Genomic DNA, 72,089 nt, shown 5'->3' on the forward strand with positions numbered 1-72,089 from the left:
GCCAGGCAGCCAACAAACCAAACCCTACCACCCGTTCGCCCACCAAGCCAGAAACAGCCAGCCAGCCAAACTATCGACCAACCAATTAACCAAAAAACCAACCAAGTAACAAGAGAGCCAGCCAACCAACCCTGCCAGGCAGCAAACAAACCAAACCCTACCACCCGCTCACACACCAAGCCAGAAACAGCCAGCCAGCCAACCTATCGACCAACCAATTCACCAACCAACCAACCAACTAACTAGACAGCCAGCCAACCAACCCTGCCAGGCAGCCAAAAAAACAAACCCTACCACCCGTTCACCCACCAAGCCAGAAACAGCCAGCCAGCCAAACTATCGACCAACCAATTAACCAACCAACCAAGTAACAAGAGAGCCAGCCAACCAACCCTGCCAGGCAGCCAACAAACCAAACCCTACCACCCGCTCACCCACCAAGCCAGAAACAGCCAGCCAGCCAACCTATCGAATAACCAATTAACCAACCAACCAACAAACTAACTAGACAGCCAGCCAACCATCCCTGCCAGGCAACCAACAAACCAAACCCTACCACCCGCTCACCCAACAAGCCAGAAACAGCCAGCCAACCTGTCGACCAACCAATTAACCAACCAACCAACCAACTAACTAAACAGTCAGCCAACCAACCCTGCTAGGCAGCCAACAAACCAAACCCTACCACCCGTTCGCCCACCAAGCCAGAAACAGCCAGCCAGCCAAACTATCGACCAACCAATTAACAAAAAACCAACCAACTAACAAGAAAGCCAGCCAACCAACCCTGCCAGGCAGCCAACAAACCAAACCCTACCACCCGCTCGCCCACCAAGCCAGAAACAGCCAGCCAGCCAACCTATCGACCAACCAATTAACCAACCAACCAACCAACTAACTAGACAGCCAGCCAAACAACCCTGCCAGGCAGCCAACAAACCAAACCCTACAAATCGCTCGCCCACCAAGCCAGAAACAGCCTGCCAGCCAACCTATCGTCCAACCAATTAACCAACCAACCAACCAACTAACTGGACAGCCAGCCAACCAACCCTGCCAGGCATCCAACAAACCAAACCCTACCACCCGCTCACCCACCAAGCCAGAAACAGCCAGCCAACCTATCGACCAACCAATTAACCAACCAACCAACCAACTAAGTAGACAGCCAGCCAACCAACCCTGCTAGGCAGCCAACAAACCAAACCCTACCACCCGTTCACCCACCAAGCCAGAAACAGCCAGCCAGCCAAACTATCGACCAACCAATTAACCAACCAACCAACCAACCAACCAACCAACCAACTAACTAGACAGCCAGCCAATCAACCCTGCCAGGCAGCCAACAAACCAAACCCTACCACCCGCTCACCCACCAAGCCAGAAACAGCCAGCCAGCCACCCTATCGACAAACCAATTAACCAACCAACCAACCAACTAACTAGACAGCCAGCCAACCAACCCTGCCAGGCAGCCAACAAACCAAACCCTACCACCCGCTCACCCACCAAGCCAGAAACAGCCAGCCAGCCAACCTATCGACCAACCAATTCACCAACCAACCAACTAACTAGACAGCCAGTCAACCAACCCTGCCAGGCAGCCAACAAACCAAACCCTACCACCCGTTCACCCACCAAGCCAGAAACAGCCAGCCAGCCAAACTATCGACCAACCAATTAACCAACCAACCAACCAACCAACCAACTAACTAGACAGCCAGCCAACCAACCCTGCCAGACAGCCAACAAACCAAACTCTACCACCCGCTCACCCACAAAGCCAGAAACAGCCAGCCAGCCAACCTATCGACCAACCAATTCAACAACCAACCAACCAACTAACTAGACAGCCAGCCAACCAACCCTGCCAGGCAGCCAACGAACCAAACCCTACCACCCGTTCACCCACCAAGCCAGAAACAGCCAGCCAGCCAAACTATCGACCAACCAATTAACCAACCAACCAACCAACCAACTAACTAGACAGCCAACCAACCAACCCTGCCAGGCAGGCAACAAACCAAACCCTACCACCCGCTCACCCACCAAGCCAGAAACAGCCAGCCAGCCAACCTATCGACCAGCCAATTAACCAACCAACCAACCAACTAACTAGACAGCCAGCCATCCAACCCTGCCAGGCAACCAACAAACCAAACCCTACCACCCGCTCACCCAGCAAGCCAGAAACAGCCAGCCAGCCAACCTGTCGACCAACAAATTAACCAACCAACCAACCAACCAACTAACTAAACAGTCAGCCAACCAACCCTGCCAGGCAGACAACAAACCAAACCCTACCACCCGTTCGCCCACCAAGCCAGAAACAGCCAGCCAGCCAAACTATCGACCAACCAATTAACCAAAAAACCAACCAACTAACAAGAAAGCCAGCCAACCAACCCTGCAAGGCAGCCAACAAACCAAACCCTACAACCCGCTCGCCCACCAAGCCAGAAACAGCCAGCCAGCCAACCTATCGACCAACCAACCAACCAATTAACTAGACAGCCAGCCAACCAACCCTGCCAGGCAGCCAACAAACCAAACCCTACCAATCGCTCGCCCACCAAGCCAGAAACAGCCTGTCAGCCAACCTATCGACCAACCAATTAACCAACCAACCAACCAACTAACTGGACAGCCAGCCAACCAACCCTGCCAGCCAGCCAACCTATCGACCAACCAACCAACCAACTAACTAGACAGCCAGCCAACCAACCCTGCCAGGCAGCCAACAAACCAAACCCTACCACCCGCTCACCCACCAAGGCAGAAACAGCCAGCCAGCCAACCTATCGCCCAACCAATTAACCAATCAACCAACTAACTAACTAGACAGCAAGCCAACCAACCCTGCCAGACAGCCAACAAACCAAACCCTACCACCCGCTCACCAACCAAGCCAGAAACAGCCAGCCAGCCAACCTATCGACCAAACCAATTCACCAACCAACCAACCAACTAACTAGACAGCCAGCATACCAACCCTGCCAGGCAGCCAACAAACCAAACCCTACCACCCGTTCACCCACCAAACCAGAAACAGCCAGCCAGCCAAACTATCGACCAACCAATTAACCAACCAACTAACCAACCAACTAACTAGACAGCCAGCCAACCAACCCTGGCAGGCAGCCAACAAACCAAACCCTACCACCCGCTCACCCACCATGCCAGAAACAGCCAGCCAGCCAACCTATCGACCAACCAATTAACCAACCAACCAACCAACAACTAGACAGCCAGCCAACGAACCCTGCCAGGCAGCCAACAAACCAAACCCTACCACCCGCTCACCCACCAAGCCAGAAACAGCCAGCCAGCCAACCTGTCGACCAACCAATTAACCAACCAACCAACCAACCAACTAACTAAACAGTCAGCCAACCAACCCTGCCAGGCAGCCAACAAACCAAACCCTACCACCCGTTCGCCCACCAAGCCAGAAACAGCCAGCCAGCAAAACTATCGACCAACCAATTAACCAAAAAACCAACCAACTAACAAGAGAGCCAGCCAACCAACCCTGCCAGGCAGCAAACAAACCAAACCCTACCACCCGCTCACCCACCAAGCCAGAAACAGACAGCCAACCTATCGACCAACCAATTAACCAACCAACCAACCAACTAAGTAGACAGCCAGCCAACCAACCCTGCTAGGCAGCCAACAAACCAAACCCTACCACCCGTTCACCCACCAAGCCAGAAACAGCCAGCCAGCCAAACTATCGACCAACCAATTAACCAACCAACCAACCAACCAACCAACTAACTAGACAGCCAGCCAATCAACCCTGCCAGGCAGCCAACAAACCAAACCCTACCACCCGCTCACCCACCAAGCCAGAAACAGCCAGCCAGCCACCCTATCGACCAACCAATTAACCAACCAACCAACCAACTAACTAGACAGCCAGCCAACCAACCCTGCCAGGCAGCCAACAAACCAAACCCTACCACCCGCTCACCCACCAAGCCAGAAACAGCCAGCCAGCCAACCTATCGACCAACCAATTCACCAACCAACCAACTAACTAGACAGCCAGTCAACCAACCCTGCCAGGCAGCCAACAAACCAAACCCTACCACCCGTTCACCCACCAAGCCAGAAACAGCCAGCCAGCCAAACTATCGACCAACCAATTAACCAACCAACCAACCAACCAACCAACTAACTAGACAGCCAGCCAACCAACCCTGCCAGGCAGCCAACAAACCAAACTCTACCACCCGCTCACCCACAAAGCCAGAAACAGCCAGCCAGCCAACCTATCGACCAACCAATTCAACAACCAACCAACCAACTAACTAGACAGCCAGCCAACCAACCCTGCCAGGCAGCCAACAAACCAAACCCTACCACCCGTTCACCCACCAAGCCAGAAACAGCCAGCCAGCCAAACTATCGACCAACCAATTAACCAACCAACCAACCAACCAACTAACTAGACAGCCAACCAACCAACCCTGCCAGGCAGGCAACAAACCAAACCGTACCACCCGCTCACCCACCAAGCCAGAAACAGCCAGCCAGCCAACCTATCGACCAGCCAATTAACCAACCAACCAACCAACTAACTAGACAGCCAGCCATCCAACCCTGCCAGGCAACCAACAAACCAAACCCTACCACCCGCTCACCCAGCAAGCCAGAAACAGCCAGCCAGCCAACCTGTCGACCAACAAATTAACCAACCAACCAACCAACCAACTAACTAAACAGTCAGCCAACCAACCCTGCCAGGCAGACAACAAACCAAACCCTACCACCCGTTCGCCCACCAAGCCAGAAACAGCCAGCCAGCCAAACTATCGACCAACCAATTAACCAAAAAACCAACCAACTAACAAGAAAGCCAGCCAACCAACCCTGCAAGGCAGCCAACAAACCAAACCCTACAACCCGCTCGCCCACCAAGCCAGAAACAGCCAGCCAGCCAACCTATCGACCAACCAACCAACCAACTAACTAGACAGCCAGCCAACCAACCCTGCCAGGCAGCCAACAAACCAAACCCTACCAATCGCTCGCCCACCAAGCCAGAAACAGCCTGTCAGCCAACCTATCGACCAACCAACCAACCAACTAACTGGACAGCCAGCCAACCAACCCTGCCAGCCAGCCAACCTATCGACCAACCAACCAACCAACTAACTAGACAGCCAGCCAACCAACCCTGCCAGGCAGCCAACAAACCAAACCCTACCACCCGCTCACCCACCAAGGCAGAAACAGCCAGCCAGCCAACCTATCGCCCAACCAATTAACCAATCAACCAACTAACTAACTAGACAGCAAGCCAACCAACCCTGCCAGACAGCCAACAAACCAAACCCTACCACCCGCTCACCAACCAAGCCAGAAACAGCCAGCCAGCCAACCTATCGACCAAACCAATTCACCAACCAACCAACCAACTAACTAGACAGCCAGCATACCAACCCTGCCAGGCAGCCAACAAACCAAACCCTACCACCCGTTCACCCACCAAACCAGAAACAGCCAGCCAGCCAAACTATCGACCAACCAATTAACCAACCAACTAACCAACCAACTAACTAGACAGCCAGCCAACCAACCCTGCGAGGCAGCCAACAAACCAAACCCTACCACCCGCTCACCCACCAAGCAAGAAACAGCCAGCCAGCCACCCTATAGACCAACCAATTAACCAACCAACCAACCAACCAACTAACTAGACAGTCAGCCAACCAACCCTGCCAGGCAGCCAACAAACCAAACCCTACCACCCGCTCGCCCACCAAGCCAGAAACAGCCAGCCAGCCAACCTATCGACCAACCAATTAACCAACCAACCTACCAACTAACTAGACAGCCAGCCAACCAACCCTGGCAGGCAGCCAACAAACCAAACCCTACCACCCGCTCACCCACCAAGCCAGAAACAGCCAGCCAGCCAACCTATCGACCAACCAATTAACCAACCAACCAACCAACAACTAGACAGCCAGCCAACGAACCCTGCCAGGCAGCCAACAAACCAAACCCTACCACCCGCTCACCCACCAAGCCAGAAACAGCCAGCCAGCCAACCTGTCGACCAACCAATTAACCAACCAACCAACCAACCAACTAACTAAACAGTCAGCCAACCAACCCTGCCAGGCAGCCAACAAACCAAACCCTACCACCCGTTCGCCCACCAAGCCAGAAACAGCCAGCCAGCAAAACTATCGACCAACCAATTAACCAAAAAACCAACCAACTAACAAGAGAGCCAGCCAACCAACCCTGCCAGGCAGCAAACAAACCAAACCCTACCACCCGCTCACCCACCAAGCCAGAAACAGCCAGCCAGCCAACCTATCGACCAACCAATTCACCAACCAACCAACCAAATAACTAGACAGCCAGCCAACCAACCCTGCCAGGCAGCCAAAAAACCAAACCCTACCACCCGTTCACCCACCAAGCCAGAAACAGCCAGCCAGCCAAACTATCGACCAACCAATTAACCAACCAACCAACTAACTAGACAGCCAGCCAACCAACCCTGCCAGGCAGCCAACAAACCAAACCCTACCACCCGCTCACCCACCAAGCCAGAAACAGCCAGCCAGCCAACCTATCGAATAACCAATTAACCAACCAACCAACAAACTAACTAGACAGCCAGCCAACCAACCCTGCCAGGCAACCAACAAACCAAACCCTACCACCCGCTCACCCAACAAGCCAGAAACAGCCAGCCAGCCAACCTGTCGACCAACCAATTAACCAACCAACCAACCAACTAACTAAACAGTCAGCCAACCAACCCTGCTAGGCAGCCAACAAACCAAACCCTACCACCCGTTCGCCCACCAAGCCAGAAACAGCCAGCCAGCCAAACTATCGACCAACCAATTAACAAAAAACCAACCAACTAACAAGAAAGCCAGCCAACCAACCCTGCCAGGCAGCCAACAAACCAAACCCTACCACCCGCTCGCCCACCAAGCCAGAAACAGCCAGCCAGCCAACCTATCGACCAACCAATTAACCAACCAACCAACCAACTAACTAGACAGCCAGCCAAACAACCCTGCCAGGCAGCCAACAAACCAAACCCTACCAATCGCTCGCCCACCAAGCCAGAAACAGCCTGCCAGCCAACCTATCGTCCAACCAATTAACCAACCAACCAACCAACTAACTGGACAGCCAGCCAACCAACCCTGCCAGGCATCCAACAAACCAAACCCTACCACCCGCTCACCCACCAAGCCAGAAACAGCCAGCCAACCTATCGACCAACCAATTAACCAACCAACCAACCAACTAAGTAGACAGCCAGCCAACCAACCCTGCTAGGCAGCCAACAAACCAAACCCTACCACCCGTTCACCCACCAAGCCAGAAACAGCCAGCCAGCCAAACTATCGACCAACCAATTAACCAGCCAACCAACCAACCAACTAACTAGACAGCCAGCCAACCAACCCTGCCAGGCAGCCAACAAACCAAACCCTACCACCCGCTCACCCACCAAGCCAGAAACAGCCTGCCAGCACACCTGTCGACCAACCAATTAACCAACCAACCAACCAACTAACTAGACAGCCAGCCAACCAACCCTGCCAGGCAGCCAACAAACCAAACCCTACCACCCGTTCACCCACCAAACCAGAAACAGCCAGCCAGCCAAACTATCGACCAACCAATTAACCAATCAACTAACCAACCAACTGACTAGACAGCCAGCCAACCAACCCTGCGAGGCAGCCAACAAACCAAACCCTACCACCCGCTCACCCACCAAGCAAGAAACAGCCAGCCAGCCACCCTATAGACCAACCAATTAACCAACCAACCAACCAACCAACTAACTAGACAGTCAGCCAACCAACCCTGCCAGGCAGCCAACAAACCAAACCCTACCACCCGCTCGCCCACCAAGCCAGAAACAGCCAGCCAGCCAACCTATCGACCAACCAATTAACCAACCAACCTACCAACTAACTAGACAGCCAGCCAACCAACCCTGGCAGGCAGCCAACAAACCAAACCCTACCACCCGCTCACCCACCAAGCCAGAAACAGCCAGCCAGCCAACCTATCGACCAACCAATTAACCAACCAACCAACCAACAACTAGACAGCCAGCCAACGAACCCTGCCAGGCAGCCAACAAACCAAACCCTACCACCCGCTCACCCACCAAGCCAGAAACAGCCAGCCAGCCAACCTGTCGACCAACCAATTAACCAACCAACCAACCAACCAACTAACTAAACAGTCAGCCAACCAACCCTGCCAGGCAGCCAACAAACCAAACCCTACCACCCGTTCGCCCACCAAGCCAGAAACAGCCAGCCAGCCAAACTATCGACCAACCAATTAACCAAAAAACCAACCAACTAACAAGAGAGCCAGCCAACCAACCCTGCCAGGCAGCAAACAAACCAAACCCTACCACCCGCTCACCCACCAAGCCAGAAACAGCCAGCCAGCCAACCTATTGACCAACCAATTCACCAACCAACCAACCAACTAACTAGACAGCCAGCCAACCAACCCTGCCAGGCAGCCAAAAAACCAAACCCTACCACCCGTTCACCCACCAAGCCAGAAACAGCCAGCCAGCCAAACTATCGACCAACCAATTAACCAACCAACCAACTAACTAGACAGCCAGCCAACCAACCCTGCCAGGCAGCCAACAAACCAAACCCTACCACCGGCTCACCCACCAAGCCAGAAACAGCCAGCCAGCCAACCTATCGAATAACCAATTAACCAACCAACCAACAAACTAACTAGACAGCCAGCCAACCAACCCTGCCAGGCAACCAACAAACCAAACCCTACCACCCGCTCACCCAACAAGCCAGAAACAGCCAGCCAGCCAACCTGTCGACCAACCAATTAACCAACCAACCAACCAACTAACTAAACAGTCAGCCAACCAACCCTGCCAGGCAGCCAACAAACCAAACCCTACCACCCGTTTGCCCACCAAGCCAGAAACAGCCAGCCAGCCAAACTATCGACCAACCAATTAACCAAAAAACCAACCAACTAACAAGAAAGCCAGCCAACCAACCCTGCCAGGCAGCCAACAAACCAAATCCTACCACCCGCTCGCCCACCAAGCCAGAAACAGCCAGCCAGCCAACCTATCGACCAACCAATTAACCAACCAACCAACCAACTAACTAGACAGCCAGCCAACCAACCCTGCCAGGCAGCCAACAAACCAAACCCTACCAATCGCTCGCCCACCAAGCCAGAAACAGCCTGCCAGCCAACCTATCGTCCAACCAATTAACCAACCAACCAACCAACTAACTGGACAGCCAGCCAACCAACCCTGCCAGGCAGCCAACAAACCAAACCCTACCACCCGCTCACCCACCAAGCCAGAAACAGCCAGCCAACCTATCGACCAACCAATTAACCAACCAACCAACCAACTAAGTAGACAGCCAGCCAACCAACCCTGCCAGGCAGCCAACAAACCAAACCCTACCACCCGTTCACCCACCAAGCCAGAAACAGCCAGCCAGCCAAACTATCGACCAACCAATTAACCAGACAACCAACCAACCAACTAACTAGAGAGCCAGCCAACCAACCCTGCCAGGCAGCCAACAAACCAAACCCTACCACCCGCTCACCCACCAAGCCAGAAACAGCCTGCCAGCCAACCTATCGACCAACCAATTAACCAACCAACCAACCAACTAACTAGACAGCCAGCCAACCCTGCCAGGCAACCAACAAACCAAACCCTACCACCCGCTCACCCAACAAGCCAGAAACAGCCAGCCAGCCAACCTGTCGACCAACCAATTAACCAACCAACCAACCAACAAACTAAACAGTCAACCAACCAACCCTGCCAGGCAGCCAACAAACCAAACCCTACCACCCTTTCGCCCACCAAGCCAGAAACAGCCAGCCAGCCAAACTATCGACCAACCAATTAACCAAAAAACCAACCAACTAACAAGAAAGCCAGCCAACCAACCCTGCCAGGCAGCCAACAAACCAAACCCTACCACCCGCTCGCCCACCAAGCCAGAAACAGCCAGCCAGCCAACCTATCGACCAACCAATTAACCAACCAACCAACCAACTAACTAGACAGCCAGCCAACCAACCCTGCCAGGCAGCCAACAAACCAAACCCTACCACCCGCTCACCCACCAAGTCAGAAACAGCCAGCCAGCCAACCTATCGACCAACCAATTAACCAACCAACCAACCAACAACTAGACAGCCAGCCAACCATCCCTGCCAGGCAGTAAACAAACCAAACCCTACCACCCGCTCACCCACCAAGCCAGCCAACCTATCGACCAACCAATTAACCAACCAACCAACCAACTAACTAGACAGCCAGCCAACCAACCCTGCCAGGCAGCCAACAAACCAAACCCTACCACCCGCTCACCCACCAAGCCAGAAACATCCAGCCAGCCAACCTATCGACCAACCATTTACCACCCAACCAACCAACTAACTAGACAGCCAGCCAACCAACCCTGCCAGGCAGCCAACAAACCAAACCCTACCACCCGCTCAACCACCAAGCCAGAAACAGCCAGCCAGCCAACCTATCGACCAACCAATTAACCAACTAACCAACCAACCAACTAACTAGACAGTCAGCCAACCAACCCTGCCAGGCAGCCAACAAACCAAACCCTACCACCCGCTCGCCCACCAAGCCAGAAACAGCCAGCCAGCCAACCTATCGACCAACCATTTAACCACCCAACCAACCAACTAACTAGACAGCCAGCCAACCAACCCTGCCAGGCAGCCAACAAACCAAACCCTACCACCCTACTCACCCACCAAGCCAGAAACAGCCAGCCAGCCAACCTATCGACCAACCAATTAACCAACCAACCAACCAACCAACTAACTAGACAGTCAGCCAACCAACCCTGCCAGGCAGCCAACAAACCAAACCCTACCACCCGCTCGCCCACCAAGCCAGAAACAGCCACAGCCAACCTATCGACCAACCAATTAACCAACCAACCAACTAACTAACTAGACAGCCAGCCAACCAACCCTGCCAGGCAGCCAACAAACGAAACCCTACCACCCGCTCACCCACCAAGCCAGAAACAGCCAGCCAGCCAACCTATCGTCCAACCAATAACCCACCAACCAACCAACTAACTAGACAGCCAACAAACCAAACCCTACCACCCGCTCACCCACCAAGCCAGAAACAGCCAGCCAGCCAACCTATCGACCAACCAATTAACCAACCAACCAACCAACTAACTAGACAGCCAGCCAACCAACCCTGCCAGGCAGCCAACCTATCGACCAACCAATTAACCAACCAACCAACCAACTAACTAGACAGCAAGCCAACCAACCCTGCCAGGCAGCCAACAAACCAAACCCTACCACCCGCTCACCCACCAAGCCAGAAGCAGCCAGCCAGCCAACCTATCGACCAACCAATTCACAAACCAACCAACCAACTAACTAGACAGCCAGCCAACCAACCCTGCCAGGCAGCCAACAAACCAAACCCTACCACCCGTTCACCCACCAAGCCAGAAACACCCAGCCAGACAAACTATCGACCAACCAATTAACCAACCAACCAACCAACCAACTAACTAGACAGCCAGCCAACCAACCCTGCCAGGCAGCCAACAAACCAAACCCTACCACCCGCTCACCCACCAAGCCAGAAACAGCCAGCCAGCCAACATATCGACCAACCAATTAACCAACCAACCAACCAACTAACTAGACAGCCAGCCAACCAAACCTGCCAGGCAGCCAACAAACCAAACCCTACCACCCGCTCACCCACCAAGCCAGAAACAGCCAGCCAGCCAACCTCTCGACCAACCAATTCACCAACCAACCAACTAACTAGACAGCCAGCCAACCAACCCTGCCAGGCAGCCAACAAACCAAACTCTACCACCCGTTCACCCACCAAGCCAGAAACAGCCAGCCAGCCAAACTATCGACCAACCAATTAACCAACCAACCAACCAACCAACCAACCAACTAACTAGACAGCCAGCCAACCAACCCTGCCAGGCAGCCAACAAACCAAACCCTACCACCCGCTCACCCACCAAGCCAGAAACAGCCAGCCAGCCACCCTATCGACCAACCAATTAACCAACCAAACCAACCAACTAACTAGACAGCAAGCCAACCAAACCTGCCAGGCAGCCAACAAACCAAACCCTACCACCCGCTCACCCACCAAGCCAGAAACAGCCAGCCAGCCAACCTATCGACCAACCAATTCACCAACCAACCAACCAACTAAGTAGACAGCCAGCCAACCAAACCTGCCAGGCAGCCAACAAACCAAACCCTACCACCCGTTCACCCACCAAGCCAGAAACAGCCAGCCAGCCAAACTATCGACCAACCAATTAATCAGCCAACCAACCAACCAACTAACTAGACAGCCAGCCAACCAACCCTGCCAGGCAGCCAACAAACCAAACCCTACCACCCGCTCACCCACCAAGCCAGAAACAGCCTGCCAGCCAACCTATCGACCAACCAATTAACCAACCAACCAACCAACTAACTAGACAGCCAGCCAACCAACCCTGCCAGGCAACCAACAAACCAAACCCTACCACCCGCTCACCCAACAAGCCAGAAACAGCCAGCCAGCCAACCTGTCGACCAACCAATTAACCAACCAACCAACCAACTAACTAAACAGTCAGCCAACCAACCCTGCCAGGCAGCCAACAAACCAAACCCTACCACCCTTTCGCCCACCAAGCCAGAAACAGCCAGCCAGCCAAACTATCGACCAACCAATTAACCAAAAAACCAACCAACTAACAAGAAAGCCAGCCAACCAACCCTGCCAGGCAGCCAACAAACCAAACCCTAACACCCGCTCGCCCACCAAGCCAGAAACAGCCAGCCAGCCAACCTATCGACCAACCAATTAACCAACCAACCAACCAACTAACTAGACAGCCAGCCAACCAACCCTGCCAGGCAGCCAACAAACCAAACCCTACCACCCGCTCACCCACCAAGCCAGAAACATCCAGCCAGCCAACCTATCGACCAACCATTTAACCACCCAACCAACCAACTAACTAGACAGCCAGCCAACCAACCCTGCCAGGCAGCCAACAAACCAAACCCTACCACCCGCTCAACCACCAAGCCAGAAACAGCCAGCCAGCCAACCTATCGACCAACCAATTAACCAACTAACCAACCAACCAACTAACTAGACAGTCAGCCAACCAACCCTGCCAGGCAGCCAACAAACCAAACCCTACCACCCGCTCGCCCACCAAGCCAGAAACAGCCAGCCAGCCAACCTATCGACCAACCATTTAACCACCCAACCAACCAACTAACTAGACAGCCAGCCAACCAACCCTGCCAGGCAGCCAACAAACCAAACCCTACCACCCACTCACCCACCAAGCCAGAAACAGCCAGCCAGCCAACCTATCGACCAACCAATTAACCAACGAACCAACCAACCAACTAACTAGACAGTCAGCCAACCAACCCTGCCAGGCAGCCAACAAACCAAACCCTACCACCCGCTCGCCCACCAAGCCAGAAACAGCCAGCCAGCCAACCTATCGACCAACCAATTAACCAACCAACCAACCAACTAACTAGACAGCCAGCCAACCAACCCTGCCAGGCAGCCAACAAACCAAACCCTACCACCCGCTCACCCACCTAGCCAGAAACAGCCAGCCAGCCAACCTATCTTCCAACCAATTAACCAACCAACCAACCAACTAACTAGACAGCCAGCCAACCAACCCTGCCAGGCAGCCAACAAACCAAACCCTACCACCCGCTCACCCACCAAGCCAGAAACAGCCAGCCAGCAAACCTATCGACCAACCAATTAACCAACCAACCAACCAACTAACTAGACAGCCAGCCAACCAACCCTGCCAGGCAGCCAACCTATCGACCAACCAATTAACCAACCAACCAACCAACCAACCAACTAACTAGACAGTCAGCCAACCAACCCTGCCAGGCAGCCAACATACCAAACCCTACCACCCGTTCGCCCACCAAGCCAGAAACAGCCAGCCAGCCAACCTATCGACCAACCAATTAACCAACCAACCAACCAACTAACTAGACAGCCAGCCAACGGACCCTGCCAGGCAGCCAACAAACCAAACCCTACCACCCGCTCACCCACCAAGCCAGAAACTGCCAGACAGCCAACCTATCGATCAACCAATTAACCAACTAACCAACCAACCAACTAACTAGACAGTCAGCCAACCAACCCTGCCAGGCAGCCAACAAACCAAACCCTACCAATCGCTCGCCCACCAAGCCAGAAACAGCCAGCCAGCCAACCTATCGATTAACCAATTAACCAACCAACCAACCAACTAACTAGACAGCAAGCCAACCAACCCTGCCAGGCAGCCAACAAACCAAACCCTACCACCCGCTCACCAACCAAGCCAGAAACAGCCAGCCAGCCAAACTATCGACCAACCAATTAACCAACCAACCAACCAACTAACTAGACAGCCAGCCAACCAACCCTGCGAGGCAGCCAACAAACCAAACCCAACCACCCGCTCACCCACCAAGCCAGAAACAGCCTGCCAGCCAACCTATCGACCAACCAATTAACCAACCAACCAACCAACTAACTAGACAGCAAGCCAACCAACCCTGCCAGGCAACCAACAAACCAAACCCTACCACCCGCTCACCCAACAAGCCAGAAACAGCCAGCCAGCCAACCTGTCGACCAACCAATTAACCAACCAACCAACCAACTAACTAAACAGTCAGCCAACCAACCCTGCCAGGCAGCCAACAAACCAAACCCTACCACCCTTTCGCCCACCAAGCCAGAAACAGCCAGCCAGCCAAACTATCGACCAACCAATTAACCAAAAAACCAACCAACTAACAAGTAAGCCAGCCAACCAACCCTGCCAGGCAGCCAACAAACCAAACCCTACCACCCGCTCGCCCACCAAGCCAGAAACAGCCAGCCAGTCAACCTATCGACCAACCAATTAACCAACCAACCAACCAACTAACTAGACAGCCAGCCAACCAACCCTGCCAGGCAGCCAACAAACCAAACCCTACCACCCGCTCACCCACCAAGTCAGAAACAGCCAGCCAGCCAACCTATCGACCAACCAATTAACCAACCAACCAACCAACAACTAGACAGCCAGCCAACCAACCCTGCCAGGCAGTAAACAAACCAAACCCTACCACCCGCTCACCCACCAAGCCAGCCAACCTATCGACCAACCAATTAACCAACCAACCAACCAACTATCTAGACAGCCAGCCAACCAACCCTGCCAGGCAGCCAACAAACCAAACCCTACCACCCGCTCACCCACCAAGCCAGAAACATCCAGCCAGCCAACCTATCGACCAACCATTTAACCACCCAACCAACCAACTAACTAGACAGCCAGCCAACCAACCCTGCCAGGCAGCCAACAAACCAAACCCTACCACCCGCTCAACCACCAAGCCAGAAACAGCCAGCCAGCCAACCTATCGACCAACCAATTAACCAACTAACCAACCAACCAACTAACTAGACAGTCAGCCAACCAACCCTGCCAGGCAGCCAACAAACCAAACCCTACCACCCGCTCGCCCACCAAGCCAGAAACAGCCAGCCAGCCAACCTATCGACCAACCATTTAACCACCCAACCAACCAACTAACTAGACAGCCAGCCAACCAACCCTGCCAGGCAGCCAACAAACCAAACCCTACCACCCACTAACCCACCAAGCCAGAAACAGCCAGCCAGCCAACCTATCGACCAACCAATTAACCAACCAACCAACCAACTAACTAGACAGTCAGCCAACCAACCCTGCCAGGCAGCCAACAAACCAAACCCTACCACCCGCTCGCCCACCAAGCCAGAAACAGCCAGCCAGCCAACCTATCGACCAACCAATTAATCAACCAACCAACCAACTAACTAGACAGCCAGCCAACCAACCCTGCCAGGCAGCCAACAAACCAAACCCTACCACCCGCTCACCCACCAAGCCAGAAACAGCCAGCCAGCCAACCTATCGTCCAACCAATTAACCAACCAACCAACCAACTAACTAGACAGCCAGCCAACCAACCCTGCCAGGCAGCCAACAAACCAAACCCTACCACCCGCTCACCCACCAAGCCAGAAACAGCCAGCCAGCCAACCTATCGACCAACCAATTAACCAACCAACCAACCAACTAACTAGACAGCCAGCCAACCAACCCTGCCAGGCAGCCAACCTATCGACCAACCAATTAACCAACCAACCAACCAACTAACTAGACAGCAAGCCAACCAACCCTGCCAGGCAGCCAACAAACCAAACCCTACCACCCGCTCACCCACCAAGCCAGAAGCAGCCAGCCAGCCAACCTATCGACCAACCAATTCACAAACCAACCAACCAACTAACTAGACAGCCAGCCAACCAACCCTGCCAGGCAGCCAACAAACCAAACCCTACCACCCGTTCACCCACCAAGCCAGAAACACCCAGCCAGACAAACTATCGACCAACCAATTAACCAACCAACCAACCAAACATCTAACTAGACAGCCAGCCAACCAACCCTGCCAGGCAGCCAACAAACCAAACCCTACCACCCGCTCACCCACCAAGCCAGAAACAGCCAGCCAGCCACCATATCGACCAACCAATTAACCAACCAACCAACCAACTAACTAGACAGCCAGCCAACCAAACCTGCCAGGCAGCCAACAAACCAAACCCTACCACCCGCTCACCCACCAAGCCAGAAACAGCCAGCCAGCCAACCTCTCGACCAACCAATTCACCAACCAACCAACCAACTAACTAGACAGCCAGCCAACCAACCCTGCCAGGCAGCCAACAAACCAAACCCTACCACCCGTTCACCCACCAAACCAGAAACAGCCAGCCAGCCAACCTGTCGACCAACCAATTAACCAACCAACCAACCAACCAACTAACTAAACAGTCAGCCAACCAACCCTGCCAGGCAGCCAACAAACCAAACCCTACCACCCGTTCGCCCACCAAGCCAGAAACAGCCAGCCAGCCAAACTATCGACCAACCAATTAACCAAAAAACCAACCAACTAACAAGAGAGCCAGCCAACCAACCCTGCCAGGCAGCAAACAAACCAAACCCTACCACCCGCTCACCCACCAAGCCAGAAACAGCCAGCCAGCCAACCTATCGACCAACCAATTCACCAACCAACCAACCAACTAACTAGACACCCAGCCAACCAACCCTGACAGGCAGCCAAAAAACCAAACCCTACCACCCGTTCACCCACCAAGCCAGAAACAGCCAGCCAGCCAAACTATCGACCAACCAATTAACCAACCAAACAACTAACTAGACAGCCAGCCAACCAACCCTGCCAGGCAGCCAACAAACCAAACCCTACCACCCGCTCACCCACCAAGCCAGAAACAGCCAGCCAGCCAACCTATCGAATAACCAATTAACCAACCAACCAACAAACTAACTAGACAGCCAGCCAACCAACCCTGCCAGGCAACCAACAAACCAAACCCTACCACCCGCTCACCCAACAAGTCAGAAACAGCCAGCCAGCCAACCTGTCGACCAACCAATTAACCAACCAACCAACCAACTAACTAAACAGTCAGCCAACCAACCCTGCCAGGCAGCCAACAAACCAAACCCTACCACCCGTTCGCCCACCAAGCCAGAAACAGCCAGCCAGCCAAACTATCGACCAACCAATTAACCAAAAAACCAACCAACTAACAAGAAAGCCAGCCAACCAACCCTGCCAGGCAGCCAACAAACCAAACCCTACCACCCGCTCGCCCACCAAGCCAGAAACAGCCAGCCAGCCAACCTATCGACCAACCAATTAACCAACCAACCAACCAACTAACTAGACAGCCAGCCAACCAACCCTGGCAGGCAGCCAACAAACCAAACCCTACCAATCGCTCGCCCACCAAGCCAGAAACAGCCTGCCACCCAACCTATCGTCCAACCAATTAACCAACCAACCAACCAACTAGACAGCCAGCCAACCAACCCTGCCAGGCAGCCAACAAACCAAACCCTACCACCCGCTCACCCACCAAGCCAGAAACAGCCAGCCAACCTATCGACCAACCAATTAACCAACCAACCAACCAACTAGGTAGACAGCCAGCCAACCAACCCTGCCAGGCAGCCAACAAACCACACCCTACCACCCGTTCACCCACCAAGCCAGAAACAGCCAGCCAGCCAAACTATCGACCAACCAATTAACCAGCCAACCAACCAACCAACTAACTAGACAGCCAGCCAACCAACCCTGCCAGGCAGCCAACAAACCAAACCCTACCACCCGCTCACCCACCAAGCCAGAAACAGCCTGCCAGCCAACCTATCGACCAACCAATTAACCAACCAACCAACCAACTAACTAGACAGCCAGCCAACCAACCCTGCCAGGCAACCAACAAACCAAACCCTACCACCCGCTCACCCAACAAGCCAGAAACAGCCAGCCAGCCAACCTGTCGACCAACCAATTAACCAACCAACCAACCAACAAACTAAACAGTCAGCCAACCAACCCTGCCAGGCAGCCAACAAACCAAACCCTACCACCCTTTCGCCCACCAAGCCAGAAACAGCCAGCCAGCCAAACTATCGACCAACCAATTAACCAAAAAACCAACCAACTAACAAGAAAGCCAGCCAACCAACCCTGCCAGGCAGCCAACAAACCAAACCCTACCACCCGCTCGCCCACCAAGCCAGAAACAGCCAGCCAGCCAACCTATCGACCAACCAATTAACCAACCAACCAACCAACTAACTAGACAGCCAGCCAACCAACCCTGCCAGGCAGCCAACAAACCAAACCCTACCACCCGCTCACCCACCAAGTCAGAAACAGCCAGCCAGCCAACCTATCGACCAACCAATTAACCAACCAACCAACCAACAACTAGACAGCCAGCCAACCAACCCTGCCAGGCAGTAAACAAACCAAACCCTACCACCCGCTCACCCACCAAGCCAGCCAAACTATCGACCAACCAATTAACCAACCAACCAACCAACTAACTAGACAGCCAGACAACCAACCCTGCCAGGCAGCCAACAAACCAAACCCTACCACCCGCTCACCCACCAAGCCAGAAACATCCAGCCAGCCAACCTATCGACCAACCATTTAACCACCCAACCAACCAACTAACTAGACAGCCAGCCAACCAACCCTGCCAGGCAGCCAACAAACCAAACCCTACCACCCGCTCGCCCACCAAGCCAGAAACAGCCAGCCAGCCAACCTATCGACCAACCAATTAACCAACCAACCAACCAACTAACTAGACAGCCAGCCAACCAACCCTGCCAGGCAGCCAACAAACCAAACCCTACCACCCGCTCGCCCACCAAGTCAGAAACAGCCAGCCAGCCAACCTATCGACCAACCATTTAACCACCCAACCAACCAACTAACTAGACAGCCAGCCAACCAACCCTGCCAGGCAGCCAGCAAACCAAACCCTACCACCCACTCACCCACCAAGCCAGAAACAGCCAGCCAGCCAACCTATCGACCAACCAATTAACCAACCAACCAACCAACTAACTAGACAGCCAGCCAACCAACCCTGCCAGGCAGCCAACAAACCAAACCCTACCACCCGCTCACCCACCAAGTCAGAAACAGCCAGCCAGCCAACCTATCGACCAACCAATTAACCAACCAACCAACCAACAACTAGACAGCCAGCCAACCAACCCTGCCAGGCAGTAAACAAACCAAACCCTACCACCCGCTCACCCGCCAAGCCAGCCAAACTATCGACCAACCAATTAACCAACCAACCAACCAACTAACTAGACAGCCAGACAACCAACCCTGCCAGGCAGCCAACAAACCAAACCCTACCACCCGCTCACCCACCAAGCCAGAAACATCCAGCCAGCCAACCTATCGACCAACCATTTAACCACCCAACCAACCAACTAACTAGACAGCCAGCCAACCAACCCTGCCAGGCAGCCAACAAACCAAACCCTACCACCCGCTCGCCCACCAAGCCAGAAACAGCCAGCCAGCCAACCTATCGACCAACCAATTAACCAACCAACCAACCAACTAACTAGACAGCCAGCCAACCAACCCTGCCAGGCAGCCAACAAACCAAACCCTACCACCCGCTCGCCCACCAAGTCAGAAACAGCCAGCCAGCAAACCTATCGACCAACCATTTAACCACCCAACCAACCAACTAACTAGAGAGCCAGCCAACCAACCCTGCCAGGCAGCCAACAAACCAAACCCTACCACCCACTCACCCACCAAGCCAGAAACAGCCAGCCAGCCAACCTATCGACCAACCAATTAACCAACCAACCAACCAACTAACTAGACAGCCAGCCAACCAACTCTGCCAGGCAGCCAACAAACCAAACCCTACCACCCGCTCACCCACCAAGTCAGAAACAGCCAGCCAGCCAACCTATCGACCAACCAATTAACCAACCAACCAACCAACAACTAGACAGCCAGCCAACCAACCCTGCCAGGCAGTAAACAAACCAAACCCTACCACCCGCTCACCCAGCAAGCCAGCCAAACTATCGACCAACCAATTAACCAACCAACCAACCAACTAACTAGACAGCCAGACAACCAACCCTGCCAGGCAGCCAACAAACCAAACCCTACCACCCGCTCACCCACCAAGCCAGAAACATCCAGCCAGCCAACCTATCGACCAACCATTTAACCACCCAACCAACCAACTAACTAGACAGCCAGCCAACCAACCCTGCCAGGCAGCCAACAAACCAAACCCTACCACCCGCTCGCCCACCAAGCCAGAAACAGCCAGCCAGCCAACCTATCGACCAACCAATTAACCAACCAACCAACCAACTAACTAGACAGCCAGCCAACCAACCCTCCCAGGCAGCCAACAAACCAAACCCTACCACCCGCTCGCCCACCAAGTCAGAAACAGCCAGCCAGCCAACCTATCGACCAACCATTTAACCACCCAACCAACCAACTAACTAGACAGCCAGCCAACCAACCCTGCCAGGCAGCCAACAAACCAAACCCTACCACCCACTCACCCACCAAGCCAGAAACAGCCAGCCAGCCAACCTATCGACCAACCAATTAACCAACCAACCAACCAACTAACTAGACAGTCAGCCAACCAACCCTGCCAGGCAGCCAACAAACCAAACCCTACCACCCGCTCGCCCACCAAGCCAGAAACAGCCAGCCAGCCAACCTATCGACCAACCAATTAATCAACCAACCAACCAACTAACTAGACAGCCAGCCAACCAACCCTGCCAGGCAGCCAACAAACCAAACCCTACCACCCGCTCACCCACCAAGCCAGAAACAGCCAGCCAGCCAACCTATCGTCCAACCAATTAACCAACCAACCAACCAACTAACTAGACAGCCAGCCAACCAACCCTGCCAGGCAGCCAACAAACCAAACCCTACCACCCGCTCACCCACCAAGCCAGAAACAGCCAGCCAGCCAACCTATCGACCAACCAATTAACCAACCAACCAACCAACTAACTAGACAGCCAGCCAACCAACCCTGCCAGGCAGCCAACCTATCGACCAACCAATTAACCAACCAACCAACCAACTAACTAGACAGCAAGCCAACCAACCCTGCCAGGCAGCCAACAAACCAAACCCTACCACCCGCTCACCCACCAAGCCAGAAGCAGCCAGCCAGCCAACCTATCGACCAACCAATTCACAAACCAACCAACCAACTAACTAGACAGCCAGCCAACCAACCCTGCCAGGCAGCCAACAAACCAAACCCTACCACCCGTTCACCCACCAAGCCAGAAACACCCAGCCAGACAAACTATCGACCAACCAATTAACCAACTAACCAACCAACCAACTAACTAGACAGCCAGCCAACCAACCCTGCCAGGCAGCCAACAAACCAAACCCTACCACCCGCTCACCCACCAAGCCAGAAACAGCCAGCCAGCCACCATATCGACCAACTAATTAACCAACCAACCAACCAACTAACTAGACAGCCAGCCAACCAAACCTGCCAGGCAGCCAACAAACCAAACCCTACCACCCGCTCACCCACCAAGCCAGAAACAGCCAGCCAGCCAACCTCTCGACCAACCAATTCACCAACCAACCAACCAACTAACTAGACAGCCAGCCAACCAACCCTGCCAGGCAGCAAACAAACCAAACCCTTCCACCCGTTCACCCACCAAGCCAGAAACAGCCAGCCAGCCAAACTATCGACCAACCAATTAACCAACCAACCAACCAACCAACCAACTAACTAGACAGCCAGCCAACCAACCCTGCCAGGCAGCCAACAAACCAAACCCTACCACCCGCTCACCCACCAAGCCAGAAACAGCCTGCCAGCCAACCTATCGACCAACCAATTAACCAACCAACCAACCAACTAACTAGACAGCCAGCCAAACAACCCTGCCAGGCAACCAACAAACCAAACCCTACCACCCGCTCACCCAACAAGCCAGAAACAGCCAGCCAGCCAACCTGTCGACCAACCAATTAACCAACCAACCAACCAACTAACTAAACAGTCAGCCAACCAACCCTGCCAGGCAGCCAACAAACCAAACCCTACCACCCTTTCGCCCACCAAGCCAGAAACAGCCAGCCAGCCAAACTATCGACCAACCAATTAACCAAAAAACCAACCAACTAACAAGAAAGCCAGCCAACCAACCCTGCCAGGCAGCCAACAAACCAAACCCTACCACCCGCTCGCCCACCAAGCCAGAAACAGCCAGCCAGCCAACCTATCGACCAACCAATTAACCAACCAACCAACCAACTAACTAGACAGCCAGCCAACCAACCCTGGCAGGCAGCCAACAAACCAAACCCTACCACCCGCTCACCCACCAAGCCAGAAACAGCCAGCCAGCCAACCTATCGACCAACCAATTAACCAACCAACCAACCAACAACTAGACAGCCAGCCAACGAACCCTGCCAGGCAGCCAACAAACCAAACCCTACCACCCGCTCACCCACCAAGCCAGAAACAGCCAGCCAGCCAACCTGTCGACCAACCAATTAACCAACCAACCAACCAACCAACTAACTAAACAGTCAGCCAACCAACACTGCCAGGCAGCCAACAAACCAAACCCTACCACCCGTTCGCCCACCAAGCCAGAAACAGCCAGCCAGCCAAACTATCGACCAACCAATTAACCAAAAAACCAACCAACTAACAAGAGAGCCAGCCAACCAACCCTGCCAGGCAGCAAACAAACCAAACCCTACCACCCGCTCACCCAAAAAGCCAGAAACAGCCAGCCAGCCAACCTATCGACCAACCAATTCACCAACCAACCAACCAACTAACTAGACACCCAGCCAACCAACCCTGCCAGGCAGCCAAAAAACCAAACCCTACCACCCGTTCACCCACCAAGCCAGAAACAGCCAGCCAGCCAAACTATCGACCAACCAATTAACCAACCAACCAACTAACTAGACAGCCAGCCAACCAACCCTGCCAGGCAGCCAACAAACCAAACCCTACCACCCGCTCACCCACCAAGCCAGAAACAGCCAGCCAGCCAACCTATCGAATAACCAATTAACCAACCAACCAACAAACTAACTAGACAGCCAGCCAACCAACCCTGCCAGGCAACCAACAAACCAAACCCTACCACCCGCTCACCCAACAAGCCAGAAACAGCCAGCCAGCCAACCTGTCGACCAACCAATTAACCAACCAACCAACCAACTAACTAAACAGTCAGCCAACCAACCCTGCCAGGCAGCCAACAAACCAAACCCTACCACCCGTTCGCCCACCAAGCCAGAAACAGCCAGCCAGCCAAACTATCGACCAACCAATTAACCAAAAAACCAACCAACTAACAAGAAAGCCAGCCAACCAACCCTGCCAGGCAGCCAACAAACCAAACCCTACCACCCGCTCGCCCACCAAGCCAGAAACAGCCAGCCAGCCAACCTATCGACTAACCAATTAACCAACCAACCAACCAACTAACTAGACAGCCAGCCAACCAACCCTGCCAGGCAGCCAACAAACCAAACCCTACCAATCGCTCGCCCACCAAGCCAGAAACAGCCTGCCAGCCAACCTATCGTCCAACCAATTAACCAACCAACCAACCAACTGGACAGCCAGCCAACCAACCCTGCCAGGCAGCCAACAAACCAAACCCTACCACCCGCTCACCCACCAAGCCAGAAACAGCCAGCCAACCTATCGACCAACCAATTAACCAACCAACCAACCAACTAGGTAGACAGCCAGCCAACCAACCCTGCCAGGCAGCCAACAAACCAAACCCTACCACCCGTTCACCCACCAAGCCAGAAACAGCCAGCCAGCCAAACTATCGACCAACCAATTAACCAGCCAACCAACCAACCAACTAACTAGACAGCCAGCCAACCAACCCTGCCAGGCAGCCAACAAACCAAACCCTACCACCCGCTCACCCACCAAGCCAGAAACAGCCTGCCAGCCAACCTATCGACCAACCAATTAACCAACCAACCAACCAACTAACTAGACAGCCAGCCAACCAACCCTGCCAGGCAACCAACAAACCAAACCCTACCACCCGCTCACCCAACAAGCCAGAAACAGCCAGCCAGCCAACCTGTCGACCAACCAATTAACCAACCAACCAACCAACAAACTAAACAGTCAGCCAACCAACCCTGCCAGGCAGCCAACAAACCAAACCCTACCACCCTTTCGCCCACCAAGCCAGAAACAGCCAGCCAGCCAAACTATCGACCAACCAATTAACCAAAAAACCAACCAACTAACAAGAAAGCCAGCCAACCAACCCTGCCAGGCAGCCAACAAACCAAACCCTACCACCCGCTCGCCCACCAAGCCAGAAACAGCCAGCCAGCCAACCTATCGACCAACCAATTAACCAACCAACCAACCAACTAACTAGACAGCCAGCCAACCAACCCTGCCAGGCAGCCAACAAACCAAACCCTACCACCCGCTCACCCACCAAGTCAGAAACAGCCAGCCAGCCAAACTATCGACCAACCAATTAACCAACCAACCAACCAACAACTAGACAGCCAGCCAACCAACCCTGCCAGGCAGTAAACAAACCAAACCCTACCACCCGCTCACCCACCAAGCCAGCCAACCTATCGACCAACCAATTAACCAACCAACCAACCAACTAACTAGACAGCCAGACAACCAACCCTGCCAGGCAGCCAACAAACCAAACCCTACCACCCGCTCACCCACCAAGCCAGAAACATCCAGCCAGCCAACCTATCGACCAACCATTTAACCACCCAACCAACCAACTAACTAGACAGCCAGCCAACCAACCCTGCCAGGCAGCCAACAAACCAAACCCTACCACCCGCTCGCCCACCAAGCCAGAAACAGCCAGCCAGCCAACCTATCGACCAACCAATTAACCAACCAACCAACCAACTAACTAGACAGCCAGCCAACCAACCCTGCCAGGCAGCCAACAAACCAAACCCTACCACCCGCTCACCCACCAAGTCAGAAACAGCCAGCCAGCCAACCTATCGACCAACCAATTAACCAACCAACCAACCAACAACTAGACAGCCAACCAACCAACCCTGCCAGGCAGTAAACAAACCAAACCCTACCACCCGCTCACCCACCAAGCCAGCCAACCTATCGACCAACCAATTAACCAACCAACCAACCAACTAACTAGACAGCCACCCAACCAACCCTGCCAGGCAGCCAACAAACCAAACCCTACCACCCGTTCACCCACCAAACCAGAAACAGCCAGCCAGCCAAACTATCGACCAACCAATTAACCAATCAACTAACCAACCAACTAACTAGACAGCCAGCCAACCAACCCTGTGAGGCAGCCAACAGACCAAACCCTACCACCCGCTCACCCACCAAGCAAGAAACAGCCAGCCAGCCACCCTATAGACCAACCAATTAACCAACCAACCAACCAACCAACCAACTAACTAGACAGTCAGCCAACCAACCCTGCCAGGCAGCCAACAAACCAAACCCTACCACCCGCTCGCCCACCAAGCCAGAAACAGCCAGCCAGCCAACCTATCGACCAACCAATTAACCAACCAACCTACCAACTAACTAGACAGCCAGCCAACCAACCCTGGCAGGCAGCCAACAAACCAAACCCTACCACCCGCTCACCCACCAAGCCAGAAACAGCCAGCCAGCCAACCTGTCGACCAACCAATTAACCAACCAACCAACCAACCAACTAACTAAACAGTCAGCCAACCAACCCTGCCAGGCAGCCAACAAACCAAACCCTACCACCCGTTCGCCCACCAAGCCAGAAACAGCCAGCCAGCCAAACTATCGACCAACCAATTAACCAAAAAACCAACCAACTAACAAGAGAGCCAGCCAACCAACCCTGCCAGGCAGCAAACAAACCAAACCCTACCACCCGCTCACCCACCAAGCCAGAAACAGCCAGCCAGCCAACCTATCGACCAACCAATTCACCAACCAACCAACCAACTAACTAGACACCCAGCCAACCAACCCTGCCAGGCAGCCAAAAAACCAAACCCTACCACCCGTTCACCCACCAAGCCAGAAACAGCCAGCCAGCCAAACTATCGACCAACCAATTAACCAACCAACCAACTAACTAGACAGCCAGCCAACCAACCCTGCCAGGCAGCCAACAAACCAAACCCTACCACCCGCTCACCCACCAAGCCAGAAACAGCCAGCCAGCCAACCTATCGAATAACCAATTAACCAACCAACCAACAAACTAACTAGACAGCCAGCCAACCAACCCTGCCAGGCAACCAACAAACCAAACCCTACCACCCGCTCACCCAACAAGCCAGAAACAGCCAGCCAGCCAACCTGTCGACCAACCAATTAACCAACCAACCAACCAACTAACTAAACAGTCAGCCAACCAACCCTGCCAGGGAGCCAACAAACCAAACCCTACCACCCGTTCGCCCACCAAGCCAGAAACAGCCAGCCAGCCAAACTATCGACCAACCAATTAACCAAAAAACCAACCAACTAACAAGAAAGCCAGCCAACAAACCCTGCCAGGCAGCCAACAAACCAAACCCTACCACCCGCTCGCCCACCAAGCCAGAAACAGCCAGCCAGCCAACCTATCGACCAACCAATTAACCAACCAACCAACCAACTAACTAGACAGCCAGCCAACCAACCCTGCCAGGCAGCCAACAAACCAAACCCTACCAATCGCTCGCCCACCAAGCCAGAAACAGCCTGCCAGCCAACCTATCGTCCAACCAATTAACCAACCAACCAACCAACTGGACAGCCAGCCAACCAACCCTGCCAGGCAGCCAACATACCAAACCCTACCACCCGCTCACCCACCAAGCCAGAAACAGCCAGCCAACCTATCGACCAACCAATTAACCAACCAACCAACCAACTAGGTAGACAGCCAGCCAACCAACCCTGCCAGGCAGCCAACAAACCAAACCCTACCACCCGTTCACCCACCAAGCCAGAAACAGCCAGCCAGCCAAACTATCGACCAACCAATTAACCAGCCAACCAACCAACCAACTAACTAGACAGCCAGCCAACCAACCCTGCCAGGCAGCCAACAAACCAAACCCTACCACCCGCTCACCCACCAAGCCAGAAACAGCCTGCCAGCCAACCTATCGACCAACCAATTAACCAACCAACCAACCAACTAACTAGACAGCCAGCCAACCAACCCTGCCAGGCAACCAACAAACCAAACCCTACCACCCGCTCACCCAACAAGCCAGAAACAGCCAGCCAGCCAACCTGTCGACCAACCAATTAACCAACCAACCAACCAACAAACTAAACAGTCAGCCAACCAACCCTGCCAGGCAGCCAACAAACCAAACCCTACCACCCTTTCGCCCACCAAGCCAGAAACAGCCAGCCAGCCAAACTATCGACCAACCAATTAACCAAAAAACCAACCAACTAACAAGAAAGCCAGCCAACCAACCCTGCCAGGCAGCCAACAAACCAAACCCTACCACCCGCTCGCCCACCAAGCCAGAAACAGCCAGCCAGCCAACCTATCGACCAACCGATTAACCAACCAACCAACCAACTAACTAGACAGCCAGCCAACCAACCCTGCCAGGCAGCCAACAAACCAAACCCTACCACCCGCTCACCCACCAAGTCAGAAACAGCCAGCCAGCCAACCTATCGACCAACCAATTAACCAACCAACCAACCAACAACTAGACAGCCAGCCAACCAACCCTGCCAGACAGTAAACAAACCAAACCCTACCACCCGCTCACCCACCAAGCCAGCCAACCTATCGACCAACCAATTAACCAACCAACCAACCAACTAACTAGACAGCCAGACAACCAACCCTGCCAGGCAGCCAACAAACCAAACCCTACCACCCGCTCACCCACCAAGCCAGAAACATCCAGCCAGCCAACCTATCGACCAACCATTTAACCACCCAACCAACCAACTAACTAGACAGCCAGCCAACCAACCCTGCCAGGCAGCCAACAAACCAAACCCTACCACCCGCTCGCCCACCAAGCCAGAAACAGCCAGCCAGCCAACCTATCGACCAACCAATTAACCAACCAACCAAACAACTAACTAGACAGCCAGCCAACCAACCCTGCCAGGCAGCCAACAAACCAAACCCTACCACCCGCTCACCCACCAAGTCAGAAACAGCCAGCCAGCCAACCTATCGACCAACCAATTAACCAACCAACCAACCAACAACTAGACAGCCAGCCAACCAACCCTGCCAGGCAGTAAACAAACCAAACCCTACCACCCGCTCACCCACCAAGCCAGCCAACCTATCGACCAACCAATTAACCAACCAACCAACCAACTAACTAGACAGCCAGACAACCAACCCTGCCAGGCAGGCAACAAACCAAACCCTACCACCCGCTCACCCACCAAGCCAGAAACATCCAGCCAGCCAACCTATCGACCAACGATTTAACCACCCAACCAACCAACTAACTAGACAGCCAGCCAACCAACCCTGCCAGGCAGCCAACAAACCAAACCCTACCACCCGCTCAACCACCAAGCCAGAAACAGCCAGCCAGCCAACCTATCGACCAACCAATTAACCAACTAACCAACCAACCAACTAACTAGACATTCAGCCAACCAACCCTGCCAGGCAGCCAACAAACCAAACTCTACCACCCGCTCGCCCACCAAGACAGAAACAGCCAGCCAGCCAACCTATCGACCAACCATTTAACCACCCAACCAACCAACTAACTAGACAGCCAGCCAACCAACCCTGCCAGGCAGCCAACAAACCAAATCCTACCACCCACTCACCCACCAAGCCAGAAACAGCCAGCCAGCCAACCTATCGACCAACCAATTAACCAACCAACCAACCAACCAACTAACTAGACAGTCAGCCAACCAACCCTGCCAGGCAGCCAACAAACCAAACCCTACCACCCGCTCGCCCACCAAGCCAGAAACAGCCAGCCAGCCAACCTATCGACCAACCAATTAACCAACCAACCAACCAACTAACTAGACAGCCAGCCAACCAACCCTGCCAGGCAGCCAACAAACCAAACCCTACCACCCGCTCACCCACCAAGCCAGAAACAGCCAGCCAGCCAACCTATCGTCCAACCAATTAACCAACCAACTAACTAGACAGCCAGCCAACCAACCCTGCCAGGCAGCCAACAAACCAAACCCTACCACCCGCTCACCCACCAAGCCAGAAACAGCCAGCCAGCCAACCTATCGACCAACCAATTAACCAACCAACCAACGAACTAACTAGACAGCCAGCCAACCAACCCTGCCAGGCAGCCAACCTATCGACCAACCAATTAACCAACCAACCAACCAACTAACTAGACAGCAAGCCAACCAACCCTGCCAGGCAGCCAACAAACCAAACCCTACCACCCGCTCACCCACCAAGCCAGAAGCAGCCAGCCAGCCAACCTATCGACCAACCAATTAACCAAAAAAACAACCAACTAACAAGAAAGCCAGCCAACCAACCCTGCCCGGCAGCCAACAAACCAAACCCTACCACCCGCTCGCCCACCAAGCCAGAAACAGCCAGCCAGCCAACCTATCGACCAACCAATTAACCAACCAACCAACTAACTAGACAGCCAGCCAACCAACCCTGCCAGGCAGCCAACAAACCAAACCCTACCACCCGCTCACCCACCAAGTCAGAAACAGCCAGCCAGCCAACCTATCGACCAACCAATTAACCAACCAACCAACCAACAACTAGACAGCCAGCCAACCAACCCTGCCAGGCAGTAAACAAACCAAACCCTACCACCCGCTCACCCACCAAGCCAGCCAACCTATCGACCAACCAATTAACCAACCAACCAACCAACTAACTAGACAGCCAGACAACCAACCCTGCCAGGCAGCCAACAAACCAAACCCTTCCACCCGCTCACCCACCAAGCCAGAAACATCCAGCCAGCCAACCTATCGACCAACCATTTAACCACCCAACCAACCAACTAACTAGACAGCCAGCCAACCAACCCTGCCAGGCAGCCAACAAACCAAACCCTACCACCCACTCACCCACCAAGCCAGAAACAGCCAGCCAGCCAACCTATCGGCCAACCAATTAACCAACCAACCAACCAACCAACGAACTAGACAGTCAGCCAACCAACCCTGCCAGGCAGCCAACAAACCAAACCCTACCACCCGCTCGCCCACCAAGCCAGAAACAGCCAGCCAGCCAACCTATCGACCAACCAATTAACCAACCAACCAACCAACTAACTAGACAGCCAGCCAACCAACCCTGCCAGGCAGCCAACAAACCAAACCCTACCACCCGCTCACCCACCAAGTCAGAAACAGCCAGCCAGCCAACCTATCGACCAACCATTTAGCCACCCAACCAACCAACTAACTAGACAGCCAGCCAACCAACCCTGCCAGGCAGCCAACAAACCAAACCCTACCACCCGCTCAACCACCAAGCCAGAAACAGCCAGCCAGCCAACCTATCGACCAACCAATTAACCAACTAACCAACCAACCAACTAACTAGACAGTCAGCCAACCAACCCTGCCAGGCAGCCAACAAACCAAACCCTACCACCCGCTCGCCCACCAAGACAGAAACAGCCAGCCAGCCAACCTATCGACCAACCATTTAACCACCCAACCAACCAACTAACTAGACAGCCAGCCAACCAACCCTGCCAGGCAGCCAACAAACCAAACCCTACCACCCACTCACCCACCAAGCCAGAAACAGCCAGCCAGCCAACCTATCGACCAACCAATTAACCAACCAACCAACCAACCAACGAACTAGACAGTCAGCCAACCAACCCTGCCAGGCAGCCAACAAACCAAACCCTACCACCCGCTCGCCCACCAAGCCAGAAACAGCCAGCCAGCCAACCTATCGACCAACCAATTAACCAACCAACCAACCAACTAACTAGAAAGCCAGCCAACCAACCCTGCCAGGCAGCCAACAAACCAAACCCTACCACCCGCTCACCCACCAAGCCAGAAACAGCCAGCCAGCCAACCTATCGTCCAACCAATTAACCAACCAACCAACCAACTAACTAGACAGCCAGCCAACCAACCCTGCCAGGCAGCCAACAAACCAAACCCTACCACCCGCTCACCCACCAAGCCAGAAACAGCCAGCCAGCCAACCTATCGACCAACCAATTAACCAACCAACCAACCAACTAACTAGACAGCCAGCCAACCAACCCTGCAAGGCAGCCAACCTATCGACCAACCAATTAACCAACCAACCAACCAACTAACTAGACAGCAAGCCAACCAACCCTGCCAGGCAGCCAACAAACCAAACCCTACCACCCGCTCACCCACCAAGCCAGAAGCAGCCAGCCAGCCAACCTATCGACCAACCAATTCACAAACCAACCAACCAACTAACTAGACAGCCAGCCAACCAACCCTGCCAGGCAGCCAACAAACCAAACCCTACCACCCGTTCACCCACCAAGCCAGAAACACAAAGCCAGACAAACTATCGACCAACCAATTAACCAACCAACCAACCAAACAACTAACTAGACAGCCAGCCAACCAACCCTGCCAGGCAGCCAACAAACCAAACCCTACCACCCGCTCACCCACCAAGCCAGAAACAGCCAGCCAGCCACCATATCGACCAACCAATTAACCAACTAACTAGACAGCCAGCCAACCAAACCTGCCAGGCAGCCAACAAACCAAACCCTACCACCCGCTCACCCACCAAGCCAGAAACAGCCAGCCAGCCAACCTCTCGACCAACCAATTCACCAACCAACCAACTAACTAGACAGCCAGCCAACCAACCCTGCCAGGCAGCCAACAAACCAAACCCTACCACCCGTTCACCCACCAAGCCAGAAACAGCCAGCCAGCCAAACTATCGACCAACCAATTAAACAACCAACCAACCAACCAACCAACCAACCAACTAACTAGACAGCCAGCCAACCAACCCTGCCAGGCAGCCAACAAACCAAACCCTACCACCCGCTCACCCACCAAGCCAGAAACAGCCAGCCAGCCACCCTATCGACCAACCAATTAACCAACCAAACCAACCAACTAACTAGACAGCAAGCCAACCAACCCTGCCAGGCAGCCAACAAACCAAACCCTACCACCCGCTCACCCACCAAGCCAGAAACAGCCAGCCAGCCAACCTATCGACCAACCAATTCACCAACCATCCAACCAACTAAGTAGACAGCCAGCCAACCAACCCTGCCAGGCAGCCAACAAACCAAACCCTACCACCCGTTCACCCACCAAGCCAGAAACAGCCAGCCAGCCAAACTATCGACCAACCAATTAACCAGCCAACCAACCAACCAACTAACTAGACAGCCAGCCAACCAACCCTGCCAGGCAGCCAACAAACCAAACCCTACCACCCACTCACCCACCAAGCCAGAAACAGCCAGCCAGCCAACCTATCGACCAACCAATTAACCAACCAACCAACCAACCAACGAACAAGACAGTCAGCCAACCATCCCTGCCAGGCAGCCAACAAACCAAACCCTACCACCCGCTCGCCCACCAAGCCAGAAACAGCCAGCCAGCCAACCTATCGACCAACCAATTAACCAACCAACCAACCAACTAACTAGACAGCCAGCCAACCAACCCTGCCAGGCAGCCAACAAACCAAACCCTACCACCCGCTCACCCACCAAGCCAGAAACAGCCAGCCAGCCAACCTATCGTCCAACCAATTAACCAACCAACCAACCAACTAACTAGACAGCCAGCCAACCAACCCTGCCAGGCAGCCAACAAACCAAACCCTACCACCCGCTCACCCATCAAGCCAGAAACAGCCAGCCAGCCAACCTATCGACCAACCAATTAACCAACCAACCAACCAACTAACTAGACAGCCAGCCAACCAACCCTGCCAGGCAGCCAACCTATCGACCAACCAATTAACCAACCAACCAACCAACTAACTAGACAGCAGGCCAACCAACCCTGCCAGGCAGCCAACAAACCAAACCCTACCACCCGCTCACCCACCAAGCCAGAAGCAGCCAGCCAGCCAACCTATCGACCAACCAATTCACAAACCAACCAACCAACTAACTAGACAGCCAGCCAACCAACCCTGCCAGGCAGCCAACAAACCAAACCCTACCACCCGTTCACCCACCAAGCCAGAAACACAAAGCCAGACAAACTATCGACCAACCAATTAACCAACCAACCAACCAAACAACTAACTAGACAGCCAGCCAACCAACCCTGCCAGGCAGCCAACAAACCAAACCCTACCACCCGCTCACCCACCAAGCCAGAAACAGCCAGCCAGCCACCATATCGACCAACCAATTAACCAACTAACTAGACAGCCAGCCAACCAAACCTGCCAGGCAGCCAACAAACCAAACCCTACCACCCGCTCACCCACCAAGCCAGAAACAGCCAGCCAGCCAACCTCTCGACCAACCAATTCACCAACCAACCAACTAACTAGACAGCCAGCCAACCAACCCTGCCAGGCAGCCAACAAACCAAACCCTACCACCCGTTCACCCACCAAGCCAGAAACAGCCAGCCAGCCAAACTATCGACCAACCAATTAAACAACCAACCAACCAACCAACCAACCAACCAACTAACTAGACAGCCAGCCAACCAACCCTGCCAGGCAGCCAACAAACCAAACCCTACCACCCGCTCACCCACCAAGCCAGAAACAGCCAGCCAGCCACCCTATCGACCAACCAATTAAACAACCAAACCAACCAGGTAACTAGACAGCAAGCCAACCAACCCTGCCAGGCAGCCAACAAACCAAACCCTACCACCCGCTCACCCACCAAGCCAGAAACAGCCAGCCAGCCAACCTATCGACCAACCAATTCACCAACCATCCAACCAACTAAGTAGACAGCCAGCCAACCAACCCTGCCAGGCAGCCAACAAACCAAACCCTACCACTCGTTCACCCACCAAGCCAGAAACAGCCAGCCAGCCAAACTATCGACCAACCAATTAACCAGCCAACCAACCAACCAACTAACTAGACAGCCAGCCAACCAACCCTGCCAGGCAGCCAACAAACCAAACCCTACCACCCGCTCACCCACCAAGCCAGAAACAGCCTGCCAGCCAACCTATCGACCAACCAATTAACCAACCAACCAACCAACTAACTAGACAGCCAGCCAACCAACCCTGCCAGGCAACCAACAAACCAAACCCTACCACCCGCTCACCCAACAAGCCAGAAACAGCCAGCCAGCCAACCTGTCGACCAACCAATTAACCAACCAACCAACCAACTAACTAAACAGTCAGCCAACCAACCCTGCCAGGCAGCCAACAAACCAAACCCTACCACCCTTTCGCCCACCAAGCCAGAAACAGCCAGCCAGCCAAACTATCGACCAACCAATTAACCAAAAAACCAACCAACTAACAAGAAAGCCAGCCAACCAACCCTGCCAGGCAGCCAACAAACCAAACCCTACCACCCGCTCGCCCACCAAGCCAGAAACAGCCAGCCAGCCAACCTATCGACCAACCAATTAACCAACCAACCAACCAACTAACTAGACAGCCAGCCAACCAACCCTGCCAGGCAGCCCACAAACCAAACCCTACCACCCGCTCACCCACCAAGCCAGAAACATCCAGCCAGCCAACCTATCGACCAACCATTTAACCACCCAACCAACCAACTAAGTAGACAGCCAGCCAACCAACCCTGCCAGGCAGCCAACAAACCAAACCCTACCACCCGCTCAACCACCAAGCCAGAAACAGCCAGCCAGCCAACCTATCGACCAACCAATTAACCAACTAACCAACCAACCAACTAACTAGACAGTCAGTCAACCAACCCTGCCAGGCAGCCAACAAACCAAACCCTACCAACCGCTCGCCCACCAAGCCAGAAACAGCCAGTCAGCCAACCTATCGACCAACCATTTAACCACCCAACCAACCAACTAACTAGACAGCCAGCCAACCAACCCTGCCAGGCAGCCAACAAACCAAACCCTACCACCCACTCACCCACCAAGCCAGAAACAGCCAGCCAGCCAACCTATCGACCAACCAATTAACCAACGAACCAACCAACCAACTAGCTAGACAGTCAGCCAACCAACCCTGCCAGGCAGCCAACAAACCAAACCCTACCACCCGCTCGCCCACCAAGCCAGAAACAGCCAGCCAGACAACCTATCGACCAACCAATTAACCAACCAACCAACCAACTAACTAGACAGCCAGCCAACCAACCCTGCCAGGCAGCCAACAAACCAAACCCTACCACCCGCTCACCCACCAAGCCAGAAACAGCCAGACAGCCAACCTATCGTCCAACCAATTAACCAACCAACCAACCAACTAACTAGACAGCCAGCCAACCAACCCTGCCAGGCAGCCAACAAACCAAACCCTACCACCCGCTCACCCACCAAGCCAGAAACAGCCAGCCAGCCAACCTATCGACCAACCAATTAACCAACCAACCAACCAACTAACTAGACAGCCAGCCAACCAAACCTGCCAGGCAGCCAACCTATCGACCAACCAATTAACCAACCAACCAACCAACCAACTAACTAGACAGTCAGCCAACCAACCCTGCCAGGCAGCCAACAAACCAAACCCTACCACCCGTTCGCCCACCAAGCCAGAAACAGCCAGCCAGCCAACCTATCGACCAACCAATTAACCAACCAACCAACCAACTAACTAGACAGCCAGCCAACGGACCCTGCCAGGCAGCCAACAAACCAAACCCTACCACCCGCTCACCCACCAAGCCAGAAACTGCCAGACAACCAACCTATCGACCAACCAATTAACCAACCAACCAACCAACTAGACAGCCAGCCAACCAACCCTGCCAGGCAGCCAACAAACCAAATCCTACCAATCGCTCGCCCACCAAGCCAGAAACAGCCTGCCAGCCAACCTATCGACCAACCAATTAACCAACCAACCAACCAACTAACTGGACAGCCAGCCAACCAACCCTGCCAGGCAGCCAACAAACCAAACCCTACCACCCGCTCACCCACCAAGCCAGAAACAGCCAGCCAGCCAACCTATCGATTAACCAATTAACCAACCAACCAACCAACTAACTAGACAGCAAGCCAACCAACCCTGCCAGGCAGCCAACAAACCAAACCCTACCACCCGCTCACCAACTATGCCAGAAACAGCCAGCCAGCCAAACTATCGACCAACCAATTAACCAACCAACCAACCAACTAACTAGACAGCCAGCCAACCAACCCTGCGAGGCAGCCAACAAACCAAACCCTACCACCCGCTCACCCACCAAGCCAGAAACAGCCTGCCAGCCAACCTATCGACCAACCAATTAACCAACCAACCAACGAACTAACTAGACAGCCAGCCAACCAACCCTGCCAGGCAACCAACAAACCAAACCCTACCACCCGCTCACCCAACAAGCCAGAAACAGCCAGCCAGCCAACCTGTCGACCAACCAATTAACCAACCAACCAACCAACTAACTAAACAGTCAGCCAACCAACCCTGCCAGGCAGCCAACAAACCAAACCCTACCACCCTTTCGCCCACCAAGCCAGAAACAGCCAGCCAGCCAAACTATCGACCAACCAATTAACCAAAAAACCAACCAACTAACAAGTAAGCCAGCCAACCAACCCTGCCAGGCAGCCAACAAACCAAACCCTACCACCCGCTCGCCCACCAAGCCAGAAACAGCCAGCCAGTCAACCTATCGACCAACCAATTAACCAACCAACCAACCAACTAACTAGACAGCCAGCCAACCAACCCTGCCAGGTAGCCAACAAACCAAACCCTACCACCCGCTCACCCACCAAGTCAGAAACAGCCAGCCAGCCAACCTATCGACCAACCAATTAACCAACCAACCAACCAACAACTAGACAGCCAGCCAACCAACCCTGCCAGGCAGTAAACAAACCAATCCCTACCACCCGCTCACCCACCAAGCCAGCCAACCTATCGACCAACCAATTAACCAACCAACCAACCAACTAACTAGACAGCCAGCCAACCAACCCTGCCAGGCAGCCAACAAACCAAACCCTACCACCCGCTCACCCACCAAGCCAGAAACATCAAGCCAGCCAACCTATCGACCAACCATTTAACCACCCAACCAACCAACTAACTAGACAGCCAGCCAACCAACCCTGCCAGGCAGCCAACAAACCAAACCCTACCACCCGCTTAACCACCAAGCCAGAAACAGCCAGCCAGCCAACCTATCGACCAACCAATTAACCAACTAACCAACCAACCAACTAACTAGACAGTCAGCCAACCAACCCTGCCAGGCAGCCAACAAACCAAACCCTACCACCCGCTCGCCCACCAAGCCAGAAACAGCCAGCCAGCCAACCTATCGACCAACCATTTAACCACCCAACCAACCAACTAACTAGACAGCCAGCCAACCAACCCTGCCAGGCAGCCAACAAACCAAACCCTACCACCCACTCACCCACCAAGCCAGAAACAGCCAGCCAGCCAACCTATCGACCAACCAATTAACCAACCAACCAACCAACCAACTAACTAGACAGTCAGCCAACCAACCCTGCCAGGCAGCCAACAAACCAAACCCTACCACCCGCTCGCCCACCAAGCCAGAAACAGCCAGCCAGCCAACCTATCGACCAACCAATTAACCAACCAACCAACCAACTAACTAGACAGCCAGCCAACCAACCCTGCCAGGCAGCCAACAAACCAAACCCTACCACCCGCTCACCCACCAAGCCAGAAACAGCCAGCCAGCCAACCTATCGTCCAACCAATTAACCAACCAACCAACCAACTAACTAGACAGCCAGCCAACCAACCCTGCCAGGCAACCAACAAACCAAACCCTACCACCCGCTCACCCACCAAGCCAGAAACAGCCAGCCAGCCAACCTATCGACCAACCAATTAACCAACCAACCAACCAACCAACTAACTAGACAGTCAGCCAACCAACCCTGCCAGGCAGCCAACAAACCAAACCCTACCACCCGCTCGCCCACCAAGCCAGAAACAGCAAGCCAGCCAACCTATCGACCAACCAATTAACCAACCAACCAACCAACTAACTAGACAGCCAGCCAACCAACCCTGCGAGGCAGCCAACAAACCAAACCCTACCACCCGCTCACCCACCAAGCCAGAAACAGCCTGCCAGCCAACCTATCGACCAACCAATTAACCAACCAACCAACGAACTAACTAGACAGCCAGCCAACCAACCCTGCCAGGCAACCAACAAACCAAACCCTACCACCCGCTCACCCAACAAGCCAGAAACAGCCAGCCAGCCAACCTGTCGACCAACCAGTTAACCAACCAACCAACCAACTAACTAAACAGTCAGCCAACCAACCCTGCCAGGCAGCCAACAAACCAAACCCTACCACCCTTTCGCCCACCAAGCCAGAAACAGCCAGCCAGCCAAACTATCGACCAACCAATTAACCAAAAAACCAACCAACTAACAAGTAAGCCAGCCAACCAACCCTGCCAGGCAGCCAACAAACCAAACCCTACCACCCGCTCGCCCACCAAGCCAGAAACAGCCAGCCAGTCAACCTATCGACCAACCAATTAACCAACCAACCAACCAACTAACTAGACAGCCAGCCAACCAACCCTGCCAGGCAGCCAACAACCAAACCCTACCACCCGCTCACCCACCAAGTCAGAAACAGCCAGCCAGCCAACCTATCGACCAACCAATTAACCAACCAACCAACCAACAACTAGACAGCCAGCCAACCAACCCTGTCAGGCAGTAAACAAACCAATCCCTACCACCCGCTCACCCACCAAGCCAGCCAACCTATCGACCAACCAATTAACCAACCAACCAACCAACTAACTAGACAGCCAGCCAACCAACCCTGCCAGGCAGCCAACAAACCAAACCCTACCACCCGCTCACCCACCAAGCCAGAAACATCAAGCCAGCCAACCCTCGACCAACCATTTAACCACCCAACCAACCAACTAACTAGACAGCCAGCCAACCAACCCTGCCAGGCAGCCAACAAACCAAACCCTACCACCCGCTCAACCACCAAGCCAGAAACAGCCAGCCAGCCAACCTATCGACCAACCAATTAACCAACTAACCAACCAACCAACTAACTAGACAGTCAGCCAACCAACCCTGCCAGGCAGCCAACAAACCAAACCCTACCACCCGCTCGCCCACCAAGCCAGAAACACCCAGCCAGCCAACCTATCGACCAACCATTTAACCACCCAACCAACCAACTAACTAGACAGCCAGCCAACCAACCCTGCCAGGCAGCCAACAAACCAAACCCTACCACCCACTCACCCACCAAGCCAGAAACACCCAGCCAGCCAACCTATCGACCAACCAATTAACCGACCAACCAACCAACCAACTAACTAGACAGTCAGCCAACCAACCCTGCCAGGCAGTCAACAAACCAAACCCTACCACCCGCTCGCCCACCAAGCCAGAAACAGCCAGCCAGCCAACCTATCGACCAACCAATTAACCAACCAACCAACCAACTAACTAGACAGCCAGCCAACCAACCCTGCCAGGCAGCCAACAAACCAAACCCTACCACCCGCTCACCCACCAAGCCAGAAACAGCCAGCCAGCCAACCTATCGTCCAACCAATTAACCAACCAACCAACCAACTAACTAGACAGCCAGCCAACCAACACTGCCAGGCAGCCAACAAACCAAACCCTACCACCCGCTCACCCACCCAGCCAGAAACAGCCAGCCAGCCAACCTATCGACCAACCAATTAACCAACCAACCAACCAACTAACTAGACAGCCAGCCAACCAACCCTGCCAGGCAGCCAACCTATCGACCAACCAATTAACCAACCAACCAACCAACTAACTGGACAGCAAGCCAACCAACCCTGCCAGGCAGCCAACAAACCAAACCCTACCACCCGCTCACCCACCAAGCCAGAAGCAGCCAGCCAGCCAACCTATCGACCAACCAATTCACAAACCAACCAACCAACTAACTAGACAGCCAGCCAACCAACCCTGCCAGGCAGCCAACAAACCAAACCCTACCACCCGTTCACCCACCAAGCCAGAAACACCCAGCCAGACAAACTATCGACCAACCAATTAACCAACCAACCAACCAACCAACTAACTAGACAGCCAGCCAACCAACCCTGCCAGGCAGCCAACAAACCAAACCCTACCACCCGCTCACCCACCAAGCCAGAAACAGCCAGCCAGCCACCATATCGACCAACCAATTAACCAACCAACCAACCAACTAACTAGACAGCCAGCCAACCAAACCTGCCAGGCAGCCAACAAACCAAACCCTACCACCCGCTCACCCACCAAGCCAGAAACAGCCAGCCAGCCAACCTCTCGACCAACCAATTCACCAACCAACCAACCAACTAACTAGACAGCCAGCCAACCAACCCTGCCAGGCAGCCAACAAACCAAACCCTACCACCCGTTCACCCACCAAGCCAGAAACAGCCAGCCAGCCAAACTATCGACCAACCAATTAACCAACCAACCAACCAACCAACTAACTAGACAGCCAGCCAACCAACCCTGCCAGGCAGCCAACAAACCAAACCCTACCACCCGCTCACCCACCAAGCCAGAAACAGCCAGCCAGCCACCCTATCGACCAACCAATTAACCAACCAAACCAACCAACTAACTAGACAGCAAGCCAACCAACCCTGCCAGGCAGCCAACAAACCAAACCCTACCACCCGTTCACCCACCAAGCCAGAAACAGCCAGCCAGCCAAACTATCGACCAACCAATTAACCAGCCAACCAACCAACCAACTAACTAGACAGCCAGCCAACCAACCCTGCCAGGCAGCCAACAAACCAAACCCTACCACCCGCTCACCCACCAAGCCAGAAAAAGCCTGCCAGCCAACCTATCGACCAACCAATTAACCAACCAACCAACCAACTAACTAGACAGCCAGCCAACCAACCCTGCCAGGCAACCAACAAACCAAACCCTACCACCCGCTCACCCAACAAGCCAGAAACAGCCAGCCAGCCAACCTGTCGACCAACCAATTAACCAACCAACCAACCAACTAACTAAACAGTCAGCCAACCAACCCTGCCAGGCAGCCAACAAACCAAACCCTACCACCCTTTCGCCCACCAAGCCAGAAACAGCCAGCCAGCCAAACTATCGACCAACCAATTAACCAAAAAACCAACCAACTAACAAGAAAGCCAGCCAACCAACCCTGCCAGGCAGCCAACAAACCAAACCCTACCACCCGCTCGCCCACCAAGCCAGAAACAGCCAGCCAGCCAACCTATCGACCAACCAATTAACCAACCAACCAACCAACTAACTAGACAGCCAGCCAACCAACCCTGCCAGGCAGCCAACAAACCAAACCCTACCACCCGCTCACCCACCAAGTCAGAAACAGCAAGCCAGCCAACCTATCGACCAACCAATTAACCAACCAACCAACCAACAACTAGACAGCCAGCCAACCAACCCTGCCAGGCAGTAAACAAACCAAACCCTACCACCCGCTCACCCACCAAGCCAGCCAACCTATTAACCAACCATTTAACCACCCAACCAACCAACTAACTAGACAGCCAGCCAACCAACCCTGCCAGGCAGCCAACAAACCAAACCCTACCACCCGCTCAACCACCAAGCCAGAAACAGCCAGCCAGCCAACCTATCGACCAACCAATTAACCAACTAACCAACCAACCAACTAACTAGACAGTCAGCCAACCAACCCTGCCAGGCAGCACACAAACCAAACCCTACCACCCGCTCGCCCACCAAGCCAGAAACAGCCAGCCAGCCAACCTATCGACCAACCATTTAACCACCCAACCAACCAACTAACTAGACAGTCAGCCAACCAACCCTGCCAGGCAGCCGACAAACCAAACCCTACCACCCGTTCGCCCACCAAGCCAGAAACAGCCAGCCAGCCAACCTATCGACCAACCAATTAACCAACCAACCAACCAACTAACTAGACAGCCAGCCAACGAACCCTGCCAGGCAGCCAACAAACCAAACCCTACCACCCGCTCACCCACCAAGCCAGAAACTGCCAGAAAGCCAACCTATCGACCAACCAATTAACCAACCAACCAACCAACTAGACAGCCAGCCAACCAACCCTGCCAGGCAGCCAACAAACCAAACCCTACCAATCGCTCGCCCACCAAGCCAGAAACAGCCTGCCAGCCAACCTATCGACCAACCAATTAACCAACCAACCAACCAACTAACTGGACAGCCAGCCAACCAACCCTGCCAGGCAGCCAACAAACCAAACCCTACCACCCGCTCACCCACCAAGCCAGAAACAGCCAGCCAGCCAACCTATCGATTAACCAATTAACCAACCAACCAACCAACTAACTAGACAGCAAGCCAACCAACCCTGCCAGGCAGCCAACAAACCAAACCCTACCACCCGCTCACCAACCAAGCCAGAAACAGCCAGCCAGCCAAACTATCGACCAACCAATTAACCAACCAACCAACTAACTAGACAGCTAGCCAACCAACCCTGCGAGGCAGCCAACAAACCAAACCCTACCACCCGCTCACCCACCAAGCCAGAAACAGCCTGCCAGCCAACCTATCGACCAACCAATTAACCAACCAACCAACCAACTAACTAGACAGCCAGCCAACCAACCCTGCCAGGCAACCAACAAACCAAACCCTACCACCCGCTCACCCAACAAGCCAGAAACAGCCAGCCAGCCATCCTGTCGACCAACCAATTAACCAACCAACCAACCAACTAACTAAACAGTCAGCCAACCAACCCTGCCAGGCAGCCAACAAACCAAACCCTACCACCCTTTTGCCCACCAAGCCAGAAACAGCCAGCCAGCCAAACTATCGACCAACCAATTAACCAAAAAACCAACCAACTAACAAGAAAGCCAGCCAACCAACCCTGCCAGGCAGCCAACAAACCAAACCCTACCACCCGCTCGCCCACCAAGCCAGAAACAGCCAGCCAGCCAACCTATCGACCAACCAATTAACCAACCAACCAACCAACTAACTAGACAGCCAGCCAACCAACCCTGCCAGGCAGCCAACAAACCAAACCCTACCACCCGCTCACCCACCAAGTCAGAAACAGCCAGCCAACCTATCGACCAACCAATTAACCAACCAACCAACCAACAACTAGACAGCCAGCCAACCAACCCTGCCAGGCAGTAAACAAACCAAACCCTACCACACGCTCACCCACCAAGCCAGCCAACCTATCGACCAACCAATTAACCAACCAACCAACCAACTAACTAGACAGCCAGCCAACCAACCCTGCCAGGCAGCCAACAAACCAAACCCTACCACCCGCTCACCCACCAAGCCAGAAACATCCAGCCAGCCAGCCAACCTATCGACCAACCATTTAACCACCCAACCAACCAACTAACTAGACAGCCAGCCAACCAACCCTGCCAGGCAGCCAACAAACCAAACCCTACCACCCGCTCAACCACCAAGCCAGAAACAGCCAGCCAGCCAACCTATCGACCAACCAATTAACCAACTAACCAACCAACCAACTAACTAGACAGTCAGCCAACCAACCCTGCCAGGCAGCCAACAAACCAAACCCTACCACCCGCTCGCCCACCAAGCCAGAAACAGCCAGCCAGCCAACCTATCGACCAACCATTTAACCACCCAACCAACCAACTAACTAGACAGCCAGCCAACCAACCCTGCCAGGCAGCCAACAAACCAAACCCTACCACCCACTCACCCACCAAGCCAGAAACAGCCAGCCAGCCAACCTATCGACCAACCAATTAACCAACCAACCAACCAACCAACTAACTAGACAGTCAGCCAACCAACCCTGCCAGGCAGCCAACAAACCAAACCCTACCACCCGCTCGCCCACCAAGCCAGAAACAGCCAGCCAGCCAACCTATCGACCAACCAATTAACCAACCAACCAACCAACTAACTAGACACCCAGCCAACCAAACCTGCCAGGCAGCCAACAAACCAAACCCTACCACCCGCTCACCCACCAAGCCAGAAACAGCCAGCCAGCCAACCTATCGACCAACCAATTAACCAACCAACCAACCAACTAACTAGACAGCCAGCCAACCAACCCTGCCAGGCAACCAACAAACCAAACCCTACCACCCGCTCACCCAACAAGCCAGAAACAGCCAGCCAGCACACCTGTCGACCAACCAATTAACCAACCAACCAACCAACTAACTAGACAGCCAGCCAACCAACCCTGCCAGGCAGCCAACCTATCGACCAGCCAATTAACCAACCAACCAACCAACTAACTAGACAGCAAGCCAACCAACCCTGCCAGGCAGCCAACAAACCAAACCCTACCACCCGCTCACCCACCAAGCCAGAAGCAGCCAGCCAGCCAACCTATCGACCAACCAATTCACAAACCAACCAACCAACTAACTAGACAGCCAGCCAACCAACCCTGCCAGGCAGCCAACAAACCAAACCCTACCACCCGTTCACCCACCAAGCCAGAAACACCCAGCCAGACAAACTATCGACCAACCAATTAACCAACCAACCAACCAACCAACTAACTAGACAGCCAGCCAACCAACCCTGCCAGGCAGCCAACAAACCAAACCCTACCACCCGCTCACCCACCAAGCCAGAAACAGCCAGCCAGCCACCATATCGACCAACCAATTAACCAACCAACCAACCAACTAACTAGACAGCCAGCCAACCAAACCTGCCAGGCAGCCAACAAACCAAACCCTACCACCCGCTCACCCACCAAGCCAGAAACAGCCAGCCAGCCAACCTCTAGACCAACCAATTCACCAACCAACCAAATAACTAGACAGCCAGCCAACCAACCCTGCCAGGCAGCCAACAAACCAAACCCTACCACCCGTTCACCCACCAAGCCAGAAACAGCCAGCCAGCCAAACTATCGACCAACCAATTAACCAACCAACCAACCAACCAACTAACTAGACAGCCAGCCAACAAACCCTGCCAGGCAGCCAACAAACCAAACCCTACCACCCGCTCACCCACCAAGCCAGAAACAGCCAGCCAGCCACCCTATCGACCAACCAATTCACCAACCAACCAACCAACTAAGTAGACAGCCAGCCAACCAACCCTGCCAGGCAGCCAACAAACCAAACCCTACCACCCGCTCACCCAACAAGCCAGAAACAGCCAGCCAGCCATCCTGTCGACCAACCAATTAACCAACCAACCAACCAACTAACTAAACAGTCAGCCAACCAACCCTGCCAGGCAGCCAACAAACCAAACCCTACCACCCTTTTGCCCACCAAGCCAGAAACAGACAGCCAGCCAAACTATCGACCAACCAATTAACCAAAAAACCAACCAACTAACAAGAAAGCCAGCCAACCAACCCTGCCAGGCAGCCAACAAACCAAACCCTACCACCCGCTCGCCCACCAAGCCAGAAACAGCCAGCCAGCCAACCTATCGACCAACCAATTAACCAACCAACCAACCAACTAACTAGACAGCCAGCCAACCAACCCTGCCAGGCAGCCAACAAACCAAACCCTACCACCCGCTCACCCACCAAGTCAGAAACAGCCAGCCAACCTATCGACCAACCAATTAACCAACCAACCAACCAACAACTAGACAGCCAGCCAACCAACCCTGCCAGGCAGTAAACAAACCAAACCCTACCACACGCTCACCCACCAAGCCAGCCAACCTATCGACCAACCAATTAACCAACCAACCAACCAACTAACTAGACAGCCAGCCAACCAACCCTGCCAGGCAGCCAACAAACCAAACCCTACCACCCGCTCACCCACCAAGCCAGAAACATCCAGCCAGCCAGCCAACCTATCGACCAACCATTTAACCACCCAACCAACCAACTAACTAGACAGCCAGCCAACCAACCCTGCCAGGCAGCCAACAAACCAAACCCTACCACCCGCTCAACCACCAAGCCAGAAACAGCCAGCCAGCCAACCTATCGACCAACCAATTAACCAACTAACCAACCAACCAACTAACTAGACAGTCAGCCAACCAACCCTGCCAGGCAGCCAACAAACCAAACCCTACCACCCGCTCGCCCACCAAGCCAGAAACAGCCAGCCAGCCAACCTATCGACCAACCATTTAACCACCCAACCAACCAACTAACTAGACAGCCAGCCAACCAACCCTGCCAGGCAGCCAACAAACCAAACCCTACCACCCACTCACCCACCAAGCCAGAAACAGCCAGCCAGCCAACCTATCGACCAACCAATTAACCAACCAACCAACCAACCAACTAACTAGACAGTCAGCCAACCAACCCTGCCAGGCAGCCAACAAACCAAACCCTACCACCCGCTCGCCCACCAAGCCAGAAACAGCCAGCCAGCCAACCTATCGACCAACCAATTAACCAACCAACCAACCAACTAACTAGACACCCAGCCAACCAAACCTGCCAGGCAGCCAACAAACCAAACCCTACCACCCGCTCACCCACCAAGCCAGAAACAGCCAGCCAGCCAACCTATCGACCAACCAATTAACCAACCAACCAACCAACTAACTAGACAGCCAGCCAACCAACCCTGCCAGGCAACCAACAAACCAAACCCTACCACCCGCTCACCCAACAAGCCAGAAACAGCCAGCCAGCACACCTGTCGACCAACCAATTAACCAACCAACCAACCAACTAACTAGACAGCCAGCCAACCAACCCTGCCAGGCAGCCAACCTATCGACCAGCCAATTAACCAACCAACCAACCAACTAACTAGACAGCAAGCCAACCAACCCTGCCAGGCAGCCAACAAACCAAACCCTACCACCCGCTCACCCACCAAGCCAGAAGCAGCCAGCCAGCCAACCTATCGACCAACCAATTCACAAACCAACCAACCAACTAACTAGACAGCCAGCCAACCAACCCTGCCAGGCAGCCAACAAACCAAACCCTACCACCCGTTCACCCACCAAGCCAGAAACACCCAGCCAGACAAACTATCGACCAACCAATTAACCAACCAACCAACCAACCAACTAACTAGACAGCCAGCCAACCAACCCTGCCAGGCAGCCAACAAACCAAACCCTACCACCCGCTCACCCACCAAGCCAGAAACAGCCAGCCAGCCACCATATCGACCAACCAATTAACCAACCAACCAACCAACTAACTAGACAGCCAGCCAACCAAACCTGCCAGGCAGCCAACAAACCAAACCCTACCACCCGCTCACCCACCAAGCCAGAAACAGCCAGCCAGCCAACCTCTAGACCAACCAATTCACCAACCAACCAAATAACTAGACAGCCAGCCAACCAACCCTGCCAGGCAGCCAACAAACCAAACCCTACCACCCGTTCACCCACCAAGCCAGAAACAGCCAGCCAGCCAAACTATCGACCAACCAATTAACCAACCAACCAACCAACCAACTAACTAGACAGCCAGCCAACAAACCCTGCCAGGCAGCCAACAAACCAAACCCTACCACCCGCTCACCCACCAAGCCAGAAACAGCCAGCCACCCACCCTATCGACCAACCAATTAACCAACCAAACCAACCAACTAACTAGACAGCAAGCCAACAAACCCTGCCAGGCAGCCAACAAACAAAACCCTACCACCCGCTCACCCACCAAGCCAGAAACAGCCAGCCAGCCAAACTATCGACCAACCAATTCACCAACCGACCAACCAACTAAGTAGACAGCCAGCCAACCAACCCTGCCAGGCAGCCAACAAACCAAACCCTACCACCCGTTCACCCACCAAGCCAGAAACAGCCAGCCAGCCAAACTATCGACCAACCAATTAACCAGCCAACCAACCAACCAACTAACTAGAAAGCCAGCCAACCAACCCTGCCAGGCAGCCAACAAACCGAACCCTACCACCCGCTCACCCACCAAGCCAGAAACAGCCAGCCAGCCAACCTATCGACCAACCAATTCACCAACCAACCAACCAACTAAGTAGACAGCCAGCCAACCAACCCTGCCAGGCAGCCAACAAACCAAACCCTACCACCCTTTCGCCCACCAAGCCAGAAACAGCCAGCCAGCCAAACTATCGACCAACCAATTAACCAAAAAACCAACCAACTAACAAGAAAGCCAGCCAACCAACCCTGCCAGGCAGCCAACAAACCAAACCCTACCACCCGCTCGCCCACCAAGCCAGAAACAGCCAGCAAGCCAACCTATCGACCAACCAATTAACCAACCAACCAACCAACTAACTAGACAGCCAGCCAACCAACCCTGCCAGGCAGCCAACAAACCAAACCCTACCACCCGCTCACCCACCAAGTCAGAAACAGCCAGCCAGCCAACCTATCGACCAACCAATTAACCAACCAACCAACCAACAACTAGACAGCCAGCCAACCAACCCTGCCAGGCAGTAAACAAACCAAACCCTACCACCCGCTCACCCACCAAGCCAGACAACCTATCGACCAACCAATTAACCAACCAACCAACCAACTAACTAGACAGCCAGCCAACCAACCCTGCCAGGCAGCCAACAAACCAAACCCTACCACCCGCTCGCCCACCAAGCCAGAAACAGCCAGCCAGCCACCCTATCGACCAACCAATTAACCAACCAAACCAACCAACTAACTAGACAGCAAGCCAACCAACCCTGTCAGGCAGCCAACAAACCAAACCCTACCACCCGCTCACCCACCAAGCCAGAAACAGCCAGCCAGCCAACCTATCGACAAACCAATTCACCAACCAACCAACCAACTAAGTAGACAGCCAGCCAACCAACCCTGCCAGGCAGCCAACAAACCAAACCCTACCACCCGTTCACCCACCAAGCCAGAAACAGCCAGCCAGCCAAACTATCGACCAACCAATTAACCAGCCAACCAACCAACCAACTAACTAGACAGCCAGCCAACCAACCCTGCCAGGCAGCCAACAAACCAAACCCTACCACCCGCTCACCCACCAAGCCAGAAACAGCCTGCCAGCCAACCTATCGACCAACCAATTAACCAACCAACCAACCAACTAACTAGACAGCCAGCCAACCAACCCTGCCAGGCAACCAACAAACCAAACCCTACCACCCGCTCACCCAACAAGCCAGAAACAGCCAGCCAGCCAACCTGTCGACCAACCAATTAACCAACCAACCAACCAACTAACTAAACAGTCAGCCAACCAACCCTGCCAGGCAGCCAACAAACCAAACCCTACCACCCTTTCGCCCACCAAGCCAGAAACAGCCAGCCAGCCAAACTATCGACCAACCAATTAACCAAAAAACCAACCAACTAACAAGAAAGCCAGCCAACCAACCCTGCCAGCAGCCAACAAACCAAACCCTACCACCCGCTCGCCCACCAAGCCAGAAACAGCCAGCCAGCCAACCTATCGACCAACCAATTAACCAACCAACCAACCAACTAACTAGACAGCCAGCCAACCAACCCTGCCAGGCAGCCAACAAACCAAACCCTACCACCCGCTCACCCACCGAGTCAGAAACAGCCAGCCAGCCAACCTATCGACCAACCAATTAACCAACCAACCAACCAACAACTAGACAGCCAGCCAACCAACCCTGCCAGGCAGTAAACAAACCAAACCCTACCACCCGCTCACCCACCAAGCCAGACAACCTATCGACCAACCAATTAACCAACCAACCAACCAACTAACTAGACAGCCAGCCAACCAACCCTGCCAGGCAGCCAACAAACCAAACCCTACCACCCGCTCACCCACCAAGCCAGAAACATCCAGCCAGCCAACCTATCGACCAACCATTTAACCACCCAACCAACCAACTAACTAGACAGCCAGCCAACCAACCCTGCCAGGCAGCCAACAAACCAAACCCTACCACCCGCTCAACCACCAAGCCAGAAACAGCCAGCCAGCCAACCTATCGACCAACCAATTAACCAACTAACCAACCAACCAACTAACTAGACAGTCAGCCAACCAACCCTGCCAGGCAGCCAACAAACCAATCCCTACCACCCGCTCGCCCACCAAGCCAGAAACAGCAAGCCAGCCAACCTATCGACCAACCATTTAACCACCCAACCAACCAACTAACTAGACAGCCAGCCAACCAACCCTGCCAGGCAGCCAACAAACCAAACCCTACCACCCACTCACCCACCAAGCCAGAAACAGCCAGCCAGCCAACCTATCGACCAACCAATTACCAACGAACCAACCAACCAACTAACTAGACAGTCAGCCAACCAACCCTGCCAGGCAGCCAACAAACCAAACCCTACCACCCGCTCGCCCACCAAGCCAGAAACAGCCAGTCAGCCAACCTATCGACCAACCAATTAACCAACCAACCAACCAACTAACTAGACAGCCAGCCAACCAACCCTGCCAGGCAGCCAACAAACCAAACCCTACCACCCGCTCACCCACCAAGCCAGAAACAGCCAGCCAGCCAAACTATCGACCAACCAATTAACCAACCAACCAACCAACCAACCAACTAACTAGACAGCCAGCCAACCAACCCTGCCAGGCAGCCAACAAACCAAACCCTACCACCCGCTCACCCACCAAGCCAGAAACAGCCAGCCAGCCACCCTATCGACCAACCAATTAACCAACCAAACAAACCAACTAACTAGACAGCAAGCCAACCAACCCTGCCAGGCAGCCAACAAACCAAACCCTACCACCCGCTCACCCACCAAGCCAGAAACAGCCAGCCAGCCAAACTATCGACCAACCAATTCACCAACCAACCAACCAACTAAGTAGACAGCCAGCCAACCAACCCTGCCAGGCAGCCAACAAACCAAACCCTACCACCCGTTCACCCACCAAGCCAGAAACAGCCAGCCAGCCAAACTATCGACCAACCAATTAACCAGCCAACCAACCAACCAACTAACTAGAAAGCCAGCCAACCAACCCTGCCAGGCAGCCAACAAACCGAACCCTACCACCCGCTCACCCACCAAGCCAGAAACAGCCAGCCAGCCAACCTATCGACCAACCAATTCACCAACCAACCAACCAACTAAGTAGACAGCCAGCCAACCAACCCTGCCAGGCAGCCAACAAACCAAACCCTACCACCCTTTCGCCCACCAAGCCAGAAACAGCCAGCCAGCCAAACTATCGACCAACCAATTAACCAAAAAACCAACCAACTAACAAGAAAGCCAGCCAACCAACCCTGCCAGGCAGCCAACAAACCAAACCCTACCACCCGCTCGCCCACCAAGCCAGAAACAGCCAGCAAGCCAACCTATCGACCAACCAATTAACCAACCAACCAACCAACTAACTAGACAGCCAGCCAACCAACCCTGCCAGGCAGCCAACAAACCAAACCCTACCACCCGCTCACCCACCAAGTCAGAAACAGCCAGCCAGCCAACCTATCGACCAACCAATTAACCAACCAACCAACCAACAACTAGACAGCCAGCCAACCAACCCTGCCAGGCAGTAAACAAACCAAACCCTACCACCCGCTCACCCACCAAGCCAGACAACCTATCGACCAACCAATTAACCAACCAACCAACCAACTAACTAGACAGCCAGCCAACCAACCCTGCCAGGCAGCCAACAAACCAAACCCTACCACCCGCTCGCCCACCAAGCCAGAAACAGCCAGCCAGCCACCCTATCGACCAACCAATTAACCAACCAAACCAACCAACTAACTAGACAGCAAGCCAACCAACCCTGTCAGGCAGCCAACAAACCAAACCCTACCACCCGCTCACCCACCAAGCCAGAAACAGCCAGCCAGCCAACCTATCGACCAACCAATTCACCAACCAACCAACCAACTAAGTAGACAGCCAGCCAACCAACCCTGCCAGGCAGCCAACAAACCAAACCCTACCACCCGTTCACCCACCAAGCCAGAAACAGCCAGCCAGCCAAACTATCGACCAACCAATTAACCAGCCAACCAACCAACCAACTAACTAGACAGCCAGCCAACCAACCCTGCCAGGCAGCCAACAAACGAAACCCTACCACCCGCTCACCCACCAAGCCAGAAACAGCCTGCCAGCCAACCTATCGACCAACCAATTAACCAACCAACCAACCAACTAACTAGACAGCCAGCCAACCAACCCTGCCAGGCAACCAACAAACCAAACCCTACCACCCGCTCACCCAACAAGCCAGAAACAGCCAGCCAGCCAACCTGTCGACCAACCAATTAACCAACCAACCAACCAACTAACTAAACAGTCAGCCAACCAACCCTGCCAGGCAGCCAACAAACCAAACCCTACCACCCTTTCTCCCACCAAGCCAGAAACAGCCAGCCAGCCAAACTATCGACCAACCAATTAACCAAAAAACCAACCAACTAACAAGAAAGCCAGCCAACCAACCCTGCCAGGCAGCCAACAAACCAAACCCTACCACCCGCTCGCCCACCAAGCCAGAAACAGCCAGCCAGCCAACCTATCGACCAACCAATTAACCAACCAACCAACCAACTAACTAGACAGCCAGCCAACCAACCCTGCCAGGCAGCCAACAAACCAAACCCTACCACCCGCTCACCCACCAAGTCAGAAACAGCCAGCCAGCCAACCTATCGACCAACCAATTAACCAACCAACCAACCAACAACTAGACAGCCAGCCAACCAACCCTGCCAGGCAGTAAACAAACCAAACCCTACCACCAGCTCACCCACCAAGCCAGACAACCTATCGACCAACCAATTAACCAACCAACCAACCAACTAACTAGACAGCCAGCCAACCAACCCTGCCAGGCAGCCAACAAACCAAACCCTACCACCCGCTCACCCACCAAGCCAGAAACATCCAGCCAGCCAACCTATCGACCAACCATTTAACCACCCAACCAACCAACTAACTAGACAGCCAGCCAACCAACCCTGCCAGGCAGCCAACAAACCAAACCCTACCACCCGCTCAACCACCAAGCCAGAAACAGCCAGCCAGCCAACCTATCGACCAACCAATTAACCAACTAACCAACCAACCAACTAACTAGACAGTCAGCCAACCAACCCTGCCAGGCAGCCAACAAACCAATCCCTACCACCCGCTCGCCCACCAAGCCAGAAACAGCAAGCCAGCCAACCTATCGACCAACCATTTAACCACCCAACCAACCAACTAACTAGACAGCCAGCCAACCAACCCTGCCAGGCAGCCAACAAACCAAACCCTACCACCCACTCACCCACCAAGCCAGAAACAGCCAGCCAGCCAACCTATCGACCAACCAATTAACCAACGAACCAACCAACCAACTAACTAGACAGTCAGCCAACCAACCCTGCCAGGCAGCCAACAAACCAAACCCTACCACCCGCTCGCCCACCAAGCCAGAAACAGCCAGCCAGCCAACCTATCGACCAACCAATTAACCAACCAACCAACCAACTAACTAGACAGCCAGCCAACCAACCCTGCCAGGCAGCCAACAAACCAAACCCTACCACCCGCTCACCCACCAAGCCAGAAACAGCCAGCCAGCCAACCTATCGTCCAACCAATTAACCAACCAACCAACCAACTAACTAGACAGCCAGCCAACCAACCCTGCCAGGCAGCCAACAAACCAAACCCTACCACCCGCTCACCCACCAAGCCAGAAACAGCCAGCCAGCCAACCTATCGACCAACCAATTAACCAACCAACCAACCAACTAACTAGACAGGCAGCCAACCAACCCTGCCAGGCAGCCAACCTATCGACCAACCAATTAACCAACCAACCAACCAACCAACTAACTAGACAGTCAGCCAACCAACCCTGCCAGGCAGCCAACAAACCAAACCCTACCACCCGTTCGCCCACCAAGCCAGAAACAGCCAGCCAGCCAACCTATCGACCAACCAATTAACCAACCAACTAACTAGACAGCCAGCCAACGAACCCTGCCAGGCAGCCAACAAACCAAACCCTACCACCCGCTCACCCACCAAGCCAGAAACTGCCAGACAGCCAACCTATCGACCAACCAATTAACCAACCAAACCAACCAACTAACTAGACAGCAAGCCAACCAACCCTGTCAGGCAGCCAACAAACCAAACCCTACCACCCGCTCACCCACCAAGCCAGAAACAGCCAGCCAGCCAACCTATCGACCAACCAATTCACCAACCAACCAACCAACTAAGTAGACAGCCAGCCAACCAACCCTGCCAGGCAGCCAACAAACCAAACCCTACCACCCGTTCACCCACCAAGCCAGAAACCGCCAGCCAGCCAAACTATCGACCAAACAATTAACCAGCCAACCAACCAACCAACTAACTAGACAGCCAGCCAACCAACCCTGCCAGGCAGCCAACAAACCAAACCCTACCACCCGCTCACCCACCAAGCCAGAAACAGCCTGCCAGCCAACCTATCGACCAACCAATTAACCAACCAACCAACCAACTAACTAGACAGCCAGCCAACCAACCCTGCCAGGCAACCAACAAACCAAACCCTACCACCCGCTCACCCAACAAGCCAGAAACAGCCAGCCAGCCAACCTGTCGACCAACCAATTAACCAACCAACCAACCAACTAACTAAACAGTCAGCCAACCAACCCTGCCAGGCAGCCAACAAACCAAACCCTACCACCCTTTCGCCCACCAAGCCAGAAACAGCCAGCCAGCCAACCTATCGACCAACCAATTAACCAACCAACCAACAACTAGACAGCCAGCCAACCAACCCTGCCAGGCAGTAAACAAACCAAACCCTACCACCCGCTCACCCACCAAGCCAGAAACATCCAGCCAGCCAACCTATCGACCAACCATTTAACCACCCAACCAACCAACTAACTAGACAGCCAGCCAACCAACCCTGCCAGGCAGCCAACAAACCAAACCCTACCACCCGCTCAACCACCAAGCCAGAAACAGCCAACCAGCCAACCTATCGACCAACCAACTAACCAACTAACCAACCAACCAACTAACTAGACAGTCAGCCAACCAGCCCTGCCAGGCAGCCAACAAACCAATCCCTACCACCCGCTCGCCCACCAAGCCAGAAACAGCCAGCCAGCCAACCTATCGACCAACCATTTAACCACCCAACCAACCAACTAACTAGACAGCCAGCCAACCAACCCTGCCAGGCAGCCAACAAACCAAACCCTACCACCCACTCACCCACCAAGCCAGAAACAGCCAGCCAGCCAACCTATCGACCAACCAATTAACCAACGAACCAACCAACCAACTAACTAGACAGTCAGCCAACCAACCCTGCCAGGCAGCCAACAAACCAAACCCTACCACCCGCTCGCCCACCAAGCCAGAAACAGCCAGCCAGCCAACCTATCGACCAACCAATTAACCAACCAACCAACCAACTAACTAGACAGCCAGCCAACCAACCCTGCCAGGCAGCCAACAAACCAAACCCTACCACCCGCTCACCCACCAAGCCAGAAACAGCCAGCCAGCCAACCTATCGTCCAACCAATTAACCAACCAACCAACCAACTAACTAGACAGCCAGCCAACCAACCCTGCCAGGCAGCCAACAAACCAAACCCTACCACCCGCTCACCCACCAAGCCAGAAACAGCCAGCCAGCCAACCTATCGACCAACCAATTAACCAACCAACCAACCAACTAACTAGACAGCCAGCCAACCAACCCTGCCAGGCAGCCAACCTATCGACCAACCAATTAACCAACCAACCAACCAACCAACTAACTAGACAATCAGCCAACCAACCCTGCCAGGCAGCCAACAAACCAAACCCTACCACCCGTTCGCCCACCAAGCCAGAAACAGCCAGCCAGCCAACCTATCGACCAACCAATTAACCAACCAACTAACTAGACAGCCAGCCAATGAACCCTGCCAGGCAGCCAACAAACCAAACCCTACCACCCGCTCACCCACCAAGCCAGAAACTGCCAGACAGCCAACCTATCGACCAACCAATTAACCAACCAACCAACCAACTAGACAGCCAGCCAACCAACCCTGCCAGGCAGCCAACAAACCAAACCCTACAAATCGCTCGCCCACCAAGCTAGAAACAGCCTGCCAGCCAACCTATCGACCAACCAATTAACCAACCAACCAACCAACTAACTGGACAGCCAGCCAACCAACCCTGCCAGGCAGCCAACAAACCAAACCCTACCACCCGCTCACCCACCAAGCCAGAAACAGCCAGCCAGCCAACCTATCGATTAACCAATTAACCAACCAACCAACCAACTAACTAGACAGCAAGCCAACCAACCCTGCCAGGCAGCCAACAAACCAAACCCTATCACCCGCTCACCAACCAAGCCAGAAACAGCCAGCCAGCCAAACTATCGACCAACCAATTAACCAACCAACCAACCAACTAACTAGACAGCCAGCCAACCAACCCTGCGAGGCAGCCAACAAACCAAACCCTACCACCCGCTCACCCACCAAGCCAGAAACAGCCAGCCAGCCAGCCAAACTATCCCAAAACAATTACCTACCAACTAACTAGACAGTCAGCCAACCAACCCTGCCAGTCAGCCAAAAAACCAAACCCTACCACCCACTCACCCACCAAGCCAGCCAGCCAGTCAGCCAGCCTATCAACCAACCAATTAACCAACCACCTAACTAGACAGCCAGCCAACCAACTCTGCCAGGCAGCCAACAAACCAAACCCTACTACCCGCTCACCCACCAAGCCAGCCAGCCAGCCAACCTATACACCAACCAATTAAACAACAAAAAGACAGCCAGCCAACCAACCCTGCCAGGCAGCTAACAAACCAAACCCTACCACCCGCTCACCCACCAAGCCAGCCAGCCAACCTATCAACCAACCAATTAACCAACCAACAAGCCAACTAACTAGACAGCCAGCCAACTAACTAGACAGCCAGCCAACCAACCCTGCCAGGCAGCCAACAAACCAAACCCTACCACCCGCTCACCCACCAAGCCAGCCAGCCAGCCAGCCAAACTATCAACCAACCAACCAACTAACTAGACAGCCAGCCAACCAACGCTGCCAGGCAGCCAACAAACCAAAATCTACCACCCGCTCACCCACCAAACCAGTCAGCCAGCCAGACAACCTATCAACCAACCAATTAACCAACCAACCAACCAACTAACTAGACAGCCAGTCAACGAAACCTGCCAGGCAGCCAACAAACTAAACCCTACCACCCGCTCATCCACCAAGCCAGCCAGACATCCAGCCAACCTATCAACCAACCAGTTAACTAACCAACCAACCAACTAACTAGACCGCCAGCCAACCAACCCTGCCAGGCAGCCAACAAGCCAAACCCCTACCATCCGCTCACCCACCAAGCCAGCCAGCCAGCCAGCCAGCCTATACACCAACCAATTAAACAACTAAATAGTCAGCCAGCCAACCAACCCTGCCAGGCAGCCAGCAAACCAAACCCTACCACCCGCTCACACACCAAGCCAGCCAGCCAGCCAGACAACCTATCAACCAACCAATTAACCAACCAACCAACCAACCAACTAACTAGACAGCCAGCCAATTAAACCTGCCAGGCAGCCAACAAACCAAACCCTACCACCGGCTCATCACCAAGCCAGTCAGACAGCCAGCCAACCTATTAACCAACCAATTAACTAACCAACCAACCAACTAACTAGACAGCCAGCCAACCAACTCCGCCAGGCAGCCAACAAACAAAACCCTACCACCCGCTCACCCACCAAGCCAACCAGCCTGCCAGCCAACCTATCAACCACCCAATTAACCATCCAACCAACCAACTAACTAGACAGCCAGCCAACTAACCCTGCCAGGCTGTAAACAAACCAAACACTACCACCCGCTCACCCACCTAGCCAGCCAACCTATCAACCAACCAACTAAATAGACACCCAGCCAACCAACCCTGCCAGGCAGTTAACAAAACAAACCCTACCATCCGCTCACCCACCAAGCCAGCCAGCCAGCCAGCCACTCTATCAACCAACCAACTAACCAACTAACTAAATGGACAGCCAGCCAACCAACCCTGCCAGGCAGCCAACAAACCAAACCCTACCACCCTCTCACCCACCAAGCCAGCCAGCCAGCCAGCCAGCCAAACTATCCCAAAACAATTAACCTACCAACTAACTAGACAGCCAGCCAACCAACCCCGCCAGGCAGTCAACAAAACAAACCCTACCATCCGCTCACCCACCAAGCCAGCCAGCCAGCCAGCCCGCCACTCTATCAACCAACCAACTAACCAACTAACTAAATGGACAGCCAGCCAACCAACCCTGCCAGGCAGCCAACAAACCAAACCCTACCACCCGCTCACCCACCAAGCCAGCCAGCCAGCCAGCCAGCCAAACTCTCCCAAAACAATTAACCTACCAACTAACTAGACAGCCAGCCAACCAACCCTGGCAGGCAGCCAAAAAACCAAACCCTACCACCCACTCACCCACCAAGCCAGCCAGCCAGTCAGCCAGCCTATCAACCAACCAATTAACCAACCACCTAACTAGACAGCCAGCCAACCAACTCTGCCAGGCAGCCAACAAACCAAACCCTACTACCCGCTCACCCACCAAGCCAGCCAGCCAGCCAACCTATACACCAACCAATTAAACAACTAAATAGACAGCCAGCCAACCAACCCTGCCAGGCAGCTAACAAACCAAACCCTACCACCCGCTCACCCACCAAGCCAGCCAGCCAACCTATCAACCAACCAATTAACCAACCAACCAGCCAACTAACTAGACAGCCAGCCAATCAACCCTGCCAGGCAGCCAACAAACCAAACCCTACTACCCGCTCACCCACCAAGCCAGCCAGCCAGCCAACCTATACACCAACCAATTAAACAACTAAATAGACAGCCAGCCAACCAACCCTGCCAGGCAGCTAACAAACCAAACCCTACCACCCGCTCACCCACCAAGCCAGCCAGCCAACCTATCAACCAACCAATTAACCAACCAACCAGCCAACTAACTAGACAGCCAGCCAATCAACCCTGCCAGGCAGCCTACAAACCAAACCCTACCACCCGCTCACCCACCAAGCAAGCCAGCCAGCCTGCCAAACTATCAACCAACCAAACAACTATCTAGACAGCCAGCCAACCAACCCTGCCAGGCAGCCAACAAACCAAACCCTACCACCCGCTCGCCCACCAAGCCAGAAACAGCCAGCCAGCCACCCTATCGACCAACCAATTAACCAACCAAACCAACCAACTAACTAGACAGCAAGCCAACCAACCCTGTCAGGCAGCCAACAAACCAAACCCTACCACCCGCTCACCCACCAAGCCAGAAACAGCCAGCCAGCCAACCTATCGACCAACCAATTCACCAACCAACCAACCAACTAAGTAGACAGCCAGCCAACCAACCCTGCCAGGCAGCCAACAAACCAAACCCTACCACCCGTTCACCCACCAAGCCAGAAACAGCCAGCCAGCCAAACTATCGACCAACCAATTAACCAGCCAACCAACCAACCAACTAACTAGACAGCCAGCCAACCAACCCTGCCAGGCAGCCAACAAACGAAACCCTACCACCCGCTCACCCACCAAGCCAGAAACAGCCTGCCAGCCAACCTATCGACCAACCAATTAACCAACCAACCAACCAACTAACTAGACAGCCAGCCAACCAACCCTGCCAGGCAACCAACAAACCAAACCCTACCACCCGCTCACCCAACAAGCCAGAAACAGCCAGCCAGCCAACCTGTCGACCAACCAATTAACCAACCAACCAACCAACTAACTAAACAGTCAGCCAACCAACCCTGCCAGGCAGCCAACAAACCAAACCCTACCACCCTTTCTCCCACCAAGCCAGAAACAGCCAGCCAGCCAAACTATCGACCAACCAATTAACCAAAAAACCAACCAACTAACAAGAAAGCCAGCCAACCAACCCTGCCAGGCAGCCAACAAACCAAACCCTACCACCCGCTCGCCCACCAAGCCAGAAACAGCCAGCCAGCCAACCTATCGACCAACCAATTAACCAACCAACCAACCAACTAACTAGACAGCCAGCCAACCAACCCTGCCAGGCAGCCAACAAACCAAACCCTACCACCCGCTCACCCACCAAGTCAGAAACAGCCAGCCAGCCAACCTATCGACCAACCAATTAACCAACCAACCAACCAACAACTAGACAGCCAGCCAACCAACCCTGCCAGGCAGTAAACAAACCAAACCCTACCACCAGCTCACCCACCAAGCCAGACAACCTATCGACCAACCAATTAACCAACCAACCAACCAACTAACTAGACAGCCAGCCAACCAACCCTGCCAGGCAGCCAACAAACCAAACCCTACCACCCGCTCACCCACCAAGCCAGAAACATCCAGCCAGCCAACCTATCGACCAACCATTTAACCACCCAACCAACCAACTAACTAGACAGCCAGCCAACCAACCCTGCCAGGCAGCCAACAAACCAAACCCTACCACCCGCTCAACCACCAAGCCAGAAACAGCCAGCCAGCCAACCTATCGACCAACCAATTAACCAACTAACCAACCAACCAACTAACTAGACAGTCAGCCAACCAACCCTGCCAGGCAGCCAACAAACCAATCCCTACCACCCGCTCGCCCACCAAGCCAGAAACAGCAAGCCAGCCAACCTATCGACCAACCATTTAACCACCCAACCAACCAACTAACTAGACAGCCAGCCAACCAACCCTGCCAGGCAGCCAACAAACCAAACCCTACCACCCACTCACCCACCAAGCCAGAAACAGCCAGCCAGCCAACCTATCGACCAACCAATTAACCAACGAACCAACCAACCAACTAACTAGACAGTCAGCCAACCAACCCTGCCAGGCAGCCAACAAACCAAACCCTACCACCCGCTCGCCCACCAAGCCAGAAACAGCCAGCCAGCCAACCTATCGACCAACCAATTAACCAACCAACCAACCAACTAACTAGACAGCCAGCCAACCAACCCTGCCAGGCAGCCAACAAACCAAACCCTACCACCCGCTCACCCACCAAGCCAGAAACAGCCAGCCAGCCAACCTATCGTCCAACCAATTAACCAACCAACCAACCAACTAACTAGACAGCCAGCCAACCAACCCTGCCAGGCAGCCAACAAACCAAACCCTACCACCCGCTCACCCACCAAGCCAGAAACAGCCAGCCAGCCAACCTATCGACCAACCAATTAACCAACCAACCAACCAACTAACTAGACAGGCAGCCAACCAACCCTGCCAGGCAGCCAACCTATCGACCAACCAATTAACCAACCAACCAACCAACCAACTAACTAGACAGTCAGCCAACCAACCCTGCCAGGCAGCCAACAAACCAAACCCTACCACCCGTTCGCCCACCAAGCCAGAAACAGCCAGCCAGCCAACCTATCGACCAACCAATTAACCAACCAACTAACTAGACAGCCAGCCAACGAACCCTGCCAGGCAGCCAACAAACCAAACCCTACCACCCGCTCACCCACCAAGCCAGAAACTGCCAGACAGCCAACCTATCGACCAACCAATTAACCAACCAAACCAACCAACTAACTAGACAGCAAGCCAACCAACCCTGTCAGGCAGCCAACAAACCAAACCCTACCACCCGCTCACCCACCAAGCCAGAAACAGCCAGCCAGCCAACCTATCGACCAACCAATTCACCAACCAACCAACCAACTAAGTAGACAGCCAGCCAACCAACCCTGCCAGGCAGCCAACAAACCAAACCCTACCACCCGTTCACCCACCAAGCCAGAAACCGCCAGCCAGCCAAACTATCGACCAAACAATTAACCAGCCAACCAACCAACCAACTAACTAGACAGCCAGCCAACCAACCCTGCCAGGCAGCCAACAAACCAAACCCTACCACCCGCTCACCCACCAAGCCAGAAACAGCCTGCCAGCCAACCTATCGACCAACCAATTAACCAACCAACCAACCAACTAACTAGACAGCCAGCCAACCAACCCTGCCAGGCAACCAACAAACCAAACCCTACCACCCGCTCACCCAACAAGCCAGAAACAGCCAGCCAGCCAACCTGTCGACCAACCAATTAACCAACCAACCAACCAACTAACTAAACAGTCAGCCAACCAACCCTGCCAGGCAGCCAACAAACCAAACCCTACCACCTTTTCGCCCACCAAGCCAGAAACAGCCAGCCAGCCAACCTATCGACCAACCAATTAACCAACCAACCAACAACTAGACAGCCAGCCAACCAACCCTGCCAGGCAGTAAACAAACCAAACCCTACCACCCGCTCACCCACCAAGCCAGAAACATCCAGCCAGCCAACCTATCGACCAACCATTTAACCACCCAACCAACCAACTAACTAGACAGCCAGCCAACCAACCCTGCCAGGCAGCCAACAAACCAAACCCTACCACCCGCTCAACCACCAAGCCAGAAACAGCCAACCAGCCAACCTATCGACCAACCAACTAACCAACTAACCAACCAACCAACTAACTAGACAGTCAGCCAACCAGCCCTGCCAGGCAGCCAACAAACCAATCCCTACCACCCGCTCGCCCACCAAGCCAGAAACAGCCAGCCAGCCAACCTATCGACCAACCATTTAACCACCCAACCAACCAACTAACTAGACAGCCAGCCAACCAACCCTGCCAGGCAGCCAACAAACCAAACCCTACCACCCACTCACCCACCAAGCCAGAAACAGCCAGCCAGCCAACCTATCGACCAACCAATTAACCAACGAACCAACCAACCAACTAACTAGACAGTCAGCCAACCAACCCTGCCAGGCAGCCAACAAACCAAACCCTACCACCCGCTCGCCCACCAAGCCAGAAACAGCCAGCCAGCCAACCTATCGACCAACCAATTAACCAACCAACCAACCAACTAACTAGACAGCCAGCCAACCAACCCTGCCAGGCAGCCAACAAACCAAACCCTACCACCCGCTCACCCACCAAGCCAGAAACAGCCAGCCAGCCAACCTATCGTCCAACCAATTAACCAACCAACCAACCAACTAACTAGACAGCCAGCCAACCAACCCTGCCAGGCAGCCAACAAACCAAACCCTACCACCCGCTCACCCACCAAGCCAGAAACAGCCAGCCAGCCAACCTATCGACCAACCAATTAACCAACCAACCAACCAACTAACTAGACAGCCAGCCAACCAACCCTGCCAGGCAGCCAACCTATCGACCAACCAATTAACCAACCAACCAACCAACCAACTAACTAGACAATCAGCCAACCAACCCTGCCAGGCAGCCAACAAACCAAACCCTACCACCCGTTCGCCCACCAAGCCAGAAACAGCCAGCCAGCCAACCTATCGACCAACCAATTAACCAACCAACTAACTAGACAGCCAGCCAATGAACCCTGCCAGGCAGCCAACAAACCAAACCCTACCACCCGCTCACCCACCAAGCCAGAAACTGCCAGACAGCCAACCTATCGACCAACCAATTAACCAACCAACCAACCAACTAGACAGCCAGCCAACCAACCCTGCCAGGCAGCCAACAAACCAAACCCTACAAATCGCTCGCCCACCAAGCTAGAAACAGCCTGCCAGCCAACCTATCGACCAACCAATTAACCAACCAACCAACCAACTAACTGGACAGCCAGCCAACCAACCCTGCCAGGCAGCCAACAAACCAAACCCTACCACCCGCTCACCCACCAAGCCAGAAACAGCCAGCCAGCCAACCTATCGATTAACCAATTAACCAACCAACCAACCAACTAACTAGACAGCAAGCCAACCAACCCTGCCAGGCAGCCAACAAACCAAACCCTATCACCCGCTCACCAACCAAGCCAGAAACAGCCAGCCAGCCAAACTATCGACCAACCAATTAACCAACCAACCAACCAACTAACTAGACAGCCAGCCAACCAACCCTGCGAGGCAGCCAACAAACCAAACCCTACCACCCGCTCACCCACCAAGCCAGAAACAGCCAGCCAGCCAGCCAAACTATCCCAAAACAATTACCTACCAACTAACTAGACAGTCAGCCAACCAACCCTGCCAGTCAGCCAAAAAACCAAACCCTACCACCCACTCACCCACCAAGCCAGCCAGCCAGTCAGCCAGCCTATCAACCAACCAATTAACCAACCACCTAACTAGACAGCCAGCCAACCAACTCTGCCAGGCAGCCATTAAACCAAACCCTACTACCCGCTCACCCACCAAGCCAGCCAGCCAGCCAACCTATACACCAACCAATTAAACAACAAAAAGACAGCCAGCCAACCAACCCTGCCAGGCAGCTAACAAACCAAACCCTACCACCCGCTCACCCACCAAGCCAGCCAGCCAACCTATCAACCAACCAATTAACCAACCAACAAGCCAACTAACTAGACAGCCAGCCAACTAACTAGACAGCCAGCCAACCAACCCTGCCAGGCAGCCAACAAACCAAACCCTACCACCCGCTCACCCACCAAGCCAGCCAGCCAGCCAGCCAAACTATCAACCAACCAACCAACTAACTAGACAGCCAGCCAACCAACGCTGCCAGGCAGCCAACAAACCAAAATCTACCACCCGCTCACCCACCAAACCAGTCAGCCAGCCAGACAACCTATCAACCAACCAATTAACCAACCAACCAACCAACTAACTAGACAGCCAGTCAACCAAACCTGCCAGGCAGCCAACAAACTAAACCCTACCACCCGCTCATCCACCAAGCCAGCCAGACATCCAGCCAACCTATCAACCAACCAGTTAACTAACCAACCAACCAACTAACTAGACCGCCAGCCAACCAACCCTGCCAGGCAGCCAACAAGCCAAACCCCTACCATCCGCTCACCCACCAAGCCAGCCAGCCAGCCAGCCAGCCTATACACCAACCAATTAAACAACTAAATAGTCAGCCAGCCAACCAACCCTGCCAGGCAGCCAGCAAACCAAACCCTACCACCCGCTCACACACCAAGCCAGCCAGCCAGCCAGACAACCTATCAACCAACCAATTAACCAACCAACCAACCAACCAACTAACTAGACAGCCAGCCAATTAAACCTGCCAGGCAGCCAACAAACCAAACCCTACCACCGGCTCATCACCAAGCCAGTCAGACAGCCAGCCAACCTATTAACCAACCAATTAACTAACCAACCAACCAACTAACTAGACAGCCAGCCAACCAACTCCGCCAGGCAGCCAACAAACAAAACCCTACCACCCGCTCACCCACCAAGCCAACCAGCCTGCCAGCCAACCTATCAACCACCCAATTAACCATCCAACCAACCAACTAACTAGACAGCCAGCCAACTAACCCTGCCAGGCTGTAAACAAACCAAACACTACCACCCGCTCACCCACCTAGCCAGCCAACCTATCAACCAACCAACTAAATAGACACCCAGCCAACCAACCCTGCCAGGCAGTTAACAAAACAAACCCTACCATCCGCTCACCCACCAAGCCAGCCAGCCAGCCAGCCACTCTATCAACCAACCAACTAACCAACTAACTAAATGGACAGCCAGCCAACCAACCCTGCCAGGCAGCCAACAAACCAAACCCTACCACCCTCTCACCCACCAAGCCAGCCAGCCAGCCAGCCAGCCAAACTATCCCAAAACAATTAACCTACCAACTAACTAGACAGCCAGCCAACCAACCCCGCCAGGCAGTCAACAAAACAAACCCTACCATCCGCTCACCCACCAAGCCAGCCAGCCAGCCAGCCCGCCACTCTATCAACCAACCAACTAACCAACTAACTAAATGGACAGCCAGCCAACCAACCCTGCCAGGCAGCCAACAAACCAAACCCTACCACCCGCTCACCCACCAAGCCAGCCAGCCAGCCAGCCAGCCAAACTCTCCCAAAACAATTAACCTACCAACTAACTAGACAGCCAGCCAACCAACCCTGGCAGGCAGCCAAAAAACCAAACCCTACCACCCACTCACCCACCAAGCCAGCCAGCCAGTCAGCCAGCCTATCAACCAACCAATTAACCAACCACCTAACTAGACAGCCAGCCAACCAACTCTGCCAGGCAGCCAACAAACCAAACCCTACTACCCGCTCACCCACCAAGCCAGCCAGCCAGCCAACCTATACACCAACCAATTAAACAACTAAATAGACAGCCAGCCAACCAACCCTGCCAGGCAGCTAACAAACCAAACCCTACCACCCGCTCACCCACCAAGCCAGCCAGCCAACCTATCAACCAACCAATTAACCAACCAACCAGCCAACTAACTAGACAGCCAGCCAATCAACCCTGCCAGGCAGCCAACAAACCAAACCCTACTACCCGCTCACCCACCAAGCCAGCCAGCCAGCCAACCTATACACCAACCAATTAAACAACTAAATAGACAGCCAGCCAACCAACCCTGCCAGGCAGCTAACAAACCAAACCCTACCACCCGCTCACCCACCAAGCCAGCCAGCCAACCTATCAACCAACCAATTAACCAACCAACCAGCCAACTAACTAGACAGCCAGCCAATCAACCCTGCCAGGCAGCCTACAAACCAAACCCTACCACCCGCTCACCCACCAAGCAAGCCAGCCAGCCTGCCAAACTATCAACCAACCAAACAACTATCTAGACAGCCAGCCAACCAACGCTGCCAGGCAGCCAACAAACCAAAATCTACCACCCGCTCACCCACCAAACCAGTCAGCCAGCCAGACAACCTATCAACCAACCAAATAACCAACCAATCAACCAACTAACTAGACAGCCAGTCAACCAAACCTGCCAGGCAGCCATCAAACTAAACCCTACCACCCGCTCATCCACCAAGCCAGCCAGACAGCCAGCCAACCTATCAACCAACCAATTAACTAACCAACCAACCAACTAACTAGACAGCCAGCCAACCAACCCCGCCAGGCAGCCAACAAACCAAACCCTACCACCCGCTCACCCACCAAGCTAACCAGCCAGCCAGCCAACCCATCAACCACCCAATTAACCAACCCATCAACCACCCAATTAACCAACCAACCAACCAACTAACTAGACCACCAGCCAACCAACCCTGCCAGGCAGCCAACAAGCCAAACCCTACCACACGCTCACCCACCAAGCCAGCCAGCCAGCCAGTCAAACTATCAGCCAACCAACCAACCAACTAACTAGACAGCCAGCCAACCAACCCTGCCAGGCAGCCAACAAACCAAACCCTACCACCCGCTCACCCACCAAGCCAGCCAGACCGCCAGACAACCTATCAACCAACCAATTAACCAACCAACCAACCAACTAACGAGACAGCCAGCAAACCAACCCTGTTTACAAAATTCTGCTTACAACTACGGAAACACGCGGGGATATTCTGAAACCAAAACTTTTCACAAATCATTTTCTATTTCCATCTGTCTGTTGCCAGAGCAAAACTAAAACAATGTAAATAAAATAAAATGTATTTACAAGGCTAAACTATGAAACACTAGGGCACGCAAAACATGCAATGAGTGCCTTCGACGAGCACGACTGGTAGCGATCGGTCAGTTAATCACGTGACAGCTAATGATCACGTGCTCCAATCAATTAATCAGCTCCTTAGAATGGTAACCGGTGCGGTACCGGTTGATCACGGAACGCCGCGGTTAGTAACTGGTTACTTACCGGTAGATCGGTGAGGTTCGTCGAACGCATCCATTGATTGTTGAAACCAACCTAACCAAAAAAAAAGGCATTATAAGCTCGAAGCGTAATTATAAACTCAATTTAAGCATTCAAGAGTTTTTTTCCGGCTGTAATTTTAATATATTTGTCTGGTGAGGTTGTGGTGATGATTTATGCAGTTAAGGAACTGAAGTGACACCGTGTTTGTTTAGCCCGCGAAGTTTCATTCGAAGCTCAAAGCTCGAGTTGAATGTTGCAATTGCCTTTTCGCCTTAATTAAACCCAAGATGTCGATTCCTGGTGTGCCTACGTGTACGTATTTTTTTTTTTTCATTTAGGTATCTTTTAATTAAAATTGTCGTCTCTCCAGGTAATATTTCGTTTCATGTAAGCATCTAATATTCTTTTTTAAATGATTTTTAAATTACTAGTAGTATTACTTTTGAGTAAATTTCCTCAATGGCCGAGTGGTCTAAGCGATTGCTTCTCCCTCTTGAGGCGGTGGGTCAATATACCCTCGCTCCGGATGTACTTTTCCTTCTTTCTGATCTAAATTCTTTCATGTGTTCTTTATATGTATTCTTTACTGTAATTAAAATATAGGGTCAGACGGGGCAATTATGGATCAAAATACCATAACATATTAATATTTTCTGAAGTATAAAAGATAAAATGATTTAATTTGGCATGGGGTAAGCTTACACAATTTAGAAATTATTCAAATAATCCCTTTACCTAAATTTACATTACTATTTATTTTATTTAAATTAAATGAGTGACCAGGAATTACCCCGGTTTGGGGCAATTATGAGTTACACATGGGGCAAATATGGGTCACCCCCCTTTCTTTAAGTAATCCATGTCAAAAGTAACTTACTATTCTAAATTATCATTTCTTAGTCCACTAAGAGACTTTTTAATGACGATAAGTTTTATGTTTAAGAAATAACCCATTATAATTGAAATAATTTGATGTTACTCTTACTAGTCGACAACAATTGGCTATTGCTCTTTGCTCTAAGCCCACAATTCGATAAAGAAATTTATTTAATAGTTACATGCTACCTTCATCATTCATGTTTCTATCAATTGCAAGGATTTTTCTTTTCAATTTCAATTCACTAGACTGAAAATAATGCACTTATTTCAAATTACTTCTAGAAATGTCTCGCTTGAACAAACTAAAATTTCGGACACCTTGTTCCAAAAAATTCAGTACTGCTTTTTCTTTGTCCAAAATTTAAGTTACTTCCCCATTGTCGAATATGTTGTTTATCATCATACACAATAAAGTATATCTGATTTTCAAGTACAGAATGAATTCGGTTATAGCAGCATCTTAAAACATTTTTAAAGCAGGTTTTTTTTGCGATTGTGTTCTTGCAAATTCTTCCCTCTTTTTGTCGTTGTCATAAACAATTTAAAATAAGCTCATTTTGCATTTAAACGATGTCTATATCAGCTTGTTAAGATACTTCTTTTATTTGCAAGCGAGATTTTTCTCATTGACTACATTTGTGAATTCGATTTCTCTTGAAGTTATAAGATAAGTTGCGAGTTTTATTCATTATAACTTTCGAATTTGTCTCCGTATTTGGTACTAAAGTGATTTTCATTAATTTGTTGCTTATTTTGCTTCTTGATGTGTGCCATAATTGCATGCTGACATAAATTATCTTCAAAACTGAAATTGATTTGCTTGCCAAAAGGGCATGATACTTTAGAGCCATTATTTTGAAGTTCTGACAAGGTGTGGCAGTGACCATTTTTGATTTTTATAATTTTTTATATGTCAAAGTAGGTCATGAGAAGTGAACATTCTGAAATTTTTAGCCTTCCAAAAAAATTTTTTCGCTCGTTAAAAATTCCCAAAGTTTGACGTTCTGCAGCGCTTTTTAGAAAAATTCTAAAAGTCGCGTTTCAGTGCGCTTTAGCTCTTTACAGAAACCCCACCCCACGGTTATGTTTATATTTATTGGTTGTACTGTATCTAGTGATGATGACTTCATAGTTATTTTGGTTGGGGGTTGTTGCTTTCTTCAGATAAAGGGTCGCAAAGTATGGATTTTATCCGTTTTCGCGCAAGTTGAACCTGCGTTATTTCCCCCAAAAAGCCACCCCCCGAAAAAAATGTAACATATACTGAAAGTTTATACTATGAAGAGAGTAAATGGCACAAAATTTGTTTGAGGTTTAATTTTTTTAAGGAGAAAAATACCCTGATAATTTTCAAATTATCAAAAATTGTGCTTTTTTGATCGCAATTAACTCAAAACAGCATCACTAGGAAAAAAAACCTTTTATATATTATGGTACCTGGTTATGTGTAAAACATCATGAAAAAGAAAGCAGCATGGGATCTCTTCTTGTTTTCCAGAAAATAATTTTTTATGTAGCTCATTTTATGCGTTTTCTCGTACGTGAAACATGTGTCCAGTATGCAGATTAGATCTTCTAAAACTTTAAGGATGTAGTAAGAATGTATATATGTGTGTATAGAGAAAGAAAAAGACTAGTAATACTTTATTTTTCTGATTTTTACAAATTGATGGTATTTTAATTGCAGGTAATTCAGAAAACGATAAATCCATATCATATATATATATATATATATATCATGAACAATATCTGCTTCACTTTCCTCTAAATGTCTATTTTCTATGTCATCTTCAAATACCTCTAAAAGGCTGTCAGTTCTTGATAAATCAGTATTATTCGCTTTTTCTTGCTTGGGATATCAGCTAAAAACAGTTTGAATTTGACTTTTTGTCAGATATTCGTTCGGTTGGGATATTTTTATGTCTTCAATCATCTCCGTTCTCATTGCATGTTCTACTTGGTCGGGCGTCTGATTTCTGCCGTTTTTTTACCATAAAGGAACTTTTCATAAAGAAATTCTATTTGTTTCAATGAAAATTGTGTACTTTTACGAGTTGGGAGAGCCCACCCCTCACATGAGATTTCCAAAATGTTTTCTTCTTTGTTTTCTCTTTTGTTGCAGAACACATTATCTAAAAACAACAAAATCCGCACAAACTTGTATAGTTAAGCATTAATTTTCCAAAGCCAAGGAAGGGAGAAATTGACCCCACTGACCCCCATAAAGGACGTGCCTGAAACAAAAATTTATGTTGAATGCCGAAAATACATGACATAATACAAACCCTTTAGTTTACTTATATCATTATTTATTTAGTTTAATTATTTTATTATACATTTTATGTTCCGTATTTAAGAATAAATTAATTTTTATTCTGCATTTTCAGTATTTTTCCTTGTTTTTCCTAATTCAAACATCTGCCCCTGTTTGTGCAAGAATGCGTGTCAGCTGCTGATTATTTTTTGCTTAAACTCATGTAATATTTGCTTTGCCAACTGATAAATCGATATTCTGGAAGGAATGTCTTCGTTTTTGACAAAAGAAATCTTTAACAAAAATGGTTTTATTGCACCAAAATATGAGTTTTACTATTATAGTTTTGTTTTTTCTTTTTGCGATCACTATATTGCATTTTATTCTCTCACACTTAAAATTTTTATTACTGTATTGTTGAAAAGTGCTTCTTTGGATTTTATTTTCATATTTTTGTAATTAATATCTTTGTTTTCACCAGTTTATTTTTCATACTGATGATTGTCAACTTGTTTCTTTCGTTTTGTTTCTGCGACTCAGTCTTTCATTAAATCCCTTCAATACTTTCAAAAAAACTGTTGGTTTATTTTTGGGACAGTTTTAAATCAAAAATACTCTTTGTTTATTTTACATTAAAAATAAAATGTACACGAAATTTGTTTCCTCTTGACGTGTGTGTAGTCCCATCTCTTCCTATTTTTTC

The sequence above is a fragment of the Uloborus diversus genome, unplaced genomic scaffold (genome assembly GCF_026930045.1).
Source record: "Uloborus diversus isolate 005 unplaced genomic scaffold, Udiv.v.3.1 scaffold_188, whole genome shotgun sequence".
Lineage (NCBI taxonomy): Eukaryota > Metazoa > Arthropoda > Arachnida > Araneae > Uloboridae > Uloborus > Uloborus diversus.